The 72,089-nt window shown below is 41.4% G+C and overlaps 1 protein-coding gene across 1 annotated transcript; it reads left to right on the forward strand.

The window, feature by feature from the left end:
• Window positions 1–2,765: 2,765 nt before the first annotated feature.
• Window positions 2,766–55,811, forward strand: CA8 (carbonic anhydrase 8). Its single transcript, XM_076332206.1, has 9 exons — window positions 2,766–2,881; window positions 3,277–3,468; window positions 7,400–7,524; window positions 30,514–30,609; window positions 33,052–33,114; window positions 34,514–34,562; window positions 37,186–37,298; window positions 43,738–43,910; window positions 55,179–55,811. Exons 1-8 carry the CDS (start codon window positions 2,803–2,805, stop codon window positions 43,870–43,872), a joined length of 852 nt encoding a protein of 283 aa, XP_076188321.1. The 5' UTR covers window positions 2,766–2,802; the 3' UTR covers window positions 43,873–43,910; window positions 55,179–55,811.
• The last annotated feature ends 16,278 nt before the right edge of the window (window positions 55,812–72,089 follow it).

The following is a 72,089-nucleotide window of genomic DNA, read 5'->3' on the forward strand; positions in this document are numbered from 1 at the left end:
AAAGGAAGGGCAGCAAATGTAAGTAGCTTAGTTCTTAAGTTCACTTATGAATGGAAGCCATGAAAACTATGGGAAGCCATGAAAAGTATTTATTACTCGCAGGAACTTGCAGGTCTGATAATTTTGCCCCTCATAAGTGTGAAATTCTAGACAGACGTCCCACAGGAAAGCTACTGCAGGAAAGGTTTTAATAGAGGGCATGAATGAAGTACTGTGTCTCAAGGAGCAAGGGAACGAACCCAGCCTCCTAGGACTGGTTTTTTCAAAATGTGAGACTCTGCTTGAAGAGGAAAATGAATTTCCAGTCAAACGGACCAGATTCAGTGATGATTTAGGGGAATGTTTGTTTTTTCCCCATGTGGCTGAGCAATGATTCAAAGGAACTGACATTAATAGAAACAACTAGCGTGTGTTTAAGAACTGATCAGACGATAAAACTTAAAAACCAATAAAGCCAGTTAGGTATTGGAGACAAGTATGCATATACAACATGATATCTCATGTGACTAAAATTCACATTAAAAAATCCGAGTGTTTTGTTTTTACTGATGTCAGGTACTCACTATATGAGGAAAAAGGTCTAGTTGCTTTTTTGCCTCAATAAGCTGCACCATGGTTGTAGTTTGCTTGGGTAGTATATATTCGTTTCAGCTATCAATAGTGAAGATTGTAACTAATGGTCCTGCAGAAGGAAATTTGTATTTCTGTTCTGATTTTCAAAAAACCCCAACCCAGTACATTCTACTTCTTTTGTCCTATTTTCTTTTCACCTTGCACGCAGCTCATGAACCAGTGCTCTCTTGCTTCATTAATGAAGTTCCAGCTCAGTCCTTTTTCTCCTTCCATCTCAGTTTCACACTGATGATAATTTCTGCTCCCATGTCAGCCCTGCACAGGAATCACAAGTACTACTGCTGAGTTGGGGAACACTGAAGCACAATGAGGTCCACACGTAGATCAAAGCTTGTGGATCAACAGCACAGGATCAGGATGTTATCTTCTTGGGATACCAGAATGCAGGGACGTCTGGCCACTGTCTTTAAGTGGCCAAGGACGGTAAGCAAAGGGCACTTCCACTTACCATTGTAGCAACCCTATTTGACTGCGTCTGCTGCCTTTTCTGGTTGCTGTCAGGGATTGCAGACTGTCAGTTCTGGGTTCCCATTCCCTTTGCTGTCACTGATGCAACTGCTTGGGTCACTGCCTAGGGAGATCCCTATTACAGAGGTCCCTTCTGTCCTTTTTTCCCTTGACAGAATTAATGTTCTCTAGGTCCATACATGGCTGTTGGCAAAGGAGAAGGAAGAGTCCTTTCCTATCCTTGAACTGGGGCACCCTCTTGTTGGGGAGAGACTTTCCTCAAACCTTACATCCTGTATAATCTGCAGGAGGTGTTGAAACCTCACTCCTGGATGTGGCCTACATGAAGGGGTCACTGTGATGAGTGTGGAGGATTCAACCGTCCTTCAGAACAGAAGGGACAGAGCTGTGCTCCCTTGCTTTTTCAGTGGCTCCCTTATCCTCACTGAGGGCCTCCATCCTTCCATAGGAGGGGCACAGTGCTGTGGGGTGAGGAGGAACCACAGAATCACAGAATGGCTGAGATTGGAAGGGACGTCTGGAGATCACCTTGTCCAAACCCCCTGCTCAAGCAGGGCCACCCAGATCAGGTTCCCCAGGACCATGTCCGGACAGCTTTTGAGTATCTCCAAGGATGGAGTCTCCAAAACCTCCCTGGGCAACCTGTGCCAGTGCTTGGTCACCCTCATAGTGAAAAAGTATTTCCTGATATTCAGAGGGAACCTCCTGTGTTTCAGTTTGTGCCCATTGCCTCTGGTCCTGTCACTGGGCACCACTGAAAAGAGCCTGGCTCTATCCTCTTTGCACCTTCCCTTCAGGTATTTGTACACATTGATGAGGTCCCCCTGAGCCTGCTCTTCTCCCAGCTGAACAGTCCCAGCTCTCTCAGCCTTTCCTCATGTGAGAGATGCTTCAGTCACTTAACCATCTTCATGTCCCTATGCTGGACTTTCTCCAGTAGCTCTACATCTCTCTTGTATTAGGGAGGCCAGAACTGGACCCAGCACTCCAGGTGAGGCCCCACCAGTGCCAAGTAGAGGGGCAGGATCACCTCCCTTGACCTGCTGGCAATACTTCGACTAATACAGCCCAAGATATTCACCTTCTTTACGGCAAGGGCACATTGCTGGCTCATGTCCCACCAGGACCCACAGGTCCCTTTCTGTCAAGCTGCTTTCCAGCCAGTCGTCCCCCAGCCTGTACCAGTGCCTGGGCTGTTCCTCCCCAGGGGCAGGGCTTTGCCCTTCCCCTTGTTGAAGTTGCTCTCCCTGGGTGTCCCCGGGCGCGCACAGGGCTGCGGGAGCTGCGGGGACACGCACCCACGGGAGGGGAGCCGCACGGGGAGGCGAGGACACCGAGGGCAACGGGAAGGCGAGGAAGGCGCGGGGAGGACAGGGGAGCGGCGGCCCACGGGGGACGCCAGCCTGGGCTGCCACCTCTCCCCCCCTCACGCCGGCTGCCACCTTACCCTTCGCCCGCCCTGCCGCGCCCCCGGCACGGCGACCGGCTCCCGGGCCCGCCCGGCGGCCGCACCGCGCCCCCAGCCCCTGCCCCGCCACACGACGACACCCGCCGGCGGGGGCGGGAGGGCGGAGGGAGGGCTGAGGCACGCCGCGGAGCGCCGCCAGCCCGCCTCGCCCCCTCACACACACACTCTCACACACACGCTCTCACACTCACACGCACCCACACACACCGCCCGGCCGACGGGAGCGCCTGCCCATGGCTGCCAGGAGCCTGATCGAGGGCGCCGAGCTCTTCCCGCGCCGGGAGGAGGCTCCGGAGTGGGGCTACGAGGAAGGTGAGGAGCGGGCGGCGGCTCCGGCGGGGAGAAACTTTCGCCGCGGCCGGGAGAGGAGGAGGGGTGGCGGTGGGAGGATTTAAGTGGCGGAGCGGAGGGAAGATCGCCCCCCGGCCGCCCCGAGCCGCGGGGAGCGGGGAAGCGCCGGCCCGCAGCGGGCGGCAGGTCCGTTACCGCCGCCGGGAGAGCAGCGCGGGGCGGCGGCGGCCGCGGAGTCGCCCGGCGGCGGTCGCCGGGGCCGGCGGGCCGAGGTACCGCGGGGCGCCCCCCCTTCCCGCGCCGGTGGGCAGCAGCGAGGCGGTCGGTGAGGGCGGGGAGGGTCTGGCTGGCCCGGGAAGCCGCCGTGCAGCGCGGGGTGCCGGCGCTCCCCGTAACGGCTTTCCCTTGTGTCACAGGGGTGGAGTGGGGGCTGATTTTTCCTGATGCTAACGGGGAGTACCAGTCGCCTATTAACTTGAACTCGAGAGAAGCTAAATATGACCCCTCGCTCCTGGAAGTGCGTTTGTCGCCAAACTACGTAGTGTGTCGTGACTGTGAAGTGATCAACGACGGGCATTCAATTCAGATTGCCCTGAAGTCAAAATCAGGTATGCTGAAACACGGCCTTTGCTTTCCCCGCTAAAGCTTGTGTTGCCTTAAGTCTCGCTGTACGTGTATCCCGGAGCATAGGAACAGCAACTGCTCCCAGCAGCGAGCGGTTGTGCTTATTCGGCATGGACTGCGGCCGGTAAGAGTGCTGCTGTTGACTTCAGTAGGAAAAGGAGCAAGCTTTGCAATGGGAGCTGCAAGTTTCAACGCCAAACTGGATGGTCAGTCAGATCGCTTCAGAGCATGTCCAGAATTTCCTCTTGTGGTGGTGTCATCTAATTCACTGGCATTAACAGCTGTCTGCATTCAGAAGCAGTCCAGACTATCGCTAAGACAGTGTGATGCCAAACTATTTCGTACAGCTGGCAAAATTTGTCCTTGGTCCGAAGACCATGTAAGTTAAAAGAGCTTTTTCCATTAATTTGAGTGGGTTCTGAATACTAACTACAGAATTGGGCAACTTAAAATAGACACTCCAGTTATACATGCTTACAATATTGATGAAGAGCAAGTAGCGAAGCAGTCCTCATTTCTTAAAGGGTTTTTTGGTGTCATTCGTCAAGTGAGAATTAGAAGCAAATAATAAAAGAAACAATTCCAACTTAAGTGAAATTGCAGTATCTCATTCAGACCTTTCAGCTGGGTAAACTATTCTGTATGAAGGAGGCAACTGCCAAGAAAGTAAGGAGAAAAAAGTCCATTGTGCTTTCCAGCACTATGGTAGTTCTTACCATGTGTTTGGAAGAGCATCGAAGTTATTCTAACCAATCTTAGCTAGTAACAGCCTTTTGGGGGCATTTAAACAGCTGAACACTGTCAAACCATGAGACATTCCAACTTTTGTTTCCTTCTGAGATCCCAGTAGTCCTGGGAGCTACAGCTGTGCTGAGAGTGAGGGAGTCAGTCCAGTTTTACACTGAATATTTTAAAAAGGAAGGGTTTGTTATTTTAATAATGATGCTTTCCTTTATAATTTCCTTTCCATGATAAATTCCGTGTATTATTGCAACACAGAATATTTATTTCCACAGAATTTTGCAGATTTGCAGTAGAACAGAAATTTTGTACTGCTAGTCAGTTTTACTGCCTTCGTTAGAAGCAGAGCTCTTTTCCAAAGGAGTAAGGTTCTCTCTGCAGTATCAGGAAGGTTCTTGAAATCTCCTGTGGAGGAAGTGAGAGTGACCGCAGACGACGTCATCACTTGCATGCCAAAATGCAACTCCTTCAACCCCACCTTTCCCAAGGGCAGTTTGTAACTTAGTAGCAATAATTAATAAGATGGGACCAACACACCTAAATGTATGTGCAAAATCATTGGAGGCTTAGGGGAAGGAAAGACTTCTTTTTAAACTTGGATGCAGTGTGATGCCAGACTGATGAGTCTTGAAATGTAAGAAAATGTGATATAGAATAAAAGTTTATGGCTGAGGTATGGAATTATGATTTAGGAAATCTTGTTTTAGTCTCAGCTTTTCCTTAGATTTCATGTTACATAATTTCCCATTCTCCATTTGTAAACTGGGGATAATATTTCCGTTTTTGGGAGGGGGAAGGCAACATTTGTCATCCCTACCAAGAGAAGAAAAGAGTTAATAAGCTGTGTTTGACCTAGTATTCTGGCCAATTTTCAGGGATTGCGGAAACTCCTGCAGCTTCTTTTCCTCACAGGGGATCTCTGACGACAAATCCATTTAGCCAGATTATTTTAATGGGAACTGTTGAGCACTAAATGCTCTTGAAACTCTGTCCAATTAATGTGCAAGAGATCCTCATCTACTGTAATGTTAACAGTCAAAGAAAAACTTCTTTGTGGGGAAAAAGTAAACTGATTAAGATACATATTAAAAATCAATTTGTCATTACTGGTGATTGATTTTATCCTTTAATTCAGGACACGCAGTCCATCTGGAATTCCCAAATCCTTCTCATTATTAATTGCAAACATTTTCACAGGCTGCTTCCAGTTTGATCATCGTACATGTGTTATGCATTAGGTGGAAGAAGCATGACCAACTGTGTAATGGAACTGTATATTGAAAAAAGCTTTAGAGGATGTCCTACTAACAGAGAGACTTCTCTTAAGCCAGCAGTGGATTGCACAGTGGGTGATGGTTTCCGAATCATTTTCTAATGAGGATCAAAAATTGCTGAAAGGCAAAGCGAAGTTAAACATGTTTCATGCATTGACAAGGATCAGGATTTGATGAAAGGCAAAGGAAAGATAAACATGCTTCATGCATTGAAATACTTTTATCATGGGATCAATGTTATAACTTAAGCCTCAGAAATAAACTCTTTGAAGCTCCTGGAGATCCAGAACTACATCATATAGAGAGCATTTGTTCTAGTTACGCTTTCTCTAGGAGCAATATTTTAAAACAGAGAAAATGCTCCGTTTTCCTAAGAAATAGCACTAATTGAGTATCATGTTTCTTTTTATTTGTCCAGATTTCCCTAAATACTTCAATTGATTGTTTCACCCAATGTTCACCAGATTTGTAGATTTTCCCTATAGGATATATTTATAGATAGAATATGGATAAAGCAGGTTTAAGAAACAAATCTGAATCTATAACTGCATTTAGGACATTTCATTTTAGAAACCCTAATGGCTGTTAGATCAGTTATGAAGAACTATTAAAGGCGGATTAATTGGAATATTTTACTTTTCCTCCAATGTAATTGCTTATGAAAACCATAACTGATCAGTTTTCTTTCAGGTTTTTTATAGTTCTGTACTTTTGTTTTTGTGTTTGTACAGTTGCAATGTGATTCAATTGCTAAATTATGTTTTAGTATTATGCTATGCCTTGTGCTCCAAACTAAGGCCTTTTAGTCTGTGGGTCAAAATAACTTTATATTATGGAACTTTAATTCCCTGAAGCTGTAGGTTATGCAATTAAATAATCCTTATCAATTATCAGAGATTGTAAAAGATTCATTCAAAGTCTATGAAACGTAAGTTCGCATTTAATGGATTCTGGGGAAGACTGTGAATGCCCTTAAGTAAAATCCAGCCCTGCCTAGAAGCCAATATTCAATGATTTCAATGGGAAGTTACCTACAGCTTGTGGAGTAATATTTGTTCTGAAGCAGATTCACAAATCCCTGGGCAAAATGTTTCCATTGATTAATTCCAAAGTAGACTGGGCCTCACAAGGTACAATTGCTTGCTTTTACTACTTATGGTGGAAGTCTCTATTAATGCAAAAGTATTGAGCTATTATATAATTTTTTTTTTGTATATGTTGCAATTGTGGATAGATGCTTTTATGAAATTCCGGATGTTTAAAAAACCAAAGTTAAAAAAAGTCATGGTTGCCTAGAAGCTGTTTTTAAGTAAATGAGGTATGTTGTTGCTTCCGCGTGTAGCTTTGATTATATTTGGATATGGAGGCATTCTGTATCTCAGAAGCCTGACAGGTGGTATATGGCTGAACACCTTCACCTAGCAAAATATCGGCAATCAAAAGTTTTCTACCAGTTTCTGTGACTCATAGCAAATACAGGTGATGGAGATTAAGCATTCGGACAAGTTGGAGGTAGTTACCAGTTCAATTCAGAACCCCCGCCATCTGTTCAGAGCACACAGCTACTGTCTTGATAACAGCAATAAGCATACTCACTCTTCTGACTGATAAAGGTACAATGTTTTTATTTTGTGTTATGACCAGCTGTTCTGCCTCATAAAACAAAGAGTGCAGCATGACAGCAATTTCACTGTTGTTCATAACTGCCTGAATTCATGTTATGTACTTGCACAGTACTTCAAAAGTAAAGATGTCAAGTCTGTCAACTTTACTTGTCTCCTCTTTAGTACTGCTGATAACAAAGAAGCTTGCAACAATCTCCCCATTGTATTTGGAGAGTATATTCAGTGGCTTGTCTGCTTGGAAAGCCAAGTTCCTTACCATTTGTCTTCTTTCCCAGTGTTAATAGGGGGGCCATTACCTCGAGGACATGAGTTTGAACTACACGATGTTCGATTTCACTGGGGAAGAGAAAACCAGCGTGGTTCTGAGCACACAGTTAATTTTAAGGCCTTTCCCATGGAGGTAAGGGTGACACTGCATTGCATAACACCCGCTAAATGCAAAAGATTTTATTTCATAGCCTGAATTCCTGGTAGTTCAAAAGAGAGTTTCTTTTAGCTCAGCATTTTATTGCTTTATATTTCAACCACAAAGCTATCTTGCTGAGGTGTGCTTTAGTGCAGGTAAATTAGGATATGCATCTGGAATAGAATGCCTCCAGCACTCATCACGTTGTATGATTAATTGGTCATAAAGTTAACTTGCAGAATTATTAACTTCTTTCTTAATAATATTAGTGTTCTAACAAGATCTGCCGTTTCAACATTTCCTATGTCACCTTGACTAATAGCTGTAGATGGGGAGAACTAGCCACTGGAAATATTTCCATGGTGAATAATAACAACTTAGGTAAATTTGAAGTAAGTGTATAGCAACTTGTTCATGAAATAGCTTTACATATCTGAAAACTGAAGATTATGTGATACTCTTGGGTATGTTCTGTAGTATCTCAATGAAATACTAAATTCTGAAACACAAGCAAAGTGATAATGCAGTCTGAAAAAACTCAGCTGTTCATGGGGTGTCAGTTTGCGCTCCTAGGCGACCCAAATGCTGGGACCTATTTCTCCTGCCCTCCAGCAGCCATTCATCATATTTACTTCACTTTCCACTGTCCCGTTGTTTACACTTGTCAAGGAGTGGCTTGGAGTATCCCTTAGACCCTGGGCTGCAAGACTAGCTTTAACAGATACCAACCCTGATGTTTGGTGACTTCAGCTTTGCATCTTTTATTCAATTTGTTGTGCACTGTATTGGTTTTAAAGAAACTGTCAAGATTTGTTCAGAGTTCTTTGAGTCATTTTGCCTTATTTATCTATCATAATCTCTTATGAGCCTGAAAGTCTTTTTCCTTTTTTTCTGTGTTGTTCAGGGCTAGGAAATTTGTTACTGTACCATTATATTCATGAATGCCAGACTACTGGAATAGAACTGCTTTACAGAAAAGGATATAAAAAGTATTAGAGCAACTATTGCAGAGCTAAGTGTAAAAAGCTTGTGGACTTACACCATCAGTCTAATTCTTAGTGTTGTTCAGGTACTTTCTTTAAGAGTTGTGGGTCAGATCTTGGTCTCTGCTGTTTGCTATTTTGCACTGGTCCATCAAAAAACCCCATGTATGAAGCCACTCATGGGGACTTTGCAGGTTGATTTCAGGCAGATCCTGGCAATGCAGGAGAATTACTTGAATGAGGAAGACTCATCAAGCAAAGGGAACGCAGAGGAATCACCTCTGCATCCTGGTTACCTGGCATAATATATACGATATGTTTTATATGGGCAGTAGGACCTTCAGGATATTGCAGTGTTCCCCTGAGGCAGGAAGTAGCTTGTTCGTTATGAAACAGCTCTGCTTAGTGCTTTTCCTCAAGGCTGATCCAGCATGTGGTGATCAAGAAATATTGACATGAACTATGTCAAGAACTGTGCTTGGGAGTTTATCAGGGTCTCCCGTCTCCTTGTTTATTAAGGATCACTTCGCAAACGGTCTTGGTGGTATGTGGGAACAGTCTATTGATAATCTACAGAAATCCCAGAATTCTCAACTCCAAATCAGTCCAGAGGAAAATATACTTGACCCAGAGATGCAAAACAACAAACTTCATCAGTCATGAAGGGATTTCATTCTTCACCTACTTTAAAAGCAGCATGGCAGCTGCACAAACAGAATTCTGGCACAGTTGAAGAACATCACCTGGAGGTGAGCAAGCCGGTGTTACCCTGTCTCTTGCATCTAAGCAGCTTTCAGTTAGACTCTGATCTCCAAGAAATAATTACTGATGCAAAAATTCTGTAGCAGAAAAAAATTGACTTATAATACACTTTAAATACCGTGTGAATGTTTAATTTTGCATCAATTCCTTATGCAGATTAATTCTTCTGGTAGAAGATGACAGCATAGCTTGTTGTATCCGAGATCAGTTACACACAGGTGTATTGGCTGAGCCAATCATCTTCTGCCCCATGTTGCAAAAAAGTGCAGGGCAGTTTGTTCGACAGATGAGCTGCATTTCCTTCTGCTATATGCACAAAGAGCTGCTATAATAAATCCATTTCAAATTGTCCAAATCAAATATTATACTTGAGCAATAATAAAACAGGTACTTGTGACCACTATAAATGTTTATGAAGTTGTACACCTGAGACTCCAGAATGGAAGATTTTCTGTTTCCATTCCAGGAATTGCCCCACCTAATTTTTTTTGTGGAGAACAGTCATTTTTATCAAGGGACCAGGAAATTTATTTTCTTGACTTTTAACATTAGCATTGGTTTATACAGTTGTTGGAAATCGCCATATTCTGAATGCATATTTGGCTTGATTTTCACTGGGTTTGTTAGTTACTGAACACAAACAGTGATGGGTGCCTATTGTGGCTACATACAAGCAGTCTAGAGTAGTTTATGCTTTCGTCCTGTACGAAATGCTATAAGGATTTTAAATTCTCCTCTCTTTGTGGGAGGAAGACAAGTCAAGGGGAGAAGCAGTAGTATGAAAACATAAGTGCTTGGTTTAAGTGGGTACATTAACAACACAAGAAACTAGACCCAGATTATATACTCCATTACACTATTATAAAACCCAAGCAGTTCTACAGAAATCAACTTTGAGTTTGAAGAGATCTATCTGAGATGATTATCTAGGACTATTTATTGACAGGAGCAGCAGTCTGGTTTTTTAGGACTGAAGACTGTAAGGCTTTATTTTATTACATTGGACCAAATAGTTGTGGAACAGCTTCAGATTATCAGTGTAATGATCTTAGTAAAGTATGGCTTTAAAAAAGGGTGTTATTTTTCAAAGTTTGGAAGAGCACTCTTCAGTTACTTCCTTAGTCTCTTCACCTTTGATACCATAACTGCTTTTATAGAAATTAGGCAATATCCTGTATTAGTTGGGTAATATCCCGTGTCTCATTGCAAAAATCTATTATTTCTTACTAGACAGCTGGGGCCTTTGTGCACAGTTAGGATATATAGGTTCATGGTGAAATAGGTAACCTCTGGAACAGCTTCTTGAAATAATTCACACTGTCAAAAAATGTTGTTCGTGTGGCTTGGAGGCTGAGTTCATTGTTATTTTTATTATTATTTGAAGTTCAGCAAAAGTATGTTTTCCACCTTCCTTGTCTGAAGAAACCAGAATGTCAACAGTAATACGCCAGTGTTATCATTTTCACTGAAACATCTGTGTCTGCAGTCAGTCAGGAAAGCAGGACAAAACAATAACTAGTTGTCAAAGGTAAATACTGTAACATGTCTTTTTAAGCAAAGGAAAAGCAGAGGGCTGTACGTATCGGTACAATACTCCTCTCTCTGTTTCCTGAAAACAAGAGCATGAAGGCCGTTCTTGCCTTTTGGCCAGAAATTGGAAGGAGACATTTGTGCAACCTTCTCCAGAAATCCTTCTCACCAAGTACTTCTACTGCATGTAAACAGTGTTACTTTCCCTTCTGGCCAAAGTTACTTTGGCCACCGCTTGTGCTAAATATTTAATAATGATCTTAACATTGAGAGGCTGTTTCTTGCCAGCAAATGGAACAAGGACCAAAGATTAGATTGTGCTCTACAGTACACATTTCCACAGAGCAGTAAAACCCACACTTACACATGTGACTTACCTGAACCTGATTTAGGTGTAAGAAAGAGAGGAGCTATTTGACATCTTTATTCCTCTCCTTCATGCCAAGAGTATGGATTGGAGAAGGAGGAAGAACAAATGAAGATCTAATGAAACTCTGATTCCCTCCTTTACCTTTGATGCATAACAAGCAGATAGAGGGGGACAGGAGTAGCAAATTACTGCTATTTATTTTTGTTGTTGACAAAGTTAAAATAGGGGCAGATAAAAATGGAGTCCCATTGTACCCAATCTCTGTATAAACACAGCATACTATAGTGCCAGGCCAAATCAACTTCCAGTCAAAAAAGACAGGAAAGACAGCCGGAGAAAGTGAACCATATGATGGCATCAGTGCTGTTTTATGGAGGAAAAAATAAAAAAGTTTTCACTGCTTCTGAAGTGAAGGGAAACAGGGAAAATTATGCCTTAAATGTGTCTCTTCCTCTTTGTTACTCAAGTGGTGGTGTGACCAAAGGCACAATCTGACCGTAAAGGAACAGTTGTTTCCAGGCCACTGCTCTGAAATAAAACTGTATCTGAGAAAATAAAAAGGTTCCTTTCACCACTTGTAATATAACCAGGAGGATAATTCTCTGTAATCCATCCTCTTTAAAATGTAGGATAATATTAGCTGTGAACCATGTGAAAGCTCTCAGTAGAAGAGGATTGGCAGAAAATCATTTAAAAATGTTTCCAAGATGTGCAGGAAGATTAAAAACTGTATTGTTGTCTGTCCTACAGTTTTTGAGTAGAACAGAAGAAAATCCAGTTGCCTGAAGGACCAGAATCAGTTCTGTACAGGAAAAAAAAATGTTCCTTTCTGTTGTGTAATGAAGAGCAGACTAATTCATTCTGTAGACTCTTTCAGAGTTACTGAAATACCTGCTGCAATGAAGTTAAATATAATGCAAAAAAAAAATCCTGTCCTCAATCTGATTTAAACCATTAAGTTTTCCTTCGTTCACGTGAAATGGTGCCTGCCTAAGGATCTCATCAGAGTTACAGCTTTAGGGCTTCAGGTTAGGCTGTTAACATTACGCTTATCTACTCAAGTCTTTACAGTCTTCGATGTGGGGATTTCTGTGTGCCCGGCTCTGAAATCAGATACCTGCACACTATGCATCCCCTTTGTGGCATTTCTTGAGAGGAGGTGTCACGCTTTCAACACGGAAATTTATTCATTGCCAACTTCAATATTCTTTGCCAATGCTATTTAATCTTGCCGTCTGTTTTAATCAGTTTCTTATTAGCTTGTTAGCAAATTATTTGGGTTAAAAAAATAAAACAGTATTTGCAATTGTAATAGAAGGCCTGGGAGATAGTGTGCATGCAAGCGTGTGTCTCTCTCTTTACGCAGAGACTTACAAACTGCAGTGAGACAGGGTAGGTGTGAATGGCAAGCAGGATTTAATCTGTAATGACAGTAGTTTCTAATATGTGAGCTCAGTTCTGATATCTGTGGATTTTTGCCAGTAGCTTTAGTGGAACTATGATCCCAGTCATAAACCCTAAAAGAAAAGGTTTTAAACCGAGGAGTAAATCCTGTTGCCTTAGCTGCTGTTGCATTGATTACCTGCTTGTGAAAAAAAATTAATTCATTCTGCTGAATAATATGAATGAAGAATATCTTGCTTAGGCAGTCATGAATTTAACAGGAGGCAGAAAGAACAGATTCCAGAAGGGTTTACGTAGCTTCATGCTGAGGTCTGGAACTCTGCTCAGAAATTATCCAAGTTTTCTGGTGGAAAATTAACTTGTTACTCAAAGGCTTGGACGATTTTCTAAATTTTGGAATCATTGCAGATGAATACTGTGAGCTGTGATTAAAACAGTGTGTCTTATAAGAAAATTATGACATTCATGTAATAGCTGTATCCTTGACAGGTTATGAGTAACAGATTAGTAATAGTTTGAAGTAGATATGCCCATTGGACATTATCTAATTTTTGAGGACAGAATTTGTGGAAAAACACAGGAAAATCAGGCCAGTATCTAAGCAGATGTTTTCAGTTTTGTTTTCCAAATCTGCAATGATTTATATAGAAACAATTTTTTACACATTATGTAGATGCCATTTATGAACATGACAATAATACTTAGCTTTACACAGCACTCCATGGTCAAAATTGGTCCTAGCACCAATTCCAGGGCTGTCAGTGAATTGTATTATGTGGGATCCTAGCCCCATATGTGCAGGCGTTTAAGTATTTTTCTGCACTTTTCTATGCACCCTCTGTGGTCCCCTAATTGACGTAACTTCTGTTTGGTTTTTTTGTAGTGGTACAAAGCTGGGAGGTCTCCGTCCCCTCCCAGTATAATGGGAAACAGAAAACCAGCAATAAGATAAAAACAAAGTTACCATCATTGTAAAAGCACACATGAGCAGCTTCTGACTCTTGAGATTGCTAGTTGCTAAGCTCTTTCAGTATTATATTTTTATTGTGGTTGAGGTTAATTTGACCTAAATAGGCACATGCAGTCTCTGAAGTATACTTTGTTTCTAGGTAATTTATCAATATGAGCTTGCATTGGCCCTTGTTTTGCTCGGTCACATATAGTTTGAATTTTCCAGGGAATGCATCTATGTGCTTTGTATTGTGGATTCATGAAAAAAGCAGGTGCAAAAATGGTCTGATGTGCTAGCACAAACATGCTTTTAGCTTGGCTAGTGCCTGAAACATGCTCAGTTAAGCTCTGTGGAAGAACTGTACACATCTTCAGAGGTAGCAAATGTGATTTCCCTTCTGTGCAAAATCCGCAATTTATTTATTGGATTGTGGAAGATGTACAAGCTGCCAGACACCAAGTCAAAGAAGAGTGGCATTAACAGTCTATACTGAAGCTTCTTTACCCTTTTGTCTCTCTTTTAAGAGTTATCTTATTTACAGCCAGTTGTGTGTGGAGAAGCTTCGTGGCTCATATGCACCTAAAACTCTTTTGAGGTGGCAGTTGCAGCAGTTTGTGATTTGTAACTTTTACCAGGATGGAGAGTTTCAGTATTCTTTTAAGAAATAAATGGTCCAAACTACAAATGACTGAGCAGAATAGGAAAAACTCTTCTAAGGAGAAATGTCGCAGGTGGAGCGAAGTTGAGTGAAGGAAATGAGAATGAGAAGAAAATGAGGAGTGACTCAAGAGGGGAGCCCTTCTCTGGGCTCCCTGTTCCATCTTACCTCAGCTTATTGGTTTAGTTCTGCCAGAAGTTGCAGACAGTCTTTGCGCTTCATCTAATAGACATTTTGCACCAAATTTTCTTCCAGTCGTGCTGGCTAAGATGCAATGTTCAGTTGCAACCTGTAGTAACGGGTTTGGTGGCACTGCATCCTTGTGGAGGCAGCCAAGTAACCTTGAACAAAACAGCTCTTAGCAAGCCCTGTTTGAGGTGGAAACAGTATAGCCTCTGATACTTTTTAAAAATATGTGAATCTTTTCCACTCCTTGAGCAGAATTACAGCTTTGCCCTTCTCGTTACTCTACTTTCTCACACAAGTGTCTTGGTGACAGTGCTTGTACTCTTGGATATAGAGGCTGCTATTGTGACATCCCTTATTGCAAACCCCATTCGCATCTCTAACAAGATGGCTACTGACGTTTTCTCTCTGCTGTGGGAGAAGAGCTTGTGTAGTCACTTAGAAGATGGGACTTCTGAAGAGGATTTAAACCCAGCTTTGAGTGCAACAAGATGGCTGCTCAAGGCTCTTTGCCATTTTTCTTGGCTGTGTGCCTTTGACGTGATTTGCTTCAGTTGTACATAATCTAATTTCTGCCATGATCATTGCTGGCACTCTGTTCGCATCTTGCTTCAGTTTCCTGGTGCCTTGGTTTTCCTGTTTGGTTTTCCCTGGCACTTTGCCCTAACCACTAGGCCTGACTGTTTTTCTATCTAAAACCTGTCACTTGTGGAAGAAGCTGGGAAAGGAGATTCCTTATTTTGTCGTTTTCCACGCTGCATGCTTGAGTCAGGACCAGTTCCTAGGATGGCCCCAGTGCATGAATGAATACTCCGAGAGAGAGATAATAGCTTTCTGATGCCAAACCCAAAATTTTGTGTTATTTGTGCTAATGGTGCATGCATGGCTCTTAAGAGGTAAAGGATGAAACTTGCAGATCATCTAAGAACTGAAAATCTTTGAAGGCTTCCACAAGTATTTGCTGTCATGCCTGAGTGCTTCACAAGCACAAATAATGTAATCCTTAAAACATCAGTGCAAGGGAGACAAGTTCTGCTATTGCCAATGAACTGGTAGAAAACAAGTTCAAAGGGATTAAATTGTTTGGCCATGGTCACACATGATGCCTTTTTCAGAACTGACAGAGAACTGACTCATGATTCCTAGATGCTTGAATTCTAGTAAGACTTTGAGACACTGTAGTACCGAAATACCTAACTTAGGTTGTAAATCCCAGTTCAGCAATTTAACTGCAGGGCTATCTGATGCCCTAGTCCATAGACCACACTGTTGCTGATGAGATAGTCTCACTGGTCATTCCTGCCTTCTCGCTGTGCCAGCATTAAGCCACATAATGAACTGGACTGGGGAACAGTTGTTTAACAAAATTTGGGGAGTTTATGGAACTATGAGAGAGGAGGAAAGTATAACACCATTATGCAATCTGCAAACTTGCAGTTCAAGAGAAAACTGTTGGAGATGCATAATGAAGTTTATTATTTCAATGGAATCTTAGCCAACATTACAGAAAAAAACCTGACTGAGTTTCTTAGAGGAGTGTAGCATGGAAGAGCAACTGCTCACTGGAGAACAGTCAAGATCATAGCTTAAGAAGATAATATGCAGCTGCAGATTCTCATCTCTTCAGAGAGACCCTTAGCTTTGAAACACAGACAACTGTGGGATTCAAATCAGTTATTAATAAAACAGTAAATTATCAGGGAAGAAGAGTTTTTTATTCTGCCTTCATTAGAGAATCTATTGTTGAAAATTAAATCAGTGATTTAAATCCTTCTACATATGAACAGTCTGGTTTTAAATCCAAGACAACATTGCAGCCAACACTTTGTGGAATTGGACATGCTTCTATTAAATGCTTAGTCATATAAATAACACTTCCAGAATTAAATACTTAACTCATAGCACTTTGTGTTTTCTGTCTTCTTGATGGCATTGCTAGTCTGTAATATCATCAACTGTTCATCAAGGGCCAGTCCTTTTTCCAAGCTTCGCTCTTTCTAACTGTGGAGCTATAAAAGCACATGCAGACACACACATACACCCACTCAGGTTGGCAAGAATCCAGAGTAAAAGCAGGATGGAGGGTCCTGCACTAAAATCCTTGCTTTTTCCTTCCTGGCCTTCATAGTTCAAGGGAAGGAAGAATAAAGGCTTGAATGTATATTTGTTCCTGTTAGCACAGGTAAGAGCGGACCCAGGGCACCTCAGCCTACATGTTTGCTGGGGCCAGATGTGGTATCAGGGAACAATAACCTGCTCTGTGGTGCTCCTTGCTTCACACACTGAGCAGAAACTTGGCACAGTGAAGAGCCTGACCTATGAATCTGACAGTAATAACTGTGTAGCTTTTCATTTTCTTATTGATAGGGTTGATACTGAAAGTCAGCAATCTGGAATCAAGGGTGTTTTGTCTTTTTCATTCCTTTTCTTAGCCTGTATAATTTTATTACAGTTGAAAAATGTTCATTTTTGATTAATTCCTGTTTTCTTTTCACCTCCTATGTATGCCAGTAGAAGTAAGCAGTGCTTGTGCTTTCAGATGGGAAGAAAAAATAAATACACACAAATTACAAATTACAGCATCCTCAGTTTCCCCTATACCGTTCGATGTTTTGCCAATGGTTTTCCTAAGAAACAGGTAAGCTAATGTCACATATCAGCAGCCTCTGTGAGCAAATGAGATATTTTGATCTTCTGTTCAAGGCCTGGACAAAAGAGGTCTAGGTAGTGTTTGCAAAGCTTTCTGTGGATTGGTGTCCTTCACAAAGACTAAGACAGGTAAAGACATTGGTGTTGTGGTTGCATTAACCATGAAGATCGTTTATACCCATGTCTTGCCTCCCTGGGAGTGCTATGAGAACTGCAGTGGTGTTTGGCTTTGTGTCAGCCTCCTTGTGTCCCCTTCCTGTTTCCTAACCTTGTATACAGTGGAAATGAAGCCCCTCTCTGAAGAGTTAGTCCATCTCCGGTTAGAAGAGGGACACAAGACCTATTTTTCTCTTTATTATTAAGTTTAAATTAATTTTCTTTTTTTAGCCTTTTAGCTTCTTTTGCCAGAACAGAAAGAAGAACACTCGGTTGGATATTTTACGGTTCCCATTACTTTTCTTTTTAGCTTACTGTTCGTAGCTGTAGTCTTTTGAATCTCTCCATATACATCACTACTTTCTGCTGTTAATTTCATTTCTTCAATGGACCAACAGTTCTTTGTCTTATATGAAACGAGGCTACAGCATGTGATTAGACTGTTCAAAAGGACCATGGATCCCTTGTTAATATTAGATGTTGCAATGTTTTTATTATCATTTTTCAGTATGGCTTACCAGTGTAGATATTTCTTTAGCACAAGCGATTTGCCACAGCAACTGTGAGTGTTTCCTGAGATGCTGCAAATAATTCAGTAGTCCCACTGTTCCTTACCTTACTTTTGCTGTTGCCTGGCTGGCTTTTTGGAAAGAGAATAGATTTTGGAAGGTGTCTTTGCAACCCTTCCTTTTATGATCCAACTAAAATAATTTTATTTACAGCCATGTTACAGTTCCACCCTCTTTCAAAGATGTTCACGGAGAGGAAAGCACCAGTCAGCAAGGGTTCTGGACTACCTTGATGTCCCAGTCAAGCATTTGTTCTGCATGTTTTAGCTGTGAATTTAGCTTTTGACCTGAGACATACAGTATCTCACACTGTGACTGCGAAGTTGTTTAAACAGTATCTCCAGGATACCTTGTACTCTGCTCCAGCTTGATTTGTTTGCAGCTAATTTCTCTGATTTTAGATTACAGACTTCTTTGTTCAGGGAATGTCATCTTGTTCTGAACATACTTGGAGCCTGACGGTTAACCCACAGACTAGACCTGCTAGATCTTTAACACTTTCAATAAATTGTAACAAGCAGAAGTTCAGCAGAAGCTGTGCTTTCCCTTCTCCAACATTATTATTAATCAGGAGGTTTTTAATGCTAACAGTGTTGTCATCTGTGTTTCTTGGCGCTGCTTTCAGCTTGTCTCTCTTAGTGCTGAAATTAGCATTGCTTTCAAAGATAGGCACAGTTCCCTTTATGTAATTTTTTATGACAATGATCTATGTATGAAATTTTAAAGAAGATTTAATTTCTACTGAACTTCAGTGGCATTTTTGTACCTATCTACGATAGAATCATTGAAAAATTCAAGTCTGCAAGCATAAACCAAGTACACTGATTAATAACCTAACTCCCTTGACTACTTCCTCGTCCTCTTCTTGATTTTGCCCAGAGTTCGTGATCTAGTATTTTGCTTTTGTTTGCATTTGCATTTTCAAAGGAAGCATATTTACCTTGACTGAACTGTAATGTTTAACCATGCAGGCTTTGTTACTTTATGAGTTTTTGTTTCTTTTTTTTGTGGCATAGAGTAGGTACACGTACGTATTCCTGCTTCTCCTAAGACATTTTCAAATAGCCTCTGTATCAATTCCATTAACTTCAATTTCCTAAACCTCTCCTTCAGGCTGTTAATAACTAACTTTCTATTTTTTTAATCACTTTTCTTCAAGCTGTGTGCCCTGGTCATATCCTTGGTTCAGTCCCCTTGTGAGGATTTGGAACTTAATTACTGTATGTTATGGTCACTGCCAGTAGCTTAGTCAATTGCTTCCTGAAACAATTCAGTGCCAAGTCAAGTAGCAACTCGTAAATTCTTGTGCACCTGTATAATAGCAAGACACAATTTTTCCACATTTTGTCCTCCTGTGATGTTGTTTATGCAATATTTGTGTTGTTGAAATTCCACATCATTATTGTACGACTGGGCTGTGTTGCCTTCCGTTGTTACTAGCTGAAATCCTCAGCTTCATTTCATCCCTCTCAAACCAGGAAAAAGACTTTATGCTGGCTGGGTAGCCAGAGTTTCCCATTTGTACTGTTCCCTCCTCAGCTTTTATGGCATATTGTGAATGAAACTGGAATATACTGATCTCTAACAAACTTGGGTGAGTCCAGGAGAACAGGTCTTAGCTCTACAATCTTCAGCAGAGCAGCTCTAAAGCTGCTTTAATTTACCTTAGGGATATAGATTCATCCCTGAGATGGCACTTATGTGGAATCAAAACAGAGTTTCAGCTCCACTCTGTTTCTCAGCAGTGACAGGAATACAACAAAAAGCAATATGCTCAAAATTTCCAGACTAACGTGTTTTAGATGCAACCCTGGTTAAGATGTGGTGATGCAATATTCACCTGTTAGTCTTTTGAGGTACAGTCTATGATGTGAATTGAAATAAGAATTGGGAAGATATGAGAGCAATAACATATCTCTCATCTTTAGATGCCGTCTTGGTCTGTAATATTACTAGACTAAGCAGGCTTTTCTGGAGCTTGTAATTGCTAGTTGCACAGCTAACAAGAAATAGCTGTATAACCTAGTTCTGACCAAGGAACAAAGCTTTCCAGAAGATTAATTTACACACGATGCAGCATGCATGGAAGAAAGAAGCTTTTGTAATAATGAGCTCCTTAGTAAAGTGTAAGAGTCTAGAGATTGGAAAAAGTACAATGGTGTTGTAGTTTAACCTCAGTTGGCAACTGAGCACCACGCAGCCGCTCGCTCACTTCCCCCCAGTGGGATGGGGGAGAGAATCGGAAGAGTAAAAGTGAGAAAACTCGTGGGTTGAGATAAAGACAGTTTAATAAGTAAAGCAAAAGCCGCGCACGCAAGCAAAGCAAAACAAGGAATTCCTTCACTGCTTCCCATCGGCAGGCAGGTGTTCAGCCATCTCCAGGAAAGCAGGGCTCCATCACACATAATGGTTACTTGGGAAGACAAATGCCATCACTCCAAACGTCCCCCCCTTCCTCCTTCTTCCCCCAGCTTTATATGCTGAGCATGATGTCACATGGTATGGAATATCCCTTTGGCCAGTTTCAGTCAGCTGTCCTGGCTGTGCCCCCTCCCAGCTTCTTGTGCACCTCCAGCCTTCTCAGTCAGTAGAGCATGGGAAGCTGAAAAGTCCTTGACTAGGGTAAGCATTACCTAGCAACAACTAAAACATCGGTGTGTTATCAACATTGTTCTCACCCTAAATCCAAAACACAACACTGTACCAGCTACTAGGAAGGAAATTAACTCTATCCCTGCCAAAACCAGGACAGTATCCACCCCTTATTCTGTACCATCTACGTCATGCTCAAGTCCCATATTTTCCAGTGCAACCTCATTAACCACCCACCCCGCTTTCCATCCTTTGATATAACACACAGATATCATTCCCTTAGACTATGGACCACCCTTGTGGAATGTCTGTAAAATGTCCAGAAACGTCCATGAAATATCCATTGAGTTCATTTAGTCCATGACTTTGGGCTCCATCTGTGATGGTGGTCACTCAGGACAGGAGAGGTGGTGTGTTGCATGGAGTTACTGGGCACCAAAGCCAGCTCAGGTCAGGTCACTGCTGCACTTGCACTGCTTCTTGTAAGGCTTATCCTCCACTGGTTCAGGTGGTTCCTGCTATAGTAATTCCCATAACATGCAACTCAAATCCTGGGTTACAACAATTTAAAGGTGTTTCCCTTACAATCTCCACCCCTGGTCCCTTTGGGCCAGGTTATAGGGTTTAACATTGCAATGAACTCCTCCCCTTGCTCCTAGCCCGACTAGCAACAAGGGGTTCTTGCTATAGTAATTCCTGTAACATGCAACTCAAATCATGGGTTACAACAATTTAAAGGTGTTTCCATTACAATCTCCACCCCTGGTCCCTTTGGATCAAACCATAGGATTTAACATTGCAATGAACTCCTCCCCTTGCCCCTGCTCCGGCTTGGACTTATCCACAGACTGCAGTCCCTTAGGGTAGTACCTGCTCCAAGTGGAGCCTTATCTATGAGCCACGGTCTCTCCAGGGGTATACCTGCTGTGGCATAGACTTATCCACAGTCACTTTGAGATGCACCTGTTCCAGCATGGCCTTCTCCATGGGCCACAATGTCTTCAGAGATATACCTGCTCCAGTGTGGCCTTACTTGCAGCCACAGTCCCTTCAGAAGTAAGCCTGCTGTAGCACAAACGTAACCGCGGCCACAGACGCTTTGAGATGTACCTGCTCTGGCATGGGCTTATCCACGGCCACAGACGCTTTGGGGTGTCCTGCTCCTGCATGGACTCATCCACAGGTCACAGTCCCTTCGACTCGAGTTCACACTGGAGTTCCAGCCTGTCCAGTACAGCAGCACAGAAACAGCAGCGATGCCCTGGCCATCTGCCAGCCCAGGCACATCGCCATTGCTGTTATCAAAATGTTCCCAGGCACAGTAGAATATGATGATAAGCAGTACAGCAGTACAGCAAGCAGCGAAAGCAAAAAGCAGCCACTAATGAGCACTAGACTCTAATATACAGTGAGGCAAGCAAGCCCCATTGGCAAGCACAGGAGCCTGCCAATTAATAGCTAAACAGCTATAACAGGTATAAATTCAATCTAGCACGTTCCAATCAAACCTGTCATTATCTCGAACCCTTTGAGCCCCACGCTGGGTGCCAAAAAAGGACTGTTGTGGTTTAACCTCAGTTGGCAACTGAACACCACACAGCTGCTCGCTCACTTCCCCCCAGTGGGAAGGGGGAGAGAATCGGAAGAGTAAAAGTGAGAAAACTCGTGGGTTGAGATAAAGACAGTTTAATAAGTAAAGCAAAAGCCGCGCACGCAAGCAAAGCAAAACAAGGAATTCATTCACTGCTTCCCATCGGCAGGCAGGTGTTCAGCCATCTCCAGGAAAGCAGGGCTCCGTCACACATAATGGTTACTTGGGAAGACAAACGCCATCACTCCAAACGTCCCCCCCTTCCTCCTTCTTCCCCCAGCTTTATATGCTGAGCATGACGTCACATGGTATGGAATGTCCCTTTGGCCAGTTTCAGTCAGCTGTCCTGGCTGTGCCCCCTCCCAGCTTCTTGTGCACCTCCAGCCTTCTCAGTCGGTAGAGCATGGGAAGCTGAAAAGTCCTTGACTAGGGTAAGCATTACCTAGCAACAACTAAAACATCGGTGTGTTATCAACTTTGTTCTCACCCTAAATCCAAAACACAGCACTGTACCAGCTACTAGGAAGGAAATTAACTCTATCCCTGCCAAAACCAGGACAAATGGGCAATTGCAACAGCAGCACGGATTCAAGCAAGCATAGTGACGATAGCATCACAGTCTGATGTTCTAATAGTTTAACACGCAGATCTGAAGAGGAATTATTTTAAAATGACAGCCTGCTACTGTGTGTAGAGCACAAACAGGAGCCTGTTCAACAGGAGGATCCCCCATGTTGCAGCCTCTTGCAAAATGGGCTATGGTTGCCAATTAGATTGAGGCAGGACCTACATCCAGGCTGGGCAGGTGTTTCATGTTGCCTCCTGCTGCCTCAGCTGCTGGTGGTTTTATCAGGCATAAGTCTATGGGGGGGCATAGTCTATAAGTCTATAGTCTTTATAAGTCTAAAAGGGCCGGATGGGATCCACCCAAGAGTGCTGAGGGAGCTGGCGGAGGTGCTCGCCAAGCCACTCTCCATTATTTATCAGCAGTCCTGGTTAACGGGGGAGGTCCCGGATGACTGGAGGCTTGCCAATGTGACGCCCATCCACAAGAAGGGCCGGAAGGAGGATCCGGGGAACTACAGGCCTGTCAGCCTGACCTCGGTGCCGGGGAAGATTATGGAGCGGTTCATCTTGAGGGCGCTCACAAGGCATGAGCGGGACAACCAGGGGATCAGGCCTAGCCAGCACGGATTCATGAAAGGCAGGTCCTGCTTGACCAACCTGATCTCCTTCTATGACCAGGTGACCCGCCTAGTGGATGAGGGAAAGGCTGTGGATGTGGTCTACCTGGACTTCAGCAAGGCCTTTGACACCGTCTCCCACAGCATTCTCCTCGAGAAGCTGGCGGCTCACGGCTTAGACAGGTGGACTCTGCGCTGGGTCAAAAACTGGCTGGGCGGCCGGGCCCAGAGAGTTGTGGTGAATGGAGTTACATCCAGTTGGCGGCCGGTCACGAGCGGTGTTCCCCAGGGCTCAGTACTGGGGCCGGTCTTGTTTAATATCTTTATTGATGATCTGGATGAGGGGATTGAGTGCACCCTCAGTAAGTTTGCAGACAACACCAAGTTGGGCGGGAGTGTTGATCTGCTCGAGGGTAGGAAGGCTCTGCAGAGGGACCTGGACAGGCTGGATCGATGGGCCCAGGCCAACTGTATGAGGTTCAACAAGGCCAAGTGCCGGGTCCTGCACTTCGGCCACAACAACCCCATGCAGCGCTACAGGCTTGGGGAAGAGTGGCTGGAAAGCTGCCCAGCAGAGAAGGACCTGGGGGTGTTGGTCGACAGCCGGCTGAACATGAGCCGGCAGTGTGCCCAGGTGGCCAAGAAGGCCAATGGCATCCTGGCCTGTATCAGAAATAGTGTGGCCAGTAGGAGTAGGGAAGTGATCGTGCCCCTGTACTCGGCCCTGGTGAGGCCGCACCTCGAATACTGTGTTCAGTTTTGGGCCCCTCACTACAAGAAGGACATCGAGGTGCTGGAGCGTGTCCAGAGAAGGGCAACGAGGCTGGTGAGGGGTCTGGAGAACAAGTCTTATGAGGAGCGGCTGAGGGAACCGGGGTTGTTTAGCCTGGAGAAAAGGAGGCTGAGGGGAGACCTCATCGCTCTCTACAACTACCTGAAAGGAGGTTGTAGTGAGGTGGGTGTTGGTCTTTTCTCCGAAGTAACAAGCGATAGGACGAGAGGAAATGGCCTCAAGTTGCGGCAGGGGAGGTTTAGATTGGATGTAAGGAAAAATTTCTTTACTGAAAGAGTGGTTAAACATTGGAAGAGGCTGCCCAGGGAAGTGGTGGAGTCCCCATCCCTGGAGGTATTTAAAAGACGTGTAGATGAGGCGCTTAGGGACATGGTTTAGTGGGCATGGTGGTGTTGGGTTGACGGTTGGACTCGATGATCTTAGAGGTCTTTTCCAACCTCAATGATTCTATGATTCTATTCTATGATTCTAAGTCCCCTGTAGAGTCTGGTTCTGGTGCCATGGAGGTCAGGAGGAGTTTTGCTCTTGGCACATTTCCCCTTGACTCCAATGAGGTGTGGGCTTGGTGCTTTCTTCCAGACTGCCTGGCTTAGCCAGTGGAAACACTACACATTGAACAGTGTTTTATAGGGATCCTATTACAAATGAGGGTTCTGGTAGTTTAGCAATAAGTATTTATAAAGAAAGCAGTTACAATATATGGACTCCTTTTCATGGGAGCAAGTTATTCCAGATAGTGCAGGTTTATAGCAAATTTGTAACGTTAAGTTTGTATAAGAGTGCAGAAACATTTGAGGACAGAGTCCTTCTTCTTTCCTTACCATTAATCAGATATGTCATAACAAAAGATGAGCCGTGATTTATTTCAGAGTGTGTTTTCCCATAAAGCATGAGCCTGTCTCATGTTTGGTCTGCCACTTGGGTGACAGATGCACACCAGCATGTCGCAGTAGAGCTACAGAGCTAGTAGCGACTTTCCTGACATTGCGAAAGTCAGGTAAACTTAGGTGAAAGTAAACTTAGGTGAAACTTGGTCATTCACACAGGTGAATGACTGAAAGGGTCTGAGAAAGAGACATCATTCAGGAGTCAATCAAGAGGTGTCATTCTGATGGTCCTGGGCAATTCGTGCTTGGGCAGAGACTCTTCTGGGGAGTGTGAAAGGGCAAGAGGCAAGGGACACAAGTTGCAACAAGACAGATTCTGATTAGATACAAGGAGAAAAAAATCTTTGCTACAGGGGAGGTCAAACACAGAACAGGTTACCCAGAGAGGTTGTGGGATCTCCATCGTTGGAGATATGCAAAACCTAGTCGGACAAGGCCGTGAGAAACCTGATTTGACTTTGAATTAGTAGCTAACTTTGAAGTTGGTGCTGCTGTGAATGGGGAAGGAGGTGGTTGAACTTCTGAGGTGACTTCCAACCTAAAATATCCCGTAATTATATGTTTTTATGTGTCCCAGACAGAGGAAAAATGTACGTGGTTTTGTAACTGTTTTTAGTTGAGAGAAACTGGCTTCCAGAGCTGATAAATGTGCTTGGTCATATAGAGTGACTCTGATTCTTGCCAGAATCTGTCATCCCAGGGACTCTGATTCTGTGTAAAAATCTTCCATCCCAGGCTTTTTCTTTTTGTGTTGACATAAAGGATATTTCTGTGGTAGAGAAAGGAACGGATTTAAGTGTAGGATTTTCATTTGTTTATTGATTTTAAAGCCAGATTCTCAGGTCCTTACTCAGTTTTGAAAAAGTCTTGATTTGAGACAGGCCCCTTGTTAATGTCAGTGTCAGCTTTTCCTAAGCAAGGACATCAGGACTGGGATCAATCGTCTTTTGGTTGAGTGGAGACTGGATGAACATTGAGAAGATTCTCAGAATTTGTTCCATACAGAATAATACTTCTGCGAGGTTCGCTCTGCTACCTGGAATAATTACTTAATCTTCCCTGTGAAGGAGTGTCTTTCCAGCTGTTCACAGAGCAAATCAACTTTATCAGCACTTTATTATAATTTGCCTTTATGATTTTTCAGTTCATCTGATTTTAAGGAAGCCACTGCTACAATTCTTTGATTTACAGCTGGAATGTTAAGAGGCTCCAAATTATGTTTTTTTACCCAAGAGAAAAATGTATTTTTTGAGTGCTAAGGAGTTTCTCACAGCTTTCTGATTATTTTGTAAAAATATACTGTCTGGCACGCCGAGCCAGCCACCAATAATCAGTAACAGCATAGCTGACTCATTTTGGTTGTATAGAAACATCATAACTACCGAGTATCAAAACATTAACTAACAAGTTGAGCAGAGCCTCTCCTGCCATACTGACATGTGCAGCTTGTTTGTACTCTGAATGAAAACCACACAATGGTAAGCTGCCAATACACTACAGCTGAATATGTAAAAAAACCCACATGGTTGTGTTCATATTGGAGACTGGCACCCCTTGTGAATAAGCACTTTTTATATAGCTGTCTTAACGTAAAACTGAAGGTCTTTCCTCTGTGCACATCTGATTCCCATAAATATTAGCAAGAGTTACAGGCCATGCTGTTTGTGGACTGTACTCTCTAGAGTTCAAATTTTGTAATGTTTGTAGACTTTTTGCCATCTTTTTTTTTCACTGTTATCTGATGTTTTCATCTGATGTCATATTACAAATAAAAAAAGAGCAAACAAAAGACAAAACAGCTCCAGAGAACCACATGAACACACAGGATAAACCACAATTTGAAAGCGACACCTTGCTACGAACACTCAGGCCTTACTACTTCCTTGCTAATACTTCCCTTTCTGAATCACTTTTTTGTTTAGTTACTCAGCTCTCATCTGAGTTACATTTTTCCTGCTCTGTAGAAGAATTCATTTGATTTGACTTCCATTTATTTAAGTGCATGTTGACATCCATTTATTTATTTAAGTGTGCATGCATGGGCTTATCAGAGTTAGAGCAAAAGATGTGAGGCCTGCTGGCCTGTTGCTAGGAAATATCACGGTATTATTTATTATTTTCCATTAGGTTGCTTGTCTAATTTCAATTTGTAAATCCCTACTGACAGAACCTTTTCTGTGAATAGCTATTCCGAATATCACCTTGATTCAGAACATGGGAACATAATAAACACGCTGCTGGATCAGGCCAGTGGTCCATCCAGTACTCTGTCTCTAGCGGTGTCAGTAAGGGATGCTGTAAAGGGAGAGCACATTAGCCTGACCACTTTTTGTTGTACTCCCCAGTCACCTACCGTCATAGGACTAGGAGTGCTAGAGGCAGCATCTCTACCTGTTCTCTTTAGTGTCTGTTTTTGGACTTGTCCATAATTTGTCTAATCCATTTATGAACCTGCTGATACTATTTGGCACCACAGTGTTTATGACAGCAAGTTTACAACCTGCTGTGTGAAAAATAGATTACTAATCCACTGTAATTATCACCACCTCCGAGGGAGTAACACAGTAGCATCTTGAACACAGACCAGAAGTCCGTTCTACCTTGGGCTTTAGCAACCCAGTACAAAATGATGATTCTTGTTCCAAGGAGCCTACTGTGTATTTTAAGCATCCTTGAGCAGAACCTCAAAGTTACAGAAACCTTTGGACCAGAAAGTGCTGAGTGCTTATTTCAGTACCTTTAGTAATGTTGATTACTAAACCTGAACCTAGTCTAGGGATGTCTACATTAGCCTTAAATACATCCCTTTTTTGTCTTTGTGTTCTGTTTTTTTTTTAGTAGACCATCCTGACCTCTCTTGAGCTGGTAGAAAGGAAGGAGGCCTGGAGGCGATGCAGAGACCTAAAGATACTCTTAAAATGCATAGCTAATACTTAACTTACTCTTCCCACGTCCCCTGAAGATGTGGGAAGAGGTGCTGGCCAGTAGGTATGTTCCTTGTAAAGCAGTTCCAGCTGCAGGGCATTTCACACTGTGGTCCCCCTTTCATGCAGCAGCTAAGTGTATTTTGCAGCACGTCTTCCTGTCAGGCTGCTTATGCTGCTGCACAGACTAATGCTAGACCTCTTAATGTTTTTTAGTATTACACAGAGGTTTTGGTGTCATTTTTCTAGCTGATATATAGCCTTATCATACGAAAGTCTGCCCTGATGAGCCTGCTGCCTAAGACAGGACAACAATCTGTTTCTGGATAAACTGGGGTCATTGCTGGTACAGTCTGAAGTGCTTGCTCATTTTCCTCTTGCTGAGGCTCAGCATTTTCCTTTCAAATCTTCAGAAAAAAAACACTGTTGTCAGAATGCAGACAAATGTCAGATTAGACTTCACCTCCAAAGGAGCGTAACACGCTGCTGAATGCCACAGCAGCTGTAGCCAAGACCCGCCTGTTGACACAGTCAAAGTCATGGTCTCTTTACATTTGGCAATCACTCTCAGTGCTATTGTTCCAGCCATTAAAGGACAAGCTTGCTTTGACATTTCCAACCAACTGAGTGGTGGTGCCACACAGCGTTGTTCTCGCCGCACCAAGGACATTGCCATCACTGCAGTCACCCCAACCTTTTTCTTTCATGTTTCCTTCTTAACGTGAGGATTTTGGCGAGGATCGTGGGACTCCGTGAGCCCCCTCTGGTGGATAGCTGATGCAAACTCCAGGCTCATCTTGGAAAATGCAATGCTTTGACTTTATCTTCTTGGGTGGTGGTAGTTCTGTGTCTGCTGAAGTGAGTGCTGGAGACTGAAATCTCATTATTTGATCCTGTGGTTTTGTTACTTTAAAAGCCAAAGGCAAATCAAATGTGTAACAAAGCTTTTTATAGATGATAAAATACATGGCACCAAGTAAATCCATCGGCGATAGTGAGATAACTTAGTTCTAACAGGTAGCATTTATATGTCTAGAAGTTTTGTAGCCGTGGGCAAGTACATTTGTATTAGTGTTCTCATGTGCAAATGAATTATTATATTTTTTAAGAAAAAGGTTTCATGGTTTTACCGCAGCAGATGCCTTTGATCAGCATGAATAGAATTATTTGTATGATAATTTGGAATTTAATTCGATTTACAATATGTTAATTTAAAATTTTATATTGACTTTTGAAACGACAATCATCAAGAGGGGTGCCAAAAATTCTCATCAGAGATTAAATAAGGGGAGAGTGATCGCTTGAGGAACTGGTCTTCTGAAATGCTGAGATGCCAGAGTGAACTGCTGTGTAAGGGGAAATAAGCATTTCACAGAGGCCGTTACTGGGCAGAAATGAAACACGAAATAGGAAGACACACTATCTGTTTTAAAAAATAATTTTGCTGAAGGGAGAAACAATGTTAGATAACAGGTTGACATTTTAACTGCTTAGGCACATGACTGAGCAAAACATTCATCACAATTTTACAACGGGAATTAAATCTAAGAGTTTGTATTTTTTTAGCTGTTTTATCTATGTGGAATGTGCAAAAGTTGTTGGCAGATAGACTTCAAAGCAGCTGTGCTTAGGATGTTGAAGCTCTGCAATGTTATCAGACCCAGCCACAGAGATTACGTTTTAGCATTAGTGCTGGAAAAACTCATGTTTGAAATGCATATTGCCTCTCAGTAGATAGTGCTGTCCCTTCCTTCCTTCCTTCCTTCCTTCCTTCCTTCCTTCCTTCCTTCCTTCCTTCCTTCCTTCCTTCCTTCCTCCCCCCACCTTTCTGCCCTTCTTTCCACCCTTCCTTTCTTCTGCCCTTCCTTCCCTCTCCCCCCTTCTCTCTCTCTCTCTTTCTCTCTTTCCTGCTGTCAGTCTGTTTTCCAGCACTTTTCTCTTTCCCCTCTTCCCCCCATCTCCCTTCCCACCCTCCTCCTTCCCCTCCCTCCCCTCCCTTCCTTCCTCCCTTTCCAACCGCCTGCTAGTCTGTCTTCCAGCACTTTTCTCAAACACCACTTCCCAAGTCATGCTGTGACACCGCACCAGAACAGACTTCGTGTTTACCACCCGGTGCCTGCTGCCTGACATGTATTCATGCATTAACTCCTACAGGCCCTGTTACCTTGCAGAAGAAGGCAGTTGAGGGCTCGTGTTTTACTCTTTAGCATTCCTTTCACTGCTGTCCCTAAGGTGGTCCTCCAGCCATTTTTCTCTGCTTGGCTTTCTCTATGTTTAACCTTTCCTGAAATCACTTCTCCTACTCTTACTACTGACATTTGAGTGACTCATCTTGGGAGGTGATATGTGAGACAAGTGACATTAAGATAATCAAACGTGTGTTTGGACAGCTTATGTCCATAATCATACTCCTGCCTTGGAAGAGAGCTGGCTGGCTGAGAGGCAAGACTGGTGGGTTTCATTAGGTGACGTCATTTCAGTATTCAAAGTGAGGGAGTTGGTAAATCATCATTAGCATCATTAGCGTAGTTATTCCCACCTTTGTTGTAGATATTTGGTAACTGGCTATACATCACTTTCTCTGCAGCCGACCTTTTTTTTTCTTGGGATTCCTGATGTTTATAATAGCAATCCACTTATATAGATATACGTGCACAGCCATAGGCATGCACATATGTATATTCACGCATGCACACACACATGTTGAGGCTTTGTTAATTGACGTTAACTGCTGGTGGTTTTTTATTACAAAACATATTTCTCTATTGGTCTATTTGCACTGCTTTGTTTTAGCTTCATCTAATGCACTGGAACTCCACACTGTACAGCAGCATTGATGAGGCAGTAGGGAAGAAGCACGGCATAGCTATTATTGCTTTGTTTGTGCAGGTAAGTTTCCTGTGTTGCACTTGTTATCATGCACTATCATTTGTCTGAGGAAAATAAGTTCCTTTCCATTTTGTTTCATTTTTAATGATTTCATAAAATAGAACAATGTATGACTGCTGGTATTGTATTCAAAAGATACTTCTCAGTCATGTCTTCTGTGTAGGTATGTGCTAAATAAGTAATTCTTGTTAAAGAGGATATTGAAAGTATCTTAGTTAAAGAAGGGATAATACATAGTCTGCCATCTCTCTCTGTGACTGACTATAAGCAGACATCCACTCTCCATTCCTCTGAGGGCAGAATGAGGGCTGTCAGGAGGTACAGGTGCTTCACTACCTCTGTAAGGTGTTTTTCTCCATTCCTGACCAGGCCTGCTGTTCGGGGATTGAGGAAATATACAGAGGAGGAAAGAGGGAAAAAAACCCTACTAACCCATTGGCACAGCCAAAAACTGGTAGTAGGATTGTGTTTTCTGAACACAGTGACAAGTGTGTTTCTTCACACAGGACAAATATGAGGTGGAGTCATATTAATTCTTCAGAGGCTCCAGTCTGAGAGTGTATAGAGTCTTGCCACAGACCCTCAGAAAAGCTGCAATGAGGAGGCTGAAAGCTTGCTGGGGAGAAGGTGTAATGCAAGCTGGGAAATTTGCCCCATAATCTAATTGCTGTTGAAGGTTTTTCAAGGGCTGCACTCTATAAAGAAGATTTTCAGTTTTAGTCCTCAAGCACCAGATTCTCATCCTCCTCATAAGAAATGGCAAACTGTTTTATTTAAATGGGTTTGGAGGAAGAGGTTTAGAGTTCGTGCTTAGATCAAATGGATTTTCTTTCACAGTGATATTATTAATTTGTCGTATTCCGTAACAAGTTTATGAATGCCTTTAAGCTTTACCTCTGTTTGAATTTAAAGGTACATTGGTTACAGCTCCAACAATCAGATAGAACTGCTAAAAATGGAAGTTAGAATGTCTTCAGTTTTGTATCCTAGAGGGCTGTGTGATAATTGCTTATGTAAGTCACCTTCTAATTCCAGCAGAGGTAACCTTCAAGTTAGTTAGAAAGTTATATATAAGTTCTTAAATAAATCTGAAACTTCAATGTTACATTTTCCATTTCTAGTCTCTCACCTTCATCAGAGTTCTTAAGCATTCCAAACGGCTTTTTCATTAGCCAAGAAAGGCATCATATAATTACAATTGACCAAGGAAAAATAGTATTTATGCTGTTTATTAAAGGAATGGGGACAGGAAATTCAGTGACCATTTCTCCTGTTAAAGGCATGGAAATGTAATAGTTTTGCACCACGGTTCTCAAACACATCATTTTAAGGTCAATGAAAATATTTTCACTGATTTAAGTGACAGCCCTTGGTGATTATTAATTTAGAAACAGCATCTTTGAAGACATTTCAATATCTTTTACCCACTTTGAAGGTTTTAAATGGAAAACCCATTCTGAAACAAAAGAAAATCCTCTTAAATTCCTAGAAATGACAACCTATCTATTGTTTACATTCGATTGTTTCCTTCCAGTGACTACTGTGGCATTCTATTCCAAGAGAAACAAAAAGCGAACAAATTTTTCAGGGTCCAGCTGTCCCGTTCTCACTCATGCCTGCTTCATTCCTCACCTCATATGTGCACACGTTGGCAAAGAAATCAAGTGGAAGGCCGTTCTGAGTCTAACTATTTTGCCAGTGTTGTTCTGAAGGTAAAAGCTAGGGTCCTAGGATGGGTGATTTAGATCAGAAGCAGCTGAAATCAGTGTACAGGGTGAACAATGTTCATACAAAATAAGAATATCTTATTTCAAGAACGGGTTTCTTATGAAAGCCCCATCTTCCATGCCTTAAAGATATTCCATAAAAGTAGTGCTGCAGGCTGCCGGGAGCAGGATCCCAGAGATGCCATAAGGGAGGGAATCTGCCATTCTGTGCTCTGCAGGCAGGAAAAAACTCCTCCAAGCTTCAGAGATACCTTGGGTCAGATTTGGAACACTGTGGGAGCAAATTCAAAAAGCGTCTGTCATGTTTGTTCACTCTGTTCCTTTCTGTGTACTTTTCTGGCAAAAACTGGTAAGGACAAACTGTATCCTTGGCATTTATGTGCTGTAATGGTGCATGATTTTGACTCCACATGCAGTATATGCTGCAAAACAGGGTTAGTCAAAGCTTACCAGACTTAACTGTGACTCTTTCTCTTGTTCTGTGAGTTTCTGTCTCTGATTTAAAGTTATTTACACCTTGTTTACTTTTGACTGGTGACTTTATTGTGTTTTAATTGTTTGGAGTTGCCATGTATCAGTGTATTTGGTTAACACAAGGTTGTGTAGCTTAACTGAAAACAACTACAGAACTTACTGTTCTGGTTGACCTCTGTCTTGCCTCACAGTTTCAGAAATAGCAAAATACTGAAACTCATCTTTGCTTGCTGTATTTCAGATAGGAAAAGAGCATGTAGGTCTAAAGGCTGTAACTGAAATTCTCCAGGACATCCAGTACAAGGTAAGGCATTGTCTGAAGAAATGCTTCCTTCACTGACCAGAGAGAGAGTGAGAGAGCGAAGGGCATATATGAAACACTGAAGCCAAGTGAAGGGTTTCAGATGCGTCTGTAGTAAAAGCACGTGTGAAAGCCATGGTTTGGTGGCCTGCATCAGAAGCTCAGCATTTTACAGTACTTTTAGGTAATATACAGTCTTTATAGTTACTTCCTTTTCTGATGGCCAGAAGGTTTGATCTTCTATACCAGTAACTGATTGCAAGTACTACCTTTTCAGTGATTTTCATTAAGTCAGTGTGAATGCAAGCACTGCAACATGCTTAGTGAACACCAGCAGCAACAGCATCTCCAAACTTACCTGGTTTTAATTTGTAGAGGAAAAGAATAGATGAACTGAGCACCCATATTAACTTGCAGTGGGAAATCAGCAAAAACACAATGCCATCTTGTCAGGTGGATTATGTGTGGGGATCCTGAAGGACAGATAATAAGCCTAGCAGGACTGAGGAGATATGAGTGCTCTCCAGAATGTTGATGCTATCTTAAATGACCTTGGGCAAGTTACTTCCATCTCTCTGCTTCATAGTCTCTGTCTGTAACACAGAAATAATCATACTTACCTTTGATTTTAAAGGATTTTGAGATGTATTAATGAGATGTTCTGTATTGGTCTGGAGAGATAAGCCATTCAACTTCAGTGGATGCTGAAGTGTAGAAAAATTAAAAGCTGTTATTAGAGAATTGAAAATCCTCTTTTAGTCAAATAATATATGGTAAACTTCAGTCATGATGTTTAATATTATAAACTCATTGTTTATGAAGGTGTTGTGGTTTGTCAGAGAAAACAACAGTGTATGGAACTCTGTAGTTTCATTACTGAAAGGACAGCCAAGTGGAGGAAGGTCATGAAAGGCCTTGTCATTGTGAGTGTGTTATACTAATGACTTTCAGAGGGTCAACATCAAATGTACTTTTGGCATACATAAAATTTTCTTGCATTAAATATGTGGAACCAGCTTTATTTTATTAAGTGTTATCCATGTCGGTGAAGGAAAAGCTCACTTTGGCCCTTGTTTCTTAAACTAATTTTGTATGGAACCCCTGAATTTCATATAGAAGATTTCAAGGCTAGGACCTGGAAGGAGCCCAGGTACTAAAGGCAGAAAGTTAAGAAATTGCTGAGATAACCTTAGAAGTAAAATATAAAATAGAATAAAAAAAGGTGCTTGTATAGCTGCAAGGACAGATGCAGTGATGATTAAATGGGGGCTATTAATGAGGTTGCTTTGCACAGGAATTCAAGGCTTAATGTTATAAGAACACACGGTGTGTTTTACCTCTCCATTCATCATCATTTTAATAAGAAACTAGAGATGAGATTGATTTGTATTCGTTTTTTCAGGGAAAGTCCAAAACAATACCCTGTTTTAATCCCAACTCTTTATTGCCAGGTAGGTGCCTTTGCTTACTTTTGTGTGGGTGGATTACTAGCTAATTGCAGAGGCTGAGACAATCTTGGTCTAAAGCATAGCCTAACTGCAAGCCTGAGAGTGTGTCCCGTAAGGTGGTACGGCATTTTGCACCTAGTGGTGCTAACAGGGATAGTGATGAAGTCCCTTGGGAACTTATGATGAATCCGCACCATCATCGTGTGAGTGGGATGTGATACTGTAGTCCATGCACTGCTGGCAACACTGTGGCTAGCTTTCTTGATGATTTATCATCCCACCTTGAGGGGGAGCTGTGTGTACTCCTTTCTCTACTTCAGCATAAAATAGGAAGCAAGGTTACCCACTTACCAAGGTAGCTTTTTGGCAGCATCAAAGGACAATGCCATAATGCGATGACAGTTGTATAGCATACAAGGGGTAGTGACAATGGGAGGCAAATTCAAATACATATAGCTAAAAGTTAAAGAGTAACAGTAACAAACAACCACTTCCTCTACCTTGTCTTGAAAAAAAGGTCACTTTTTAAAAAATGCATCTCTACAAGATGAATGTTTCTGCAAGGAATCCTTCTGAGCTAAATTCCATGTCATAGTGGCAAGATCTTCAATTTTCCAAAGTAATCCAGGTCTACATTAACCTATATTAATTATATTAAGAGAATATTGTTTAGGTTGCAAAGTCAAGTGCTCAGCAATTAGGAATTACAGGAATTAAGGCTGCCTGTGCCCCTTCATGCATATGTGTTATAAAACATCTTTTAATTGCGTGACCATAAGTTATTTTTTACAGGACCCCTGCCTCACAGTTCCTCTTTGATGCTGATCAAGTCACATAAACCAAAATTTTCACAAGTCATCTCTAACTGTGTGTTCCTCATTTTCTAGGTGCCCGACTTGAGATCATGGGGTCTGATTTGCAGAAGTGCTGAGTGCTTACACCTCCAACTGAAGTCAATGGGAGCAGTGCTCTGACTGCACTAAGTGCTATAGAAAGTTAACTACTCTAAGAAATCAGGTTCTAAGCATCTCATATTGAACACCTCAAATGAATAGATGCATTTGACCTTAACTTCTCTGTGCCTCAGTTCCCCAGCTTTAAAGTGTGGGGGTAATCTGTCCTTCCTCACCACACTGGGGTGTTGGAAGGATAAATTAATTCATGTTTGTGAAGCACTCAGACACTGAAGAAATGAGTGCATACGAAAATACGAAAAATGAGAAAATGTGGTCCTTCTAACAAGCAGGATTTGAATAGCATGGGAAAAAGAAGACCAAGGACCACATATTGTACTGAGAAATCCAAATGTTATTAGATGCTTTTCAAAAGAAAATCACCTATCTTTGCAAGTAAATGATGAAAGGTTCTCTAGAAAAGACATACGTGATCATGTAACAAGATGGTGTCACAATGCATGCACAGGATGGGCTGAATTCTTGCAGTTCTTAACTTTTGAGTGTTTGACAATGCAACTTGCTTTCAGTGGATTTGCTATGTAATTCCCTAACTGAGAAAGAAAATTACACCAACAAAACAAAACTGACAATCACAGGCTTCATTAGCAAGATTTAATTCCACTGATACTCCTCTGAGCTAGTAGTGAAATGGCAGTAACAAGTTAGATCAAACAAGCAAGTTTATTCCAGTTTCCAACCTCCCATCTTGTCCTTGTCAAGCTAGTCACAACCTTCCCCCTAGCTCTCCATGCCATGATTAACCAGCCTTTGTCTCCAGTTCCTCTCAAGGTTTGTTTCTTGTGCCCTCTTTTACAGTGAGGCAGTTTCCTATATGTACTTCTTAAGCTGTGTCAGGGAGTCATTTGTGAGTATGGCCTACAGCAGCAAAGGGCAGCCCTGTGTAGTCTCACTTATGAAGTGTGGTTTGACTGGAATCTCTGGGGAATTAAAATTAAAATAATTAAAATCAAACATGTATGCATAGTTAAAACCATTGTACGTTTTCTTGAGAGACAACTGTTTATTCTAACAGTTATTTATAAACCTATTAATAAGTTTATAAACTTATTAAAGTAAGTTTATTTTTAAATAAACCTTGATTTTTTTCCCTGTGAATTTCAACTCACTTTTCCAAAGCTAGGAGACGCCAATGCATCTCAAAAAATATGTCACCAGAATTGTGAACTGAAAAGTTTGGCTTGAGCTGTTTTCACTGAATTTTTCTAAAAAATGAAATAAATTCATCCTTGAGACATATCCTAAATATAGAAGTCAGTTAAAATGTGATCACTACAGTCCCTCTGTCTTCAAAATGGGATGTCTCTTGTAGCTTTTGACACTAACGGGAGTTATTTCCCACCATATTATTTCATTGATGTGTTAGTTTAAGGAGTTGTGCATGTTATTTTTCACATCTATAAAGTGGCATTTTCATCTTTAAAATACTCATCTGCAAGGGAAGTTACTGTAATGTAATGACCATAAGCTCGTGTATGTTCACATGAGAAAGTAGGGGACAGTGCTTGGCAGGTTATAAATTCACATCTTAACTTACTGCATACTAACTTCATCATATGAGCAAGTCCATGGCTATCATAAGCCGTCATAATTGGAAAGCCACAATTATCTTCCTTAATGTCATTAAAATTCCACATTTCTTTTAATTTCAGATCCTCTACTGCGTGACTACTGGGTGTATGAGGGCTCTCTAACCATTCCACCCTGCAGTGAAGGTGTCACCTGGATATTATTTCGCTATCCTTTGACTGTGTCCCAAGTGCAGGTAACAGCTGTGCTTAAAGTGACCTTGGAATATGGTTATCAGCTAAAGGTTATAGCGTGCAAATATATATATCAGGGCATTATATCTGTTCTCCTTGAAGATCCCATTAGATCAGTACATGGCTTTTCAAGTAAAGGTTAAGCCTTTTGAGTCACTGAAAGCAATGCAAAGGTCAGAGATGAAAAACCTTGTTATCATTTCTCATCTGCATTTAAAATAATTCTTTATTTAAGTGAAAGAAAAAGAAAGAAAGAAGTCAATGGGCAAAAGAAATTCAATTCTTTGTAACTGTAAGCTTTCAAATATCACTGCTTTTTGATGTTAAAGGAACAAAAAAGCACAGGGAGACACTGTGTCCTGGAGAATGAAAAATGTTAACATAGTACAGGCTAGCTATATTGCATTGAACTATATTTAACTTATCTTGCTCTTTTTAAATTCTGTTTTATAATAAATGTCAAATGGAAGCTACCTATTTAAATTTTATTTCACACGTATGTATTTTAAAGGTTTTTTTTAAAAATTATATCTAACAGTCATGTGAGCCTTTCTATAGCAAACATTTCAAAGCTGTCTGCAAATAATCCCAGCAAAAACAATGAAAACTCCTGATGAATATTCTCCCACAGTCTGTGAATCCCAACTGGAGGAATGTGGGTTTAATTTAAGTGAAACTATCTAGAATCCCTGAAGCTGAATGCATTAATTTTCATTGACTGCTCTGAAGCATGTGCAAACAGAAAAGAAAAAAGTATAAAAGGTGATAAAGTCACATTTAAATTATTTCAGCTTTAATAATCTAAAATTTTGCTAGGAATCCCAGCACAATGTTTTAACAATTTTAACAATTTGAAATTGGCAGTGTTTCTTTTCATATGAAAACTGAATTCTAGTTCTAATCATAGGATAAAAGCAATAGGTCCCAATAAGCTTATTTGTATGGTAGATGCAACTTAAATGTATCCCATCAGGAATCTGGTATTTATTTGCTTATGAAAGGATAAGTCTTATAGCTGCTTACTAATGAGTAAATGGAAACAGAACTCTGTTGGCATTACTAGATTAAGAATAACTTTTAAAGACAGAGTGCATTTTGTAACTAGGTAGCTAATTGTCCAGATATGATATGGATAAGTAAGAGGACTTAATCAGAAGTATAAAGACCATAGCTATTACACTGAGACATTGTATGATATTTTATTTCATGCTAGTTGCAGATTTTGTAGTCTCTATTCCCTTTTAATCCAGTCAATGCACAGAGGAGGGCACAGTTCAAGCCATCCACATGTGGTGGGAGACGGTGAGGGGATGAATGAAAGAGGAATTAAGCAGAGAAATGCAACTTTAGTTAATATTATGTGCTCATTTACCACAAGAAAACAAGATCTTGGAACATGGTGTGAAGGGGATAAGTCTCCAGAAGAGAATATTGTGCCTGGGGAAAAGAATGGCCCACAGTGCCTGGGAAAAGAGTGTGTTTCATAACCATGGCCTTCTTTAGGTGAGGGGTAGCTGGTTTGTGTTGCTGCATTACTTTGATTGGTATAAATCCAATCAAACAAGAACATTGCAGTGATGAAGGGCGTACAAGTCATGGAGGGGCTTTTTCCCTGCCACTGACACAGTATGCAGGTGAGACGTGGCATTGGAGCAGAGTGAGAGATTGGAGCGGACTTATGCCAAGATGATCCACAATACTTTGTACTTGTCGTAGATCAGCATCAATTAGAAAAAAAATCCTCACTGCTAGTTATGAATGCAGCAGCATTAAAGTTGAGGTTGTGCAGAAAGGACTTACTAAGAACATGAAGGACTTTCACCAAGGTGGGGTAAAAATTTTACTTGCATCAGATACTCCTTTCAGAATGTCAGTTGAAAATAAACACGGGGACAAGTAAGTGAGAGACAGTGATTCTGGGATTCTAAAGCCAAAAGGGACTGAGAGCTCTTCAGGATGCCCAGAATAAGATTTTGGGGGTGCCAGAATATTTTGCTATAGCCTAGACATCCAAGATTTTAACTTGTAATTAGCATTTTGGCTGCAATTAAGTATCTGGCCTCTTTTGTGCATGTGGGCATGAGTACCTATGAGAGATTCTGTTTAAGGAGGGATTAGAAATGCAAGGGCTTTTGTCTACGGAAAATAAGAGGATGTAGTATAGCATATACCATTCTGAATCATCCATGGAAGGCTGGTAAAGGCATTTAATTTTATTAAGCCTGCTTGTGGTATTAAAGCATAGGTATCAGTGAAAATGCATTTTTAATGGTTTTAAATACATTATTTTACATGTGTCATTAATTTGTAGAACTTTCTTCTGTGGGATACTAATGAACACAGCTTATGAAACTTCAAGCGATTTATATAAATACTAGTATCATCTGTGGTTATAGCCAGTAAGAGACAAATTCAAGGCTTGCTATTTTCATTTTTCAGGCCCTAAAATAACCAACTTCTGAGTGTCAATAACAAGTAACAATAAAGATGATACAGTCTGATATGGAGTAGGTTTTACTGCCTTCCTTTGATGAAGCTAGTTAATACATTGGAGACAAGATACTAATTCACATTCTCATTTTCTGTAATAAACATAGCAATATTGATTAGCTTAACAAACTGTGGGTCATAAGGGGAAAAAATGAATAAAATTGCAATTCTAGTTCATGGTCACATCTATGTATTTTCACATTTGCTTATTTTGAAACAATGGAGAAGTAACTTTTTTGGCATAGGCATAATAGGCTGACCATTGCAAAGTAGAGAACCTTTTTCTGTTTCTCCTGAAGACATTTATAGATAGTAAAGTTGATACTGATGAGTTGATTTGCTACTGATCTAAGTCACCGTTAAGTGAAAAGAGATTCATCTCCATATGCACCTCACTTCAGCAGCTGGGATCTGAGTGCGTTGGTTATATGAACAGCAAAAGAGCAAGCCAGGACTGCAGCATCAGGATGTGCTTTCCTGGAGTCCAACGCTGTCTCCTCACTGGAAGTCATTTTCTTTGACATGAGGCTTCACTTCCATCAGAGAGCTGTTTCCTTCACGGGTGGTTCTGTGAGGTCTGGATAAAGTGTGCAAGCGACTCTTCTCCCCTGGAGAATAAGGGCTTTGCAAATCCTGTCCTTGGGAGTTTTATTACTGACCTCAGTGGAAAGGAGCTTGTCTGGAAAGCTGCACCCTGCAGTGCTCTTTTTTCATATTCCTGCCCTCCTTTTGTGTTTTTTATCGTCCTCACTTGTCTTATGTTGAAATACACAGCCCAGAAAGAACTGTGTTGACTGCTATTGTGAGACATCTTGCCCATGCATGTACGCTGCTGAAATGCAATGGGAGAAAATAGAAAAATTCCTCCTCTTAGGCCAGTAAAGAGCAGGAAATAATTGAAAAAGACTTGCTCATGCTTCTCTCCACTATATTTTTAAAAAATTGGACATCTGTGAATAATGTGCTTTGTGGTTCAGTGAAGCCCAGAATAAGTACATTGTCTAAGCCATTCAGAGTAGGGATTTTAAACAATGATGCAGCAAGGAGCTGTCGTTCTTCTGTACTCATTGTCGGAGTTAACTGTTTTTGTATTGAATGGTGAGGTCTCTAGTCCTTTTGTCTACCTCACTCAAAATCAAGACCTCCTAAAGGACAGAAATAGTAACGAGCATATGGAGCTGGAGTGGGAATTGTGCAAAATTTATGTAGTTTGTGAAATAAAGCACTCTGAGAGGTTCACAGTATTCTGTTTACTGGGAAACAGGTCTGTGTTCCTGGAAGGTGTCATGGAGGCATGTGAAATTTTCAAACAAAAGGATGATGCTTCTATTCCTCATGTAGAAGAAATGTTTGTAGAGAAAACATGCAAATTCTTCATTTTGTGTGTTCTATTCTTCAGCAAAATTTTAAATGAAACAGAAGAAAGCAGTATTCAGGATCTGAATACAGGGAAGTGGTAAAAACATTCTTGCAAAAGTCTACAAAATATAAACTAACTTTGTTTTTACTCAGTAGAAATGCTAACATTATGTATTTACCCTTTCACTGATTAGAATTGGATCCTGCATTTTTGTGTGAACAGGCCTGGGTCATCCTTAGTGTCTTCTGGGCGCGAGAAAAACTTTTATAAATGGCTATTCCTGTTGAAAGTGTGTGAATATCCAAGGGTGCTTAGCCATGTGCCTCTAAAATACCTATTTCCTCGGCAGTCCTACAGGGTGTACTTCACAGCAATGACTTGTGAGGGGCTGGGAGGAGATAGTAAATGGTTCCATATTAGAGGAAGCAGGGTAAGTGGGGCACACATATTATTGCCTTATCACATGGGAATGTAATACGAAAAGTAACATCAGCACAGCCAATGTCCTTTTCTGACAACTACTTCTCAAGAGTGAGGCAGACCACCATGTATATAGAGGGTCTCTGTCATGGGGGTCTGAACCATGATATGAAAAACTGACCAAGGAGGCTGGTGGGCTCAGAAGAAATTCCCCCTCGGAGCAGGGCTTCAATTCTTGACTTCCCTGAAGACTAAAGAGCAGGCACAGGGATCAGGTCAGTCCTACTTTCCTGACTGAAGAAACTGGAAGCTGCTTTGTGAGGAGTACCTCCCGGAGAAAGATTTCACTATGGGGACTGGGGCAGAGCATTTGCAGTTATTGTAGGAGACAGCTCACAAATGCCAGCTTTGCAGAGTCTGCTCTTCTCTCTCCTTCATCTGTGTTTGTTTGAAGTCTCTCATTCTCAAAAGATCAAACAAAAGCCACATTCTTGTAAAATGCTTCTTCCTAAACTACAATTATTTCAGACTTTCCAGAATTGATTCAGATGGTGAAAGAAGGTACCTTTACAAAACCCGTTCAGCGATTTACCAGCACTTGACTCCTGAAGACTTTTTCAGTTCCAAGCCTGTAGTGGGTTTGTTTTCAGTTTGTTTAAACAAACAAACAAACAAACAAATCTTCCAAAACAGAGTTCTGCCTCTAAAAGCACTTTCAAGGAGCTTTACAGTTTGTTCTGCTTTTCATCTTTTCAGTCTAAGCTGTTGCCTTATATCTCAGCTGCAAGAAGCTGAGTGTTGATTTATAAGCACACTGTTTTTTGAGGAAAATACAGCAGAGAAGAGCTAGCCTCTAAATCAGGTAAATAAGTCTGTATCAATTCTGCTGTAGAGTGGAAAATAACAATGAAGGCAGTTGTCTTCAAGGTTGCAGTAAGAAAGTATTCTCTTCAGGCAATATAAAAATAAAAATACCATTGCCTGCTGTTTAGTACCTCATTTCTTTTAATTCTGGAATCACACTTGCATTCTCCCTGTAATCCCTCATAGGGTGTTTTTCATGGAGAAATTCACTCTATAATTTCTTAGATGATAAAATGATTAAATACTTCAGGCTCCATTTTGCTTTCTGTGTAGCTTCAGTTTCAAGTCACAATTGAGCTGGATAGTAAGGCATCACAGGGTCAGTACGAGTACAAAGGCTCAGGCTAGGGAAGTCAGCCTTCAGTAGGTTTGCTGTATCCAGCTAAGATAGCTTGTCAATGTGCCAAAGCAAAAACAAACACAATTTTTTTTAGTAGTTGTAACTACTTATTTAAAATACCAGACTCTTAAAAACAGCATTGTTGAACAATAAGGTATAATGTTGCTGAGATATGCATTGATTTTCTTAGGGTTTTTATCACACAGAGCTTGATGCTGATACCAGGGATGGAGATGGAAGCTGCTCACATTCTTCCCTACACCAGATTAGATTTAGAAAAACGTAAAAAGAGTCTATAAACCAGAAACATATTTGTTTTGGACCAATTGAAATGTTTTATATTGATTTTTGACACTCTTTGATTTTCTAAGTACACTTAGCACCTACATCTACAGAAATTTTGAAGCGGTATTTTGTTTTGATGTGAAAAATCATATTTTTCCCTATAAAATGTCAACAGACTTCCTCTAAAGCTGAGAGTCTGTTCAGAATTTTCCTGGTTTAGAAAATAATTTTTATTTAAATGAAGCAACAATTTCAGGCAATAAATAAATCAATGGAAAAAATTCAAAACAATTTATAGTCGACCAACTTATTCCTGAAATGCACTTCTTTGAAGAAGACCAGAATGATTACTCTCATGTCACAACTGTGAGATTGATTCATAGGATATAATCCACAATGGCTAAGAAGGTTATAGATCCCAAAAGAAGTTACGAAAAAGCAAAGGATAAGTTTGCCAAACCATGTGCATAAAAGTTCTTATTTTTCTCTATATGTTAGATGTTTTGACAGTGCTGACAACTATTTTAAAATGTTATTAATGATGTCTTTTGACCTTAGTATATTGTACCTGAACACTCCAAGTTTCAAAGCTGCAGAAGTGGTGGGGCAAGACTGATTTTGATCATTAGTCCCACAGTGGAATGTATCTCAGCTTCTTCCTGTCTGTTTTTCTGCCTTTCAGATAGAGGAATTTCGTAGACTGAGGACACATGTTAAAGGTGCAGAACTTTTAGAAGGCTGTGATGGAATCTTAGGAGATAACTTCAGACCAACTCAGCCACTTAGCGATAGAGTCATCAGGGCTGCATTTCAGTAGCAGAAGAGGAAGAACAACAAAAATAAATCTTTATTCAGGTAAGTAAAAGCTTAGCAGAAAAATCAAAACATTGAAGTAATTTTCATAGGGGAGATTTAGCTGAAGGAGAAAACGCACTGAGTTAATTTTAGCTAATGTTATGATATATTGTCACAATTGTAAATTTTGACACTGTACTGTTTTATTTTATCCTGTGGTATAATAGTTTGGTTACTATTAGGTTCTTTAGTGGCTGGAATCTAATATGCAATGTAATGAATTGAAGTATTTGTATTGACTTCAGTAGGCAGTGGATCATGCACAGTTAGATCACAGTTACTTCTTTAAAATTCTCCTACTGCAGTGAGCAATAGGACAGTGTGCCTAGGTTATGTGGTAGATTGCCCCATTTACTGAGGTTCACTGGTTGATTTCTTATCGTGTTTTTAGAAGACCAGTCATTGGTGAATCTTTCTAGTGTTATCTGTTAAAAAACAGGGTAATAGTTCTGGGAGGAGGCCTTTAATTCTCAAAGGAGGCCTTTTTTTTTTGATCCCTTCTCCCTGCTTTACAATGCTGTTCTTTCCCAACAAGACTGAATCTTGGGCAAAACCAGTGCAGGTACAAGAGGAAACTAATGAACTTCTGTCATGTCTAATTTTTCATATTTCATTTATCAAAGTAGTTGCTTCTTCTTGTCCTCAGTGATTTTTTCAGCCTTCATTGGCTCACAGAGCAAGAATTTAAGGGTGACGTTGGATTCAATGCATAAGAGCTAATACAGATGTGAACCAGCATTATCCCTGCTTCAGTTCAAGACAATTAGTTACCTTGAAAGTAGTGAGTCAAGACACCAACATTTATGGTTAAGTTTGTAATGAGGTGGCCCCACCTTGTTACAAATAGTAAGACAGATAATCTGGGAAGTCGTCAAGAAAAAAATGAATCTGTTCACTTGCTTTCTTTAATAAGTCCTACTACTTTTTAACATAGTAAAATTTTTCATCTACTATCCTACAATAAACTTCATTTAAATAAGAAAAACATTGGGTACTCCCCATTACCCTATTTTACTGCTAGAATCCATTATATAAAAGCATCAGTTTTTCTATCTGCACATTTCTTCAAAGCCATGTGCTCACAAGAGAACCAATTCATCCAGAGTTTCACCTGGAAGCATGCTGCTGAAATGTTTTTGATATACACTTTTGGGTAAGGACATTTATTTGTACATTAAATGCTTGCCCTATCTAGGTCAATGATGGAACTCCTTAGTTCACTTCAGGCTCTGTTGTGGAGTTAAGCCTCTTCAGAGCATGCTCTGGGCCCAGCCCCCAACTTCATATGAAGTTAACAAATGATCAGGCAGCAGATAACCCTTAAAAGAGATTAATAATTCAGTGCTTCCAAAAATGGATCCATTAAAACCGAGTGGGAAGATTATCCTTCCTCCTGCATGTGACAGAAATTATTACATGGGCTGGGACAGTGGCCAACAATTTCATAGTCTTTCCATATAGCGTAAGCATTCAATATAGTGTATGCATCTAAACATTTTTGAAGTAAGTGTTTATTTGTATTTTATAACCCTATTCAATATCCACATCCTGGAAGTTAAGCAAAGAAAGCAAAACATTGGTCCTTTTATTAGTATTGTTTTCTCATTCCCATACTTAATTTTGGGCACATCCCTAAGCCCAATTCTCAATTACATGGTTCTCTGCAGTCACCAAATGTCGTCACTCTAATCTTGAAATGGATGTTTCAAATTCATCCTGGCTTCTGCCATTTCCCAAAAATTACTTGGGAAAATCATAGCAATATTAAAGTACAATTTTTCTCAGAGAGTGAATAATGCCCTCAGGCCAGTGCAGGTAATTCAAGTCTGTAACAGTGAAATTACTTGACATGCTGAGTTTGAATTTTAAGCATGAAAGAGTTTCCTTTACAATGCTGGAATTGAAATGTAAAAATTTCCCTTTTGCTTTCATGTTTGAAATTTTATTACATTTGTCAATACTTAAAAAGATTTGTTTTAAAGAATAAGATTTATCTTGGCCATGCTTTACAAAATAATCTGCAGTTTTAATTCCCAAATGATGGAATTTTTAATGTAAGATGATAGTCCTCACTGTAGGGCTATGCTAATTATGGACTCTCAAGCACTGAGAAAGAACTGTGACTCCTTGTGTAGCCCACAAGAAATGGCACTTGGCTCTCTACACCTGATTGAACTATTTTTCAGAAATTCATTTGGCCAGGTCTTCCTTTTAGTTTTAGATGCATCAGTCCAAATAGCACTGAACCAATCAAGGGTTCACAGTATATTCTTGCTATTGAGTTTGTCTCTGGGGAGCTGTAAACTACATATATGAAGTATAAAAAGAAATCGTGTGTCTTTGATCACCCTTCTTCTATGCAAAGAGGGAGAAAGGAAAGAAAACCATCCTACCTACTTTGTAGTGATTTCCTCACACAGTTCTCTCCAGGAGGAAGGTGTTGAGGAACAGCTCCTCTCACAGACCTCAGACATCCTCAGAAAAGACACCTTCCCTCATTCATAGGAATGGGTAATGGTCCTTAAGCTGGGACTGCTGACATCGTCTGAATGTTGCTGTGAAGACTCAGTAGCAGATGGGGAAGTAATAGTTTGCAGGGTGGCATCTACGTAGTGATCCAAGAGGGAGCATTTCTTCCTTTCGAAGAGGTGATTACCTTTTATTTTAAAGCTCTGGTATGTCTTGAATATTACAATTACAAACACACTGGTGGACTTCTTTTCTGACACGATGCCCCTCTGTCAAGGCTGCTGGAACTCCTGTCAGTAGAGTTTTCACTATTTTCTTTTCCAAGCCAGTGTGGTGCAGCCACTTGAAGAACCTTGAGGAACATTACTTTTCCATGACCTTGTCACTCTGTCAGAGAAAGAAGGAGACAAATGTTTCTGTAAGTGTTGTGTACACAGGAGTAGAAGGAGGTTGCTTGAAAGGTCTAATTAGTTTTGACTGAATCAGAATGCAGGCTCTATGCATGCCATGCTCACAAATCTTCAGGACGTCTGCCCTTCAGCCTTGATTGAAACCTTGACAGAACTGAACCCTTTGTGGCTTATGATCAAATGGCATATGTTGATCTTTGATGCAATTTGTGGTAGCTTGTTGAATTGAAGGCAGAGATGACACAAACATGATATATCATGGTGTGTAATCTCAGGTAAATAAATGATTTTTTTTTAAATGCTCCTCTATCATAGGAAAGCCCAGATCTCAAAATACCCCCCTCCAGTTCTAGAACAAAGTTTAGCCAGGCTCTAAAGGGAGCCTTCAGGCGGACAAAACAGGTAGAACTTTGTAGCTTCACTGCTCTCTTTAATCCAATGGGCTTTAGAATAAGTTTGTTGCTATCTAGTTGGCCTCTTTTGACTCTACTTATCTGCTAAAAACGCATGTCTCCTATAGCCTGGGGTTAATAAGTGTTTGGACTCTGTTATGTGGGTGTTTTTTAAGTACATCCCTTAGAGAACAGCCTTTACATCCTTTCTCTCCTGCAGTTGCCAAAGTTTTCACATATGTTTCCCTTAAAAAAGCCACTTTTTTTTCTTATTTCTAACCTCTTTAAGTCATATCCAGTATGTTGCGGTTGGAAGGTGCCTCTGGAGATATACTAGTCCAGTCCTCTGCTCAAAGCAGCGTTAACTACAGCGGGTTGCTTAGGGCCATGTCCAGCTGGGTTTTGAATATCATAAGGATGAAGACTCCACAACCTCTTTGAGCAATCTGTACCTGTATTTGACCATCCTCGCAGGGAAAAAGTTTTTTCTTAATTGTAAATGAAATTTCCTGTATTTCAATTTGTACCCATTGCCTCTTCTCCTTTCACTGGATACCACTGAAGAGTCTGGTGCCATCTTCTATACTTCTTCTCATGAAGTATTTATACACATTGATAAGATCCCTCTTGAAACCTCTCTTTTTGAGGCTAAACAGTCCCAGCTCTCTCAGCCTATCCTTCTATGACAGGTGCTCCAATCCCTTAATCATCTTTGTGGCCTGTTGCTGGACTCTCTCCAGTATGTCCATGTTTCTTTTGAATTGGGGAACCCAGAACCGGACCCAGTACTCCAGATGTTTCATCAGTGCTGAGCACAAGTGAAGGATCATCTCCCTCCACCTGCTGGCAATGCTTTTCCTAGTGCAGCCCTGCAGAGGGCTGTCGGCCACCTTTGTTGCATGGGTGCATTACTGGCTCATGTTCAACTTGTTGTTTACCAGGATGCCCAGATTCTTTTCTGAAAGAAAAGAGAGAAAGGATAACATTGTGACTTCCTCAGTCTTACCACTAGTTTTTTTGATACTTCATACTTGACTCAGAGCCCTTGCTATGGGCACCAGGGTATTTCTTGATAATCTCAGGTGATCTTGGAAAAAGATTTGTAATTCTTACTGTTATGCAGCAAAGCTTAACAATGGGGACATGAAACACTACCACTCCTAGAAATCAAATAAGAAAAACCTTAGATCTTCCATTTTATTAAAGGCTATTTTTTTGGCAATTTGAGTCCTGGGCTCACTATTTTTTAAACATGTGAATTGTGAGTATACCAGCAGGCTATTTTATTTTGGGGCTTGCCACCCTGCCTAATGGGTAGGTACTTTTTCAGTAGTGTATTTTTCACTGAAGACAGGATAATTCGTGGTTTCCAATGGATTTATTACCCTCTCTTTAATCCTTGTTGCTTTACATGTAACTGATTCGATAGACATGCCTTTCTCCTCTATTACATCAGTGGAACAGCTTTATCTGTGAATGAGCAAGATGTCTGATTTCAAACACTTGAATATCAACTTGAATTGATAATAATACTGAATTGAGTATGGCATGCCTACATGTCTTCATCCCTTTATAAATCAGGGTGTATAAGCATGATTCCACGCATAGGATAGTTAAATGGCATTTCTCCCATTTACTAAGAGGACGTCAAATAAGTGCCTGGTACAGAAGGCATTGAAATCAATGAGATTCTTTTAGTAGAAGACAGTAAGACCTTGTTCTAAAAAATAACTTGCTAAAGATATATTGAAATAATATTTTCTTTAGAAAGTTTTAAGCTTTAATTTACTTTCTGCTGAGCATAACCAATAAACTAAAGAAGTTATTCTTCAATGTGTTGCCTCAAAAGTGCATATCCCAGACACAACTTAGTTTATTTTATATCCGTAAATGAAGAATTGTCCTCCAATTGTGATGATGGTTTATACCTACTCCATCTACCTATCTACATTACTTCAGTTCTCCTGAACATTTTTTTTGTGACTGATTCAGAAACTCCTGAAAAAGCATCAATTTTTATATATACAAATGCATGTACACATTCATACATACACATACATCTTTGGAAGACCCCAGATTGTCAGTAGCTGCAAGTTTATCTAATGTCCTGTAAATTACGATAGCAGAAACTAATTTGGATTAAGAACCATTCTTAATATAATTACCATTTTCCTAGTTGCACATTCAAGATTAGAGGAAAAAAAGTAAATGACATCATTAAAATATCAAGGTTGTGCTAGGCCTGAGGAACAGGAAGGAGTAATTTAGGGTGGAGGAAGAGAGACTACATGCCTGATACTGCAGAGGCTGTCTGCATGATATTGAGAGGTCTGAGCAGACAAGCAGAAATTGACACAGCATTAGTTTCACCGTAAGGAGAGAGGGCAATGTGGTGACTCTATCCGGTGCTTTTAGTGAGTGGATAGTGCAAATTACTTGCTTTTGAAGCTGCTGAGCTGCTCTTGTGGCAGCAAAACTATGCGGCCCTTTCCATAGGACACTGAACAGGGGATCAGCGTTGCCAGTGGGAATGAGCTAGTACTAAACAGGTAGTGGTGCACTCCCCTCTTTGTGGCATTGCACGTTGTATGGTGACTGTAGATTATAGAATATGAAGGGACATTCAAATACAGAGTGAGCTACGGGGCTGTACCTTGCCTTTGAGAAATGGAAGTAAGATTGGCATGATGCTATGGTCTGTATTTCTTTGCCTAAGCAGATCTCAGTGAACTTTGCATTTGAATGGAGGTTTGCACTACCAATCAATGTATCTTTACTCTCAGTTTACTAGTAGCATTTGTAGTTCCTGAAGTTCACAAACAAGTTGCTCTTCAGAAGTTCCAACACTTGGGGATTTTATGCTTTCCTGTTATGTAGATCCAGAACTGGAGTGAGCTTTCAGCAGCCATGCATCATTAGGCTACTATGACCATTCTTCTCTTTTTCCTGGTTTAAAAAAAAAAGAACACAAAGATTATCAACACTAGTTCTTTAGAAATACAAACACCAGTTTCCTAGATTTGATGAAATACGAGTATTTATGCTGCTTCTCAGCAAGTGATTTTTTGTTGGTCATTGTTTGTCTCCATGAGTTTAGGTTTTGCGCTTAAAAGGTGGTTGGTTTAATTGATAAGTTTCAGTTTTTGAAAGAAACCCAACTTCATGTTATCAACAAAACTGACTATTGTTCTCCTGTTTTTAAAAGCTTATGTATAGTGCCCAACCCTCTGCTGCCACTTCAGAGTACTTGAAAATGTGCTTACATTTGAGTGTGTGACTATAGGACAGAGGGCCAAGCACCTTTGGCTTGTGAGCCACACACCATAATCGGAGACCTACTGGAAACATACCAAAACTTTTGGAGCATTCAGGGGACCAAGAGCTTCAGGAATGGCTGAAAGATGGTGCCTTTTCAAGTTGCTTCCCGCTACGTCGTGGTAATAGCAGGGGATGGGGTATGCACTGAGATTGTAAGTGAACCCTGTAATGTTAGCCTAACTTGTTTTCCCACTGCTGAGGATTCAAATTAGTGAGTAGCAAAACACTTTTGTTGCTTATGTGACATACTTCTGACACAGGAGCCACAGTTCAGGGATTTGGTAGCCACGGACAGCCCAAGAGTCATAGACTGGCTACTGCTGTAGTAGGAATTTATGCTGTGTCCAGGCCAGAACTTCAGTATAAGGAGTGATCAAGCCCTAAATGAGGAAGAAAACCATTTTCAGTTGTAGCTGTTTCCAGAGTGAGTACCATATTGGAATTGTCCTTGTTCAATCCTTTACTGAGCACTTCTTAGAAATACACAAATATTGGTGGAGGAATGGAAAACAGTCGAAATCCCTTAGCATGTGTAGAAGAAGCAAAGAAGAAACAAAATGCTGTGCTTCCTTTTCAAAGCTAAAAAAATCATAAGGTAGCCTAGGAATCAGACCCCTGCTTATGCTTCAAATAAGATACTTCATGCTGACAAGGGCTCCCAAATTTCTTGACCTGTGACTCTCTATCAGCATCACACATTCTTTGCTATCCACAATGCACTGTTATCATCAGCATTTTTATGAAAAGCATTTTGAGAGTATAATTTCCAGCTGCTTACCATAAACCATGTATGGTTTGTACACTGCTACTTGGGAAGTGATAATGTAGCCGGGCGTGCCTGTCATAAAAAACACCCTCACAGCCTGTTTATTGGCAATTTCAACAGAAAAGCTAGAATCTGAATACACGCTGAAACTCTGCCATGTTATTTTCACTTATGGGGAAAATGCTGCAAATTAGTGGTGAGGCAAAATGGTAGGAAGCTTAAATCATCTTTGATAAAACTACACCTGTTTTTTAAAATATAGAGACTCCAGATTAGTGCGTGTGAAATATAGTAATGTAACAGCTCTCAAATGTCAAGGATATTAGAAGGACATACAGGTACATGTGTCTGACCACAGACAGAGAAGAAAGCCTACAATATGCATTCCTCCTTCAACAATGTTATACGTGTTAGGCAGTGGGAGTGCACTCTGTTTTACCTAGATGAAATCACACAGGGAGTTTTAAGCAGAACATTATTACTCCATTGAAACTGAAGATCCAGGTAGTCACAGGTCCTTAATCTTATTGGAATTTGTAATTCTAATTATTTCAGATGGATGAAAACAATGCAATGAAAGTATGCAAACAAACTCTTGCTAAGTAGACAACAGTGTTTTGAAAATAAAGTGCAAACAAAACCAAGCAAGTTATTTGGGATACTGAAAATGTTTTTGCCACTGGTAATTGTCACTCAAGGAAGAGAATACCAGCAGTGACTGTTGTTAGCAATGTTTTATGACTAGCACCACAGTTTATGACAGAGCAGTGCTACAAAGCAAAACTTACTGTAATTTTTAAAAGATTTTTATGCATCCCCAGAGCTCAAGAGAAACAAAGGTACACTTTAGTTAGCTAGATGTTGTTAAATGCCCACAGAACAAGATGTAGACTCAATGAATTGCGACATTTTCATGGAAGGAATGCAAAGTGTTTCAGGAAAGATAAGGAATTCATAAGGTAGTCAGTTCTCTTCTCTGAGACAATCTGAATCCATGCCTGACCATACTTTCAGGTGCTGTTTTTAGGGAGGTATAGCATAATGGTAATGTGTAGTCAGTCTTAAAGTGTTTTTTGCCTTTGATTTTTTTTAAACGCTTAAACTTTTTGGTTTAACCTAGTGTTAAGGAGGAGAAGGCAAGATACTTCTATATGGAAAAAAATAGACACATTGTGTGAGACAATAATGATAAGGAATATGGTGAGACAAAAGAGGTGGAAAAGCTCTCCAGAAAGCAGATTGACTACTTTTAAGTAGCAGAAGAAAGTTTTTGATCTTGTGTAGTTATCTTGACCTAAGGCTGCTGCAGTGGGGTATCTTATTTCCTCCCTATCAGATGGAAAGGCATATTATTGTGGCCATCCTATTTCATTTCTCCATAGTCCGTTTATTTGCACTTTCTCAACACTTTTGGAAGACTTTGAAAAATAATCCTTTTCACTGAAGTTTTCTTATCTTTTAAATGTGTTCTGTCTATTACTATGGGAACATTGGGACCTTTAGTTCTTAAAAATATACCAGCTTGGCCCTGTCTTTGCTCCTGCTGCTGCTTCTTGTTTCTGAAATAAAGTTAGAGTCTTGCGTTTATCTCAGTTTTGTACAAGAAAATGTATCCTTCCCGAGGAATCTAAGTACATAAAATTATTATAGGAAAGAATTAGAAATAAATATTGTTGGAAAGATAATGATTTTTTTACATTATGAGGTTGATTTCTGAATTTTGATTGACCTTGTTAATATTTCTTTTTTTTTAAACCATGGGTATTGTGATAATAGCTCTCAGATTTCCCAGGTATTTACACTTTACGGCAATGATCCTGAAAGCTTTTCTTTGGGAGTGGTTGCCTGATCGGTAGAGGACTCCACCAGAAGCAGTTGGACTCTCTCTATATATAGGACTCAACCCAAGCAAAGGAAATTTCAAAGGCAGAAATATAATTTAGAAACAAGCAAGGCATCTAGGCAATTTTCTGATTATAATACATGTGCCCATTTGTACAATTTTAGCTGAAATGTTACATTTCCAAAAACTTTTCGGAAGAGTAAGAGGAGCAGGTATCTTCATATCTACGTAAACCTTTAGCCTGAATAGTGTGTTACTTGACTGCATGTATTACGGAACAGTGCTATTAATTTAGCATGGTAGAAAAATTACTCTTAAACAATAAAGGGTAAACATGAATAGCAACACTACCAATATATACAATCAGTCTTTTGTCAGACAATACATTTCTATAACAAACACAACTGAAATCTTCAGACTGGCTTGTAATTAGGCTCCTTTCCAAAAGTAATCCATTAATACAATAGCTGCCCAAATCCCAGTTCAACTTAATTTCACTGACTTTGATTTTTGGACCAAAAGCATTAAGCTTGAACTAGTGAAAAATGTACAAAATGTGCATTCAATTAAGGAGTAATTAGATACTCAATCACCCTTACATCACACTAGGGATTATCCAAGAAAGAAGAGAGATACTACTCACTGCAGTGTATAAAACAGTTTTGTTAATTAGTTTAGCACTAATTGAGATTGAGAAAGTGTCACTGTGTCACAGCGTTAGTTTGCCTACACAGAACCTTAAGAACACAAAGTTTTGGCTTTCTTTTGAGCTTACTCGCTCAGATTTTTCAGTCTAATTCCCAAATCCAGTCTCTTTTGTCCATGCAAGAGGAACCTTTCTGTTCACTTCGGGGAGAGGGTTGGTCCCTGCGTCATCATATCCGTAGCCCACTGAAAAATGTGCCAAGAGTTTTTCCCGAGATGGAGAATAACTTCTTATTATTACATGTTTTTTTATGTTACACCTTTATACCAAACCCCAGGAAGAACTGGGAATCCTTTGTGCTATTACATAAAGTGTAACTGTGGCTAAAACCAGCTGCTCTGTGAAGGGCTTACAGCCTCCCTTAGAAGGCAGCTGGTAGAAAGTTCTTCAAGTTGACCATCAAATGGTCCTGCTGCCAGACACCATGACTTTTGGGGGTATTGGATGGTAACCAGGAAGCACATGGAAATCATGGCACAGATTGTCACGTGGGTAGACGCTGACTTCTTAACAGCACTGCTGGTGACTGACAGCCTCTACACTCCTTTCCTCTTTAAAAAGAGTGGGAACTCTCTAGAGATGTGTTGACCCTGCAAGCAATTGTAGCCCCAGGTGACCATTTGCACCCAAACACTTACAGATTTTTTGTGTGTATGTACTGAGCTATAGTTGGCACTAAAATAACCTCAGAAAAAAGTGAGATTATTAGTATGACAGAATGAAATGATTCGGCACTCCCATACCTACCGCTTCCAAACTGAGAGCACTGGGACAACCTGAGCAGCTGATTTCCTAAGGTTATACTGAAGCACACGAATATGTGTTTGCATGAAACCAAGTATTGATTTATCTCTGCTGCTAATGAATATTACTGATATTAGGAGGGAAAAACTGGGTGGTTGCTTTCTATCTCCCGAGCCCACCTGACTCCCATGAGAGCGACGTACTCAGCACTTCACTTGGTACAGCCCCTAAAATGGTACACGGTAAAAAATTCTCTGTGACTAGTGTATTTTCCTTTCTAGTTTACTGCCATGTTCTCCACATTAGAATCAATTACCTGACTGATTCAGAAAGCCAATTGTAAAGCTTTGTTTCAAGTTAATAATTTTACCACTACATTTAACTTTGCGGTTTTATTGCCATTTCCTCCATTGCTAGTAAATCTTCCAGCACTGGCTTTACCCTAAAAGAGAAGAATCAGGACCATTATGTCACTGAAGTATATACCCTGAAACTGCCCCCACCTGCTGTCATGAAATCCCTGCTTTTAGTTTTCCCTGTCTCCCTGGCTGGACATAAACAGTCTTTCAGACCCACTGCGGAGGAATTTCAGTAACATAATTGTTCCATTCTCTTTTCAGAGAGGGGGAAGACAATGCTCCCACAGTGCCCTCGGATGAGAAGTGGAAACTTTTGAAGCTGCTGCTTCAGTTGAACCACAAAGCCTGTATTGTTTGTCTTCATCTAATTCAGCCTTGATAGACAGCTTTGACAGTTGGTCTATCCGCACGGTCCAGTGAAATTCTGGGAATGGGGCTGTACATTAAAAGAAGAAAACACATTAAATCTTCCAATTCACACTGTTAACTATTTTTAAATGGTAATTACCATTGCTTAGATAATTTCTTTGCCATAGCATTCAATAGTGGTCTGTGATCCAAACAGTACCACTTTTAAGCTTGGTATGAATGTTAATATGTAGAAATACTCGTTATTGTTTTGAATGTTAGATTTAATTTTATTCTGTGTCATCTCTTGTGCTGTCAGTAACCATCTTTTCTGTAGAGGGGAGGTGCATTCTATAAAGCTAATAAAAACATTGTTTGTTCACAGAGAGTGTTATGCAGATTCAGAATTGATTTTTGGGCAGAAAGGAACGCTTCTCTGCTAAACCTATGCACTTACCATGGTTAATCTGAATAAAGCTGAACGACTTTTGCATTACTAGGCACTTTACTGAAATAAAGGACAATTTTGAAATAAGGAAAGTTAACCAATATAACAATAAACAGAATCATCTGGATTATTTTCTACTTGGTCAGGCATGGAACTTTGCAAAGAAATGTTCAGTTCAGGCAGAAAATGATCGGCCTTTGTTCTCCTGTGAATTATGACAGTTCTGTTTGTTTCTGTACATTGCTGAGGATGGTGGTCTGGGGACCTGCTCTGCATGTCCTGAGCTCACTGCACAGCATGGGGATTGCCACGCTGGGCCACACATGACCCATCTGACAGAACAGATAAGAAGGGAACAGTAGTCTAAGCCAGCTGGTCATATCTTCTGATTCCTGCAAAACACCAAGATCTGAAGGACAGAGTCAATAATGTGGTGGGCAGTAGCTTTGGTCACCATAGCTATCAGTGAGGTCCACTTTCCTAGCATGAGGAGGGCAGGTTTATGCAGAGACCTATGTGAGTGGAAGAATGCTGGAGGCACAGATGGCAAGCTCCAGTCAGGGGCACAATGGAGACGCAAACGGTAGGTTCACAAAGGGGAGGTTACTCCCTTGGAGCAGATCGGTGAGTCATCAATCACAAAGTCATCACCAGGCAATGGTAAATGCAGTGTCAGAAGGCATGCTTCATCTACCTCTTCAAGGGCTATGGGGAGAGCTGCTGCTGAATGAGCTACGAATTCTCCGAGTCATTTATGTGTATATTAGGGACAGCAGAAACAATAGGACAAACCCACACACCACACGTGAGCTGGGTTGGGGGGAGTGGATACTGCTGACTACTTCATGTGTTCATAACTGTGTGTACTGCAGAAAAATGTGCTTCCTTTGGAGAGACACACAGCTGCCCTTGACAGCATGCATTGCAATAAATGTGTAGAAAATGTATAGCAAGCAGCCCACCATGAAGTCATCTGTTTATTTTGGGCTTAGCAGAGTAGCAATTGGCAAATTGCTCCTTGGGCCTATAGAAACTTGAATTTCTTAGGGTTACGTTTAAGGAAGTCCCTCTCCGCCTTCTGCCCAAATTTAATGAAGTATAACCCTATTGTCTAGTCAAGGGGTTCAAGATTTCAGTGCTGGCCAAAAGCACGCATTCCCTCTGCAATGTCCCCAGCACTTCCATAACGTCCATGTAGCAGCTTCACTGTTTGCTGCCCCTCTACCTTCAGCAATGACCCCCCCAAGCAGCTGCAGCCAGAGCCCAACCCCAACATGCTGGTCACCAGAGCCTGGCCTCCCACTGGTCCACATCTTGCCGTATGTCCTGGTTTCAGCAGGGATAGAGTTAATTTCCTTCCTAGTAGCTGGTACAGTGCTGTGTTTTGGATTTAGGGTGAGAACAATGTCGATAACACACCGATGTTTTAGTTGTTGCTAGGTAGTGTTTACACTAGTCAAGGACTTTTCAGCTTCCCATGCTCTACTGACTGAGAAGGCCGGAGGTGCACAAGAAGCTGGGAGGGGACACAGCCAGGACAGCTGACCCAAACTGGCCAAAGGGGTATTCCATACCATGTGACGTCATGCTCAGCATATAAAGCTGGGGGAAGAAGGAGGAAGGGGGGGACGTTTGGAGTGATGGCGTTTGTCTTCCCAAGTAACCATTATGTGTGATGGAGCCCTGCTTTCCTGGAGATGGCTGAACACCTGCCTGCCGATGGGAAGCAGTGAAGGAATTCCTTGTTTTGCTTTGCTTGCGTGCGCGGCTTTTGCTTTACCTATTAAACTGTCTTTATCTCAACCCACGAGTTTTTCTCACTTTTACTCTTCCGATTCTCTCCCCCATCCCACCGGGGGGGAGTGAGCGAGCAGCTGCGTGGTGCTTAGTTGCCAACTGAGATTAAACCACGACACCGTAGGGCAGGGAGGAGTTTCTGCATAAAGTCTGCTGCAATGGCCTGCAATGGCTAGGCTGGACTGTCCACGGTTTTTGACAGGAGCCTGATAATTTGTCCTAGTTGTAAGGTTTGGTACTAAAAGCTTGAGAAAAAACCCCAAAACAAAGCCCTGCGAGGTGGAAGTCAACTGGTTTCTACCAGTTGAAGACCTATTCCTACCTCCTCGCACCCAGCAATGAAGGAACTTTCCAAAAGCGGAGTGAACCATGTTCCAAACCTGGCAATTTCCAGGTTCTGTGCACAGCTCATTCGGAAGATCTTTTCCCTTTGCACACAACATATTATTAACTACTGAGTATTAACTGCGAGGAACTGTAGTATTAATACAGCAAATATTGACATTATGATGAAATTGGAACTAGATTTATTCTCTAAATAAATGTGTTCCTTATCTTGGAGCTGGCTGATATTATTCTGGCTGTGAAATACAGATACATTGCAAAGCAAATGATGTAATGTCTCCACCAAAAAACTGAAGTCCATTATTTCCCTTTCCTGTGCTCCTTTCCTGTGTTTGCTGTTCTTTCCTGCGTTGCCTTGTGCAGTGAACTTCTAGTCATATAAACACTACTACTGAGGAACTGAGGTTGGTAAATTTATCTCAACATTTGTCAGACTCTTTTTTTCTAGGCTTGGCTTTGAAAGAGAAAAAAACCCCACTGGTAAAAATACTTGTAGCTGTATTTTGTCTTTAGAACCAGATCTAATTATAACAACAAATTCATTCACGAAACACACCCATTCTAATTACAGATTGGTCAATCCACATTCATGGTGTGTTGGGAAAAGTCAAATTAGTCTTCCAGGTTTCGGTAGGAATCCGCAGGGAGGAATTTGCAGGAAGGGCTCTCTGTGTATTACTTCAGTTACATTGCACCCATGAGAGGTTTTATTGAGTGTGGTGAGACTCTGCTACTCTCCAATTAGAGTTCCACATGCCTGCCTTTGTATTAACATTTTTAAGAAATCATAAAAACTGATAAAGGTGTTCTGAGGGTAGTGTAAGGCCCTAAATTAATAATTTCCTCTTAAAGCCTACAGCCACTAAAATTCTTCTGATTCAGATTGCTATCTGCACTGGAAGTCTTTTTAAAGGTAAGTATTAATGTGTGTGATGCTCCACATAATTTTAAACATTTATTAGAAATGTGAATTATAAGTTTCCAAGAGGTGTTGAGCAGTTACACACTTGTTGATCAAGAAATAATGACATAATACTTAAAAGGAGCTATGTGCCTCATAAGGCAAAAGCTGGCTCTGCAGCCCTCTGGTAAACTTTAGAAAGGTATTAGGAACAAGAAGAAATCCAGCTTTTGGGAGAAGGCAGGTGAGTTGGGCCAGGATCTGCTGTCGATGACCTTCCTTCTGCAGGTGACGCGTTCTTTGGGTTCCCCTGTAGTTTTCTGGAGCTTCCAGGAAAACTTAGAGGCTTTAAGCTCTTAGCTTGACTTCAGACTATGGCGTGATGTGCTTTGCACCCTGGGCTGTGATCCTGGGCTCCTGCCTGTTCAGATCAGAGGAGCCTATTAGAGAGCACCATGCCTCCCTACAGCTGCCTTCTGCCCTGGCTCCCACATTTCCTTTGCATGAAAATCAAGGCATAGGTGGAGCAATAATGAATACTAGGTCTGTTCCCAAAATACACCTGTGAGGTGACCAGGCATAAATTGGTGTGGGTTAAAGGGTAGGCTTGATCCCAGACGTTACAGTGGCAAGCATGGTATGGTAGCTGTGTATAGAAACAGGCATGAACTAGGACACTGAGTCTAAGAGGAAGTAAGGGTGGTCCCTGGCCAGCATCCCTGTCTGTCACCTAAAGGTTGATTCATTGGTGTTCCTGAATCCCAGAGGGTAATTGAAGGCTACCGTTGCTGAAGAGTTAAAAGTGCTTAACAACAGGGCAACATAAAGAAAAAATAATTTTACTGAGAAATTTCAGCTGAATTTTGCTTGGACTGCAGAAGCAACGGGGAGGGGGAGATCCATGCACAGGCAGCTTCACAAGATGTCATACACATCAGTGTTCTCCAGAACCTGCCAGGGTGCAGCTGCCGTACCCTCAGACTCGCCTTCATTGAGTTTGACCGGTAAGCACAGCACTGGTGCAGTAATGGCCTTGTGCAAATTAATCCTTTCATGGTTGTCACATCAACTCCAGTGGGAATGAAGAGATGCTTCCTTCCCTCTAGAAAGGGGAACCCATGGTGAATGATGACTGCAGAGGAAAAGGGGAAAACCCTCTCTTAGGGCTGAGGACTCTGGAAAGAGGACAAATTTTGGCCTGCTTTTTCCTCCTTGGCTGGGTTTCATGGTGGCATCAGCCATGGAGTCAAACTTTGAGACGTGTTCTTCCTTTATACACCAATGCTGCCTGCTGAAATGTCAGGCAGCTGGAGAACCATCCACCACATCTCCTGAGGCTGGACCACACAGGATGTGTTTGGAAGTGTTTATGTGCACATTTATTTATGAAACTGTAACTGTCATTGTAAGCACACGTCTGTATGTATATTCGTATCTTTAGAATGCTATACATAGAAAAATGATTTTTAAAACAAGGACAATTTAAAATGAATTTTAGAACTTCTAATTAAAGCTAAGAAATTCCAGTATGAAGACTGTGTGCCTAGCATCAGTCCACCAGCACTGTACATATACTGTCGGTATTTGTATGATTGGATATTTTTCCCTTGCTTAGTGAACATGTGTTAAAGTCTTGTTCCCTCCTCTTTTCTCCCATTATTCATTATTCAGTCCCAGGTCCTTTATATTGAATGCTGTTCGAGACTTGCTCTGAAGACATAATCATTCATTTTCTCATGGGGCTTTCTCTCTTACAGTATGTGTTTGCTTCCGATGTATTAATGAACTCATCTTTACACTCACTTTGCAAATGCCTTCTCCCCTGTATCACCTGAGGGATATTTCTCTCTGGTCATAGTCTGACTATCCATATGATGCCAGGAATAAGAAAAAGACTCAGCAGTTAGCCATTTTAGAGAGAGACTCTTCATATTGCCCTGCAACACGTGGTCCTTGTCCAGGAGAACTTGTTAAGACATTATCTGCAAGGTTAAAAACCCAGCATTGACTCAGTAGTCAGGTCACCTCTTCAGTCTTCTCCCTGATAAAATTGCTGAGATGATGACTTCTATTGCAAGGTTTGTTTTTTATCGCTGGGTTGGTTTTTGTGACCCTTCTGTCCAGTATCTTCACATCCTTCTCACCAGTATTCTTACCATGCTGTGTACAGAGGCAGTGGCAGCTCTTCCTTTCTGCTTGGTCTTCCCCAGAGCCTGACCCCATGTTGATCCAAAAATGCCCTTCTCCTCCCCAGATATTAGGCAAACAACTGAAGATGGGGCCTGAGAGTATTAGATAAACTTGAAAGTAACTTGCCCTATGAAGTACACAATGAGCTATTTAAGCCTTGAATAGCAAAGAAAAAAGAAAGCGTAAAGATAGCATGAAGCAAAAACAGCATGAAAAAACTTCCTTAAGTGACTTTTTCTCTAGCAGGGATATGGTTGGAAATATTCCTTCTCTATTTCCACCTCAACTCGATTGTGTTAGAAGTGGTCCGTTCTGGGTTGGGTAAAACCAGCTGACTAACTCACAGCCAGCTCCCAAATCAGTGACTAGAAACCACGTCTAGCAAGCCTTGTTCCCAAGTCTGTTGCTCTTCTGCCCCTCTCCCACCAGTGCCAGGGAATTGTCTGCTCATCCTTGGGCAGCACACACCAATCCTTATCCCAAACCCTGACTGTTCACTACGTTCCCTGTGTTGGGTTACCCTCCCACCCCCAGAAGACAATAAAGAAGTAAGGTCATAACCCAAACTCCGTTCTTTTAAAAAGTGAAGCACTTCAGAAGGGTGGAGCTTCAAGCGCATAAGCAACTCTTGTGCTTATTATTTAAGGTGACGTTTGTGTCTGAGATGGAGACAAAAACATCTTGATCTTACATAGACATAAACTCCATGCATCCCTTAGGCTTTAATACAAATATACACTACAAGCAGTGCTTTCTGAAGTGCCTCCCATGTATACATCTGACAGTGGTGAGCATGAAACAGATGAAAGCTATGATAAGTCAGTGAAACACATACAACTGCATATGATACACTATGCCAGCAGTATTTTAAATAGCAGGTATAAAGCAGTTCTGGAAAATGTGCGTTTAACCTCATGTTGTGAAGATACCAGATTTTTTTGGTGCACTATAGGTCAGTTGGAAGTGAATTTCATTATCTTGAATCATAATTAGGAAAAAGCTCCGTCTCTTTAGTTGGATAATCGTATGTGTGGCTGAGCAAGAAGAAAAAAATGCAAACCAAAGGTAGCGGAAAGATTTATTCATGGCTTAGAAACATGTAGTAATTCACATAGATAAGGAGATGTTTACTCAAGAGACAAATCAAAAACAAACACAAAAAACCCTAAGAGCTGTGTGCTCTTGGCAGGGAAGCCAGTAATGATTATCAAGTGCATGAGTCTCAGTGTGAAATTATAGGCTGTGATTTAGCAGATGTGCTGCAGCATTTTGAACCTTCCTGATTTCTTGGCATTTTATGTTTTGACCACCCCAGTTCCACACAATTTAAAATTAAATCCTAGAAACACACGAGGCCAGAGCATCTCAAAATACCCGTGACTAGGGCCGTAATGAATGAAAAAAGGACTTTCAGAGCCAAAGAATTTGTTTTCAACAGGACCCAAGGTATCTGGCCTTCAGATGATGATGTGACTGTGCAAAATTTTTACAGGTGTCCTGTAAAGATGTTTAATTGCACTATATTATCCAGCCACTAGATGTCTGCATACTATAGAGCTTCAGGCAGGGTTTGTTCCCCAGCATAAAAAGCAAACAAAGAAAATTCATATCTGTGTACGTCTCTCTTTGCATTATAATTTGGCATGTTTTTTCTGACCTATGCCCCTCGTTCAAGGAGGGATCTGTGGGCAAAGAGATACTCTGCAAGAAAAATTACATGTATGAAAATTGAGGCTGGTTTCTATTAAAAATGGAAAGAAAACTGTAGATTAAGCCATTTGTCGAGATCACATCTACTCAGATAAAATTCACAAATAAATGCTGGAAATCAAATCCAAATTGCCACTACGTAAGTCATCACGAATTCCAATTAAGCAGGTCACGTGGCACCACGAAGCAACAGTAACCCACAACAAAGCGGCAAGTCAGGCTGCGGTAGCGATGTCCCCGGGAGTAAGGGTGGCTATGGAGTCAGTCCTGCGACCCCAGCGGGTGCGCGGTGCACCCGTGGCTCAGGGCACCACTCTCCCGGCATCACTGCAGTTGCATCACAGATCTTCGCGGTGTTGGGGCCGGCAGCAGCAGAGCCACCGGTGGCTCTGAGGAGCACCATGAGCCCCAGTGCTGGTTTGCCTCCAGCTCTTCAGGGAGTCCCACTGGTTTTTGCTGCTGCTTACTTGCAAAATGGAGCTCATCTGTTTGATTTTAATGCAGCCGGTGCTGTTAGGAAATGCAAAGCTGAGAGCTGCAAGCACTGTGAGCCCAGGTATAGTCCCCAAGGGCTTCCTTCGTAATAATAAAGATAAGGTAATAATTTATTACATTAAAGCAATGCACACGTCTTTCCTGAACAATAGGACAGCCCAGCCTAAGTGTGCGCTGCATGGGCAGATGTTTACATACCTGTTTGGCATAAACACTTTTCTCACAGGATTTCCCTAAGGCACAATGATGGGCAGCCCTTCCTAGGTGCTCGCTGTGCTGAAATGCCAAGAATGGGACAGGGAAAAAAAATCCTCTGCTTTCAAGGCCTTTAGCACCACCTGGAAAGCGAGTATTGCTTGAGTTCAGACACCCAGCTTCAGAGGTCTGTTATCTGTGTTCACAGTCTGGGAATAAGTGAAGTTTGTGAAGATTTGTGAAAATTACTGGTTTATGCAAAGGCAGTTCCTGCAGCACCTCAAATGAGCATCACTATAGAGGCAGATTAATGGATTATTTACCATGTCCTATAACCCTTAAATTTGAACTCTGCCTCCTCCCTCCAAGGCCTCTTGACACCTGTATCATGTTGCTTTTGTTTGCTTGCTCCAAGATACCTTTTCTTGCTTCTCCTGATTGGACACATTCCCTTGCCAGTGTGGGTTCTTTCCCAAATGCATTTAGTAGCGGGTGGCTGCAGAGCACAGCTGCTTTTTGTGTGCTACTTGGTATTATAGTATTTACCCTTTTCCCAAAAGGATTTGAGTGATGTATTATGTTCAGGCTTTCCCTGCTTCTTTACATCTCTTGGTTAGTTAATCAAGTAACAGTTCTTAAATCCAGTTTCTCATTAACAAAATTGAATCTAATATTAAGGATTCATTCTCATTTTAGAGTTGATTACCATAATTGTGGTTAGCGTTCCATCACAATTAACTTTGTTTTTAATCACTAAAAGGCTAACAAGCTCATTTCACACCCTTTTCATTTGGTAAATGCAAAGAAGGAAGATATGATTGGTGTCTTGCAGTTACGAGCTGCAGAAACTTTCTTTCACTGTCCATAACAGTGAGTGTCAAATTCGTGAAGCTGAGGGACAGGGTGACGAGGACATTTTTCCATTTTTAAGAAGTGGAGGTGCAACCGATAGGTTGCCATTGCCACTTCTTTTTGAATTAAAACAGAATCCCATGTCCATTTAGGTGAGTGCTAAACTGTGTCGTTCATTGCATTTCTGCAAAGTAACACCTTTTTTTTAATTCACAAAAAGCCTGAAATTATTTTGGGCGGGTGATTTGTCTTGAGAGAAGAGCCTACAGTGTGCATAATCTTGGAGTCTCAAAAGTAAGGAGCCAGTGAAGCCCTTGGAAGATGGGTCTTTGTTTCACCTGCAAGGAAAGAAAGTGCCCTTTTTGACATTTCTGGTATTTTTCTGAACCAGAATGAAAATTTAATTATGTCAGAATACCCTAAATTATCGAGATTTCAGATTTCAACCAGTTTTAGTCACGCTTTATAAGACTTTTGTTATATCAGCTAAATTTCTCTTTTCATTTAGCCTCCAGCTCCTTTCTAGACCAACCTGCAATCTACCTTTGTTTTGTTAAATAATTGTTTTTATTTCTCAAAGAGAGAGAGAAAAAAAAGGAATGCTCTTCGAGAAAATATCTGGCAGTTGTCCTGTAAATGAAGAGAGTGATAATGTATGGTTACATTACTGCATCTAAACAGGAGAGGCTTTGTGATCTCGAATACGCACCTCCTCTTGCTAATTAGCCAGTTAGAAAAGAGCAATCTGGTATTACTTTGGTAATCTTTTCATATAGAAAGACATCTAGCTATGCATAGGTGAGACTGCTTTTACAGTTTTTTAATAATGCTGCTTTCCCACCAATTTCTAAGAAGGGAGAACCCAAATATCTTCAATTTTGGCAAGCTCATTAGGCAACAAGAGACCAGGTGACGAGATATCCCTGTTCCCCTGAAGGAGAGAAAAAAATCAAAACATGGTCTCCTTCCCAGCAATGAATTCCAGCTGACATTTTAGCTGTGATGGATGTCTACATGCAAGGATAGAGCCTTTGTCACCCAAAACAAAGCAGTTGCACCCGTAAGAGGAGGACATTTGGCTAGAGGTAGGAAAGGAGTTAGAAATCTTTCAAGTCTAAATCTGCTCTCAGGAGTTTTTCAATTACTAATTTAATGAGATCATGTGGTATTTTTTATCTCCTTAGTCTCTTAAATTGTCTTTCATTAGATTTTAATGAGATTTTCTTCATCTCCTCCAGATAGAGTCCTCCCATTTCATCGGTGCATTCTTCCTGTTTGTTGCCAGCTGTACAGCCTTACATTCAGAGCTGTAGTAAAAATACATTCAAGTCCATATGTGCAGTCCAGACTGCTTCACCAAAGTGACTTGCAATTACTTATGATCAACCAACATTAAAGCGGAAAGGTTCACTCTATTTGGCCTGGTCTTCGTAAAATAGACCACAGATTTTCACCCAGTAATTCCTTCATCAAGTCGAGAAGCTTGCATTGACCTTCTGCCTAGTCTTGAATTACCTTTAATCCGTATTCTCAATGCTTTACATCTGGTACTATGTGTAACCGTATTTGAATTACATGCAGTTTTGTGCGTGGTTTTCACATCCTTTGTTTCATGTGCTTTTTTTTTTTCTTCTTTTTTTTCTTTTTAAGTCAGATCTCATTCTTCTTTGCTCATCAGCTTTCCTCCAGCTTTTATACTTTTTACTTTCTTCCTAGATTCTTTCTGTCACATACCATTTCTGTCAACAGGGCGCACGCGGGCTGTGCTTCCACAGCGTAAGATCTGTGTACTCCTGGATCATCCTGTGGTACAAATCTGATCTGAATGAGGCATGGGTATATTTCTGATGAATTAGCCAGAGTACAGGGTATGGATATATGCCAGGCTTTATCCCAACTATGGGTAAACAGATGATGTGTATTCGGCATAAAATTAGAGTGGGCAGGATGAGCTAAAAACTGATCTGTCAAGACAGATTGAAGTTGTACTAAGAATTCAAAATATTTGGAACAAATTTGAACTGACAGACTGAAGTTGTTTTAGTGTTTTGTGTCATATGGCCACAGGGTTTTTGATCTTGTAATAAACATCTTAAAACAGGTTTTTACCAGCTTGTCTAACTACAGCCTCAGTAACACCAATGTCAGCAAAGTAATAAACTTCCTGATATTAAGACCAGAAAGAATCCTTCAGATAATTTCACCTGATCCCTGACCGACCCAGACAGTAGAATTTCCTTCATTAATCCACATTGTGTTCAACAACCTCCGGTCGTTCTTTAATATCAAGGCCACATGATAGAAAATACGTGAAGCATCCAGTAATACAATGTTGTTTGGCTGATACAGTCAACACATCATTTAGGCAGCACGTGTCTGGGATTTGTACCTCGAGTCACTCTTTCACTCTGCACCTTGGCAAACTTCTTAGCTTAGAAACAGCCATCCTCAACTTGAGTCTTGGCACTCCCTGAGCCCCCTTCTTTCAGAGGATATTTAGCCCAGCACACTGATCCATACTGTGCTGTAGGGAGAGGCTGGTGAGACACACTTGCCCTAGGAGGTTGCTCCCAGCTGCCTTTCAGTTGCTACTTGCAACTCACCCCTGGAGCATGGTACGAGAGGACTCTGCTGATCTTTCCCTTCTGGGAAACTGCTTTCTAGACAGGGGTGCAGGCACCCTCCTCTGGACTGAGGAGAAGTCGCTCATTTGGACCTCACCAGGGGACAGTACTGCCTGTTCCCTTCTGCCAGCAGAGATGGGGCAGAGAGTGAGTATGCTGCTTGGCTCGGCTCAGCAGCCCTCTGTTCCCCTGATGCTGGCAGTCAAATAGCCACCAGCAGAATAGAAAGAGGAGCTTAGGCAAGCATTGGTCTTATCAGGAAGAGGCAGGCATCAGCAGCTGCCCGTGCTCAGCCCATCTGCGAGAGCGCTCCTCTGCCATTGCTGTGCTACAAGCAGAGTGGTGTGGCTGCCAGCATCAGGCTGGCTGGGAGATGGGGGCTGCCAGTGCTGCCTCCCACATCTGGCTGGTGTCTGTAGCTTAGGGTAAGGGACCAGCTGTGGATAAGGGACAGCTGTGGCTGATGGTTGCCACACTGGGTAACTCCATTGCCTGCTGCTTGCCAGCTGAGATCTGCATTTGGCCATTGGAGGCTGACCAGTCTTGCAAGGTGTTAGCAGGCTTGGCACATCCAGGGCTCATGCCTCAGCCAGATACAAGGTGGAGATGCAGTCTAAGAGAGCACCGCCAGCCCCAGAGACTGCAAAAGAGAGCAACCTAAGGAATAGCTCCTCCAGCCCTGCCAGAGGAAAGCCAGAACTGATGCTTAACTCTGAACTTTATGAGATAAAAGTTGTCCCTGCTCATTTGTATACCTGCAGATTAGGTATACAATTAGGGGGGCAGTTGAGTGAGAAGATGAGAAGGAAAACAGACAGGACACAAATCAATCAAAAAAAATCCAGAATCTTTCCTGTCACTGCAACCAGGTGATGGATCATAAGTGAAGAGCCAAAAAAGGGTGCTGACCACTTCTGACAGGGACAGAAGAATCTCTTTGTGGATGCACTGGGAGTGACAAAGACCTTTTTACTTTTAAAAGTTTTTAATAAAATGATAAAATGGGGGATTAATGACATATAAAAGAGTTTGTGCACTTCTTGGGAAAAATTTTTTATCCCTTTCTACCTACTTCAGTGCACAAGACCCCTTGATCTGATGGTATAAGGATTGGATTTGGCCAAAGTGAAGTGTAACACTTTTCTCCGAAAGTGACTGAGTCACCTTTGTAATCTAGTAAATAGTCTACCTCTGTGCACATTCGGGCATCACCTGACAGAAATAAGTTTCCACTCTTTCTCACCCCTGTTAGTCCTTCAGCTCCGGCTGCAGGACAAATGGGTCCGTTCTCTTTTTCTGACTCACAAAATTCCAGGATATGTGTTTTTAAACAAGAAATATCTCTTTATTTCCTGTTTTTCAGGTACTGGAGAATCAGTAGGGATGGTTCAAATGCTTCACTTCTTTGAAGCTCTGTTCAGGACCTGTCTCTTACATAGCACCTCAGGCAAATTATCTCTGAGCAGTAGTAGGCAGCCTGGAAGCTATTTATTGTCTGCTTATCATGTTTCTTATAGACTTGCATAAGTTTTGCTCTTGCCAGAGCTGTAGTAAGACATTCTAGTACCCAGAGTGTCTAATAGTTTGCCCTTCTAATAATGCAGTTTGAATAAATATTTGTTCCAATGCTTAAATGCTCAAATAAATAATTAAATATTAGGGTTGCAGGCACTACTTATTGATTATTCACAGCATGTTACTACAAAATGGCATTGGTTCTGCCTAGCCATGTAGTCAGTCTCTTGAAAAAGGGGTTGCTGGTATGGCTGGAAGTGGATGGGCTCAGTGGTACCAGCAGTCAGATCACCTCTGCTTTGGGAGAGAAGGGCAGAGCCACCCCAGTGGCCCTGATGGGCCTTTTGGAGGTCTGAGGTTTCACGGCTGGAAGGACTTGATGAAAGTGCTTGATCCTTCCTGGATCACTGAAGGAGGGTTGTAAAAGGGTAGCCAAAATAATGATTCATCCTCCCTCCTGCGGGCCCTACTTGGGTGAAGTCTGATGGGGCACCTTCAAGCAGACTTGACAGGAGCATTTGCTTGCAGAGGAGGTCTCCCCTTGCCGTACAGGAACCTGTTGCTGCTGTAAAAACACAGGGATGTTGAGCTGCACTGTCTAGTCCTATCCCAGCACTGAGGCAAGGGTAGCTGATGGGTATTTGTCTAAACTGCTTTAGGGAGCTTCCCATGTGAGCCTTCTCAGTCTCCTTAGAAAGCTTTTCCTCTGGGCTAACTGCACTCAGCTTCAGTGACCATGTCCCCCTGCCTTGCCTCCATCCCTCTGGGTCCTTCAGGGTATCGACATGGTGGTGCAGCAGGGCAACATGAGGACTGGAGGCTCCCTGGAGTGGCAGGGCAGGGCCTGGCAGCCTGTTCTGTCCCACCACCTCAGCCAGGAGCAGCCAGGGGCACCGGGGCAGCCCCTGTCCCGGCATCAGGCACCTCCCTGGGGACAGGGACAGGCCCGGCAGCGCCCTCAGGCAGAGACCCAGAAATTTGTCCTGTTCCTAACAGCCTGTTACCCACCTCAAGGCTGTGATCTCATCTGCCAACAGTCCTCTCCTCTGAAGAAAGCCTGATGCCCATCTCCGCTATTTTCTGCACTGGGCACTTTTCTTTGTTTCGTTTAGTCTGTAATCTGTGGTACAGAGAAGCCACCATCCCACCTGAAGACTGCGGTGCAAGTGATGATCAGATGCTACCTATCCCACCTGACACCACCTCCTGGTGGTTCCTGATACCCCTCTTTCCCATCCTCTCCACACCCCTCCCGGGGCTCACCCCTGGGGACAGAAATTCGCCCTCAGAACAATCCACTCTCTGGGACTGAGAAACCTGCATGGCTTAATTTCATGGGCCTTGTCAACGTGTCTTGGGAAGAAAGCAGCTGATTAAGTAGTAACTAATCCCCCTTTGCTGTTAGAGTGAAAAGTAGCACAGTAAAACCTTTTGTATGTTGCCCATCTCCTGAAGTTAAAAGGGTAAAGAAGAAGAAAAACAAATAACTATGTTTTGGGTAAAATAGAAAACCTCCTGATCAGAAAAGGAGCTATTTACACATGCTCCTCAGATGATCACGTGCCAGCCAATTTTAAATTAATATAATTTCACACCTACTTCATAGCTCTTTTTCTGTTCCTTGTGCACATTATTAATCTGCAAGTGACACCATCCTGCTCGCTGGCTTCCAGCAGTGAGGAGGAGCAGTGCTTGGCTTGCCTGCGAAGAAGCAGGGAGAGGTGAGGGGACCTCACGGTGCTGCTTCTCAACAACCAGGGTGTCACCTTCTGCTCAGTCAGGCTTGTCCACCCTAGTGGAAAACTGCTTCAATAATCCTCACTTTGTCCTGTTTGCATTAAATACAGAGAGCTGGGAGTATGTTCTCATCTACATTACCTCCCTCCCTGGCATGGGGTTTTGCCACCTGTGCCTGCCCTGAGTGCCAGCGCTTCACAAAGGGCTGCTGCTCTTTCCTTGGGCTTGAGGGGCACTCCGGGGAAAATGAACCACAACCAAGACTTACACAACTTTGCTTCTGTTCCATAAAAACGTAATAGTTTGAGGCGGCAGGATGGCACAGAGGGGTACAAACGGAGAGCTGTGGTGTGATCGTGCCATCAGCCCTCCGAACTCATGCGGTGGACAACCCCATGGCTGGCAGTCTGTCCCAGGGCAGCCCAGCCTGGGATGGAGGTGGTCTTCTACTCCCCAGTGGCTCCTTCTGGACACTCTTGCCCACCACGTCTCCTCTGTCTAAGCGGGGAAAAAGCAGCTCTAAAACACGAAGACAGAAACTGGAGAGTCAGTTCTTTGCACACCCAACTGATGTTTCCAAGTGCTGCCACCAGAGGATGTACCAAGCACATTTTTGCTGGATCAACACATAAACAGACTAAAACAGCCAGATTTACCAGCAGAGGTAGCATAACTTCTGTATAGAGACAGGAAATTTCAGTGTAAACAACAGTTCATGAAAAAGAGAATACATAGAGAGAGGCAAAGAAGTTACGCACTGTATTTTCTGATGCATTTATCCCACCAGCTCTTGAATCTTTAACATATTAAATGGTAAATACATTTCTGATTTCTTTAATATATTGCTAATACTGGGAATATCTAGGCTAGGCCACTTCCAGTCTTTAATGCAGTTTCTTGCAAAGACAGCAGCCATTTTGATGGTTGAGTATTTTTCATTGCAGTAATTCATCTTCTAGAATTCAGATAGTCAGCAATTTAGGCACTGGGCAGAATAAAGAGTGTTCAAAGAGACAACGGCCACTAGACTGTGGCACTGACTCAAAAGCCATTTGAAAAATGTTTGCTATAAAAAGGAATGGTAAGAGCATCAACTGTAGATAACAAGACAGCATTTAAAATTGGTGTTTTAGAGAAAGATCTGTAATCTTCTCAAAGGAAAATGTCAAAGATTACTTAGTGGTTACATCCTGTATCAACAAGAAAGTATACATTTTCAACTGAAAAAACTAATTGATTTCCTCCCAGCATTTTTTTCCTCTTATTACAGGCACTGAATATTTCTAGGAAGCCACAGGTATACTTCAAAATGTACATTCTGAAAGTGTATAATATAGCAAAATATTCAGGAATACACATTCTGCATTAATTGTTTTCAGACTTCATTAATGGTCCGACTCTGATGATTTAGTGTCTGGTTCAGTGGCAAACCACCCCATTCAGTGGAACAAGATCAAGCCTTTAAAAATACATTTTTAAATGAATTATTTGTCATCGCACCCTGAAATGAAAATGACTCTTTACAGGAGTTTTATCTTCCAAGGATAAATTGAGTTATGCAGTTGTGATTCTTTCCTAGAACTGACTATGACTAGTTAACTCGTTTATGTCTCTGTGTTTGTTTAGGCACAAAGTCTCACCTAATAACTCAGGAGTTATTAACTTTCTAAAACAACCTGTTTACTCGGTACTTGTCCTCTCTGTATTATGATAAACAAACATGAAATCAGATGGATTACGGAAAGACTCACCGGTCTATGTTGAAGTCTGCAGAGAAGAGTTATTCTGACTATATGGTAAATTGCAGTTATCGTTTATTTGAATTGGCTTGCCAGTATAAAAATTAGCAGAATAATTTTCTTTCAGTTACAGTTCTGATAACATCTGCAATTGCTGCAGTAGAAAGCAGTGGATGAACAGATTCATCTTCCATATTGTAAATACAATCAGGTTCTTTCAGCTGGCAGTGTACTAGGGTTCATTTTTTTAACCAATCATTCACTTTTTCAGTTACT

The sequence above is a fragment of the Aptenodytes patagonicus genome, chromosome 2, assembly GCF_965638725.1.
Source record: "Aptenodytes patagonicus chromosome 2, bAptPat1.pri.cur, whole genome shotgun sequence".
NCBI classification, from domain to species: Eukaryota; Metazoa; Chordata; class Aves; order Sphenisciformes; family Spheniscidae; genus Aptenodytes; species Aptenodytes patagonicus.

Coding starts and splice junctions, on each gene's coding strand:
- CA8 (XM_076332206.1), top strand. CDS start 2,803: ATGGCTGCCAGGAGCCTGATCGAGGGCGCCGAGCTCTTCCCGCGCCGG. Junction 2,882..3,276: donor GGAGTGGGGCTACGAGGAAG/GTGAGGAGCGGG, acceptor CTTGTGTCACAG/GGGTGGAGTGGGGGCTGATT. Junction 7,525..30,513: donor TTAAGGCCTTTCCCATGGAG/GTAAGGGTGACA, acceptor GCTTTGTTTTAG/CTTCATCTAATGCACTGGAA.